The sequence below is a fragment of the Meriones unguiculatus genome, chromosome 4 (assembly GCF_030254825.1).
Source record: "Meriones unguiculatus strain TT.TT164.6M chromosome 4, Bangor_MerUng_6.1, whole genome shotgun sequence".
Classification (NCBI taxonomy): Eukaryota; Metazoa; Chordata; class Mammalia; order Rodentia; family Muridae; genus Meriones; species Meriones unguiculatus.
Window position 1 is genome coordinate 43,842,145 of NC_083352.1, and position 72,089 is coordinate 43,914,233.

Below are 72,089 nucleotides of genomic sequence, written 5' to 3' on the forward strand. Positions count from 1 at the left end.
CAGCCACTTTGCTGAAGGTGTTTATCAGCTGAAAGAGTTCACAAGTTGAATTTTTGGTGTCGCTCACCTATACTATCATATCATCTGAAAATACACTTTTGCACTAATGATAAATATGGATCTATTTGCATTGTTCTACATGGAGACATCCAGTTAAACCAGCAACATTTGTTGAAGATGCTATCTTTTTCATTGTATGGTTTGTCTTCTTTGTCAAAAATCAAGTTTTCGTAGGTGTGTGGGTTTATTTCTGGGTCTTTGATTTGATTCCTTTGATTAACTGGTCTATTTCTATGCCAGTACCATGCCGTTTGTATTACTGTTGCTCTATAGTACAGCTTGCTATCAGGGTTGGAGAAACCTCCAGAAGATTTTTTAATACTATTCAGCAATTAAAAACAAGGCAATGATGAAATATGCAGGCAAATGGATGGAACTAGGATAGGTCATCCTGAGTGAGGTAACCCAGAAATAGAAAGAATCACGTGTTATATACTTACTTATAAGTGGATATTAACCATATAATAGAGGAGAAACATACTAAAATCTATAGTCCTGAAAAAAAAAACAACAACAACAACAAAGAGTACCCTAGGAAAGAGGCTGAAACCTCATTCTGAGAGGCAAACAGAATAGACATCGGAAGTAGGAAAAGACAGGGAACAGGACAGGAGGCTTCCACAGAGGGCCTCTGATAGACTCTACCCATCAGGGTATTGAATCAGATGCTCAGACTCATAGCCAAACTTTGGCAGAGTACAGAGAACCTTATGGAAGAAGGGAAAGATAAAAAGAAAAGACCTGGAGTAGAGTGGACTCCACAAAAAGAACAACAGAGCCAAAAACCCTGGTCCCAGTGGGGCCTGATACTCCAACCAAGGACCATGCATGGAGAAGACCTAGACCCCCTTCTCCGAGGAAGTTCATAGTCTGCTCAATTTCTAAGTGAGTTCCCTAGTATGGGTATTAGGGCAGTCTCTGACATGAACTCGGTGGTGGGCTCTTTGATCACTTTTCCTGGTAATGTGTGTGTGAAGGTGCAGCCTTGCTCTCCACAGAGGAAAAAGATGCAGTCAGCCTTGATGAGAAGGCTAGGGTCAGATAGAAGGGAAGGTCCTCCCTTATCAGGGTCTAAGGGAATAGCATAGGGGGAGAAGAGGGTTGGTGTAGAAGTCAGGGAGGGGAGGGGATACAGCGGGGATAGAAAGTGAGTTGATTATAATAAATAAATGAAAAATAATAAATTGTTAGTTTCCTGATGGTGTTTTAATGACTTTCTATGAGCGCACATGTCTTTAATCACAAAATTTAAAAAGCAGAGGTTTGTAAGTCTCCGTTAATTCCTATCTACTCTGGCCTGTACAGTGAATTCCAGGGTGTCTAGGGCTACATAGTGAAAGCTTTTCTAAAAACACAAAACAAAACAGAGCATAAATATACACAAAAATTTTGCAGGATAACTCAAGATTCCCAAAGGCCAAAATTACTCATTAGGGTTGAATCACTTCTGAATCTATGTGAGACAATGTGTTTCCTTCATTTCCCAGTTTTTGAGTTTTCTGCAATGGGCTATTGGTCCCATAATTTGAGCTCTCACCAGGGTTCAAAATTAGAGCATCAGCTTTCGTTATATAGCCTATTCATATTTTCAAGCCTCCTGCTCTCTCTACGCATGTCCTCATACAGGCACTTTGTCTTTCTCCCAAACTTTTCTTTCCTTCACCAAATGTGGTGATTCCATGGCACTCACCTAGATAGTCTAAGGCAGTCTGTTCTTAACCTGTGAATCACGACTCTTTCCCAGAAGTCACATATCAGATATCCTGCATATCAAACATTTACTCTATAATAATAATAGTAGCAAAATTATATTTATGAAGTAGTAATAAAAATAATTTTATGGTTGGGGGAGTCATCCTTACATGGGAGAATGTGTTAAAGGGTTACAGCCTTAGGAAGGGTGAGAACCACTGCTCTAAGGAAACGTACAGGCATCAAGATGCTTCACTTAAATATACTGGCTATTGATAACAAAGAAATCAGAAGTTTTAGACTATGTTTCCCAAGCTAAGCACATGTTTCCCTGGTTAGGATATACATATCTATACATATATGCTGAGCAAATATTATACAGCTTAAACCAAAAAGAAAAGACTAAGGTAGACAAACAAGATGAGTCGGTAAATTTTAGATGAATTGAACAAAGGCCCTTCCTCTGCAAGAATAAAGAAACGAGTTTGATACCAAAATCCCATGCAAAAACCAGAACAAGATGACTTAGAGTCAATTTGGTGAGCTCCAGATGTCACTGAGAGATCCTGTGTCAAACCGAGGTGAATGAATCTTAAGGAATAAAAAGCAACATGTTTCTGTAGGCTTTAATTTTTTTAATCTATGTCATTTTGGGTTCATAAATGCCTCCACCTTCCTTTTGACCTCTGACCCTTAGTAGGAGAGAAATAAGGTTAGTAGGGACAAGGGATATAGACCTCTTTAGACATAGTTCTTTTGGGCAATTTTCACGTCAGGATATTAATCAGTCCAGCAAACCAGCAACAGTGGCGAATGTAGGAATGGAACAAATTAGCAGTCCAGCAGTCCAGCAATTCAATAATCCAGCAAACAGCAATAGCAGCAACAAGGACCAACAGCAGCAGGGGCGGCAACAACTTCCTTAAAGCATTCTCTCTCGTGCTTTTTTTCTGGACTCCTATTTATATCTTCTTAGAGTCCACAGCAGGATGTTTTTCAGCTAGCAAAAACCACACCTCCTGCACAAGGCTGCCCCCTGCTGACAAGGATCCTGCCAAACCTTTGATCTTGCTTTGTCCCACCTTGGCCTCAAACTTAGGATCCATTGTAACCAGTCTTCTGATGTAGGGATTTAAGACATGTTCTTTTTGTTGTTGTTTTATTTTTTTATATTAATTATAGTTTATTTACTTTGTATCCCAGCTGTAGCCCCCTCCCTTTTCCCCTCCCAATCCCACCCTCCCTCCTTCATCTCCTCCCTGCCCCTCTCTAAGTCCACTGATAAAGGAGGTTCTCCACCCCTTTCATCTGACCCTAGTTTATCAGGTCTCATCAGGACTGGCTGCAATATCTTAACAGCAGTTTTTAAAACTCTAAAAGACAAAATAAGGACTACTTTAAAAAAAAACAAAATAAAAATGTTTTGAATGCTTATTATTTTATTGTGAAAAAGAAACCACACACCTGTTTAATTCAACACTACTGAGAAATAATTAAAAAAAAACCTTACTTTTATACAGAATAAATGGAGATTCAAATAAGCATGGGACAGCTTTATGGACAGGAGAGAAGTCACTAGAGAACACATCTGCACGTGTGTGTGTGTGAATTAGTTTGCGTTGCTATCTGTTATCTTCAATTTTCAGAACTGTGAAGTAGCTTAAAGGCACTTATTATGTCTTGGGAGGGGCTGTCCTTTCATATTAACAACACGTACATGCAGCCAAGGGGAGGTGATTACGCACTGCATGCTCACAAAGCTGTGGACCTTGGAAACTATCTGTACCATCAGCCTACAACTGATATTTTACTCAATCTCACATGCTTAAAGTAGTTATTTAAATTTTTGGAAACTGTTAGTATGCATTTGAAAGATTTTTTTTTTCAGGATGAACTTTTCTGAAGGTAGTAAGAAAATTACTGGAAAATTGTATTACTGACTTCAAAGAAAAAGAAACGGCTTTGAAAATGATGATCAGAATATATGGTTTCAAATTTACTTCCAACCTGAAGCTCTAAATCTCATTTCCATTGTATTAAAACATTGGTTGGCTGATTTTTAAAATGTTCATAATTTCCAATCACTTAAAAGATTGGACAATTTTCACATGCATAGATGAGAATGGTAAAATGCGTAACTACTATATATACACATGATAAGCAATGTAGTTTTAGTCAAAATCCCTACATTACTCTCCAAACCTTTGTCACTATTTTACTGTGGAATTGCACTCCTGGTTCCTGAGTAAGTGAGCTGCTGCATTTCTTCAAACCTCCCTAATCATCTGAAGCATACATTTTGCTCCAATTAAAATGCAAATTTCATTGGCAACAGAGTGAAGAAAATTTACTCTAAAGTAATGTATCACCAATTGGCAAAGTTTGTAGTGTGGTATAATTTTGAACTCATAATTGCAAAATTACGTTATTGAAGTTGAAGAAATGACTACAATATAGTTTATTTAAGATGTGTGAGAATTATCATTGTAAATGCTAATTTGTCACCAAACTAATTTGGGAGTTGGTAGAGGAAACATGAGTATGTTTAGGGGAATTGGCAGCATAATCTGATCATTTGCATAATCCTTTCAAGTGACTATACTCCTAGCCAAGCAAACCCTAGCTGGGCTTGTTGACTCTTTAAACCTCTCTCAGAGGGCAGAGGATAGACGGGATAGACATGAGGGAATTGCCTTATCTGTACACAGCTTCAAGACAGGAGGGCATAAAGGCTGGCGAAGGGTATAGGAAAGGTCTCGTGTCTGTTGGTAAAAGTTTATAAGGTTCTGCCTAGGGGGAGGAGCAATCACATCCTTGTAAGTAAGACCACAGTTACACTCTGTGTGCAAGACCAATAAATTCATTGTTTTCCTAGAGTGCTCTTTGGCAGAATCATGCCTTTGTTTGACTTTGGACACTGCAGAGAATAAGGTATATGAAGATGTCATGGTAAGTATACTATGGTATAGTACAAGAAGGAAACAAGGGGGAAGACAGGAATGAATTATCTACCTTCTGGACTTTCAGTGGAATACTGCTTAAAGTCATTTCTTTCTTTTCTTCCTTTTTTTTTTCCCCTAAGGGCCAGCTCTGTGTCTCTGAAGCTTGGAAAAGTCACATTGAATCACTCTGAAGTATCAGTTATCATCTGCGATTGAAGTGTTTAAATACTCTCCTTTCTAGGGTCATGTAGGCACTTTGGGTTACTGTTTTATACTTTGATTTATCTTTCTTTCCACATTTAACATGGTTTAAAATAGAGCAGGTGTCAAAACAATGAATTTCTGGAGGCTACAGAATGTTTTCTCCTTTTCTCTTTGTAGAAGACTGAGTATTGTTAACATCAACAGGGAAAAGATTTACAGAGAAAAAGAAAGAAGTGCAGTTTTTGTTCTTTATGTAGCTGGAAGTAGTTCTTTTAATTTACTATTGCAATAAAAAGAGAAATGATAATGCTTTTCCTAAAAGGGGAAAACATATTTTCTAATAGTGGTAATATTTTTAATCACAAATCCCACTTACACAGCATGATCCCAGATAAATGTATCAGAGTATTTTACTATGTGAGTTATTGCCTAAGCTCTCAGTAGCCTACTGTAGGGAGAGCAGATGGTGGGAGTTTATATCTTTTGTGCTTCTCAGTTATTGATGTGGATTATATGAGAAGATAATTGGCAGGGTTTTGCACATAATTGATATAAAATGCAGTTTAGGCTCTTCTCCTATTGGTCAAGTTTCTAGGACATCTGGGAAACAATCTCCTGGATTACATCAGGAAAGACATAACTTTCCATCATCTGGATGCTCCCAGAAAAGTGTTAAAAATGTTTTACAATTATTCATGTATTTCAGAAAAAAAAATCACTCTGAGTTTTCAAAAGAAAAACCGCTTGATTCGAAACTGAGAAACTACTTGTTAAAAGGAAAAGGCAATCTTTACTTTTTTTTTTAAACTTTATTTTTCCTTACGTAACAGAGTAGGGGAATTGGTAAATATATAAATTCAATTTAGAGGAAGGGGAGATGACAAAACAGAGTGATACAACTCAGTTTATGGCATATGAAATTTCTCCATAAATATCACCCTTTAGCAGTGTGTATCATAATGAATTCACATGCATCCATATCTGCCTTTTGAGATTTATAAAATGCTGGTAAAAATGTGAATGATAGAAATCTTCCTAAAAGCAAACAGAGTACTATAGCACCTATGTGCGACATGCTCTTTAGTTAGCTATCTGACCTTTCCTCCTGTATTTACTATTCCTTGTAATTACTAAACTCAAGTGTTTTCCACTGATAACACGCTGTCATTATCATATTTTACAAATTTCAAAATTCTATATCTCACTTGACTTGTAATGTTTCCTCTCTTAGCTTTCTGTCTGGAATTAAATGTCATGTTAGACTTAGCAGTGGGAACTGAAGAGGATATTGACCATCGACAGATGTTTGACATTTTGGTTATACATATTTAAAAAGTTACAATGACAGAATATAAAGAAACATATGTTAATGGCTATCCTAATCTTAAAAATTTAAATGCATGAAAAGTATTTACTGAAAAACTAAAAAAAAAATTGAATTTAAACAGAATAATAGAAGTAAAATAAATATACTTTCACTAAACAGGTTACAGCAAAGATACTTTACATTGATTTGGCGTCACTATTATGATCTGTCAATTCTGGTCAAATATTGTAAGAAATATGTATTGTCATTATAGCCAATATGAAATTGTAGCTTATATGTATACTATGTGTGCATATTTAAATTCATTTTAACCATATACAAGGGACAAATCACAGAGTTTTGAATTTGAACTTATACTATTAAAACATGTATAAATTTCTCAACTCTTGATGTATATGTCTTTTTTCTTCTCCCTGGAATCTGCTTAGTTATAGTTTCTTCCCAATAATTCCTAATCATTTCTTTAAGACTCCTTTATGATGACAGTTTTAATTAAAACCAGCTATTTATATTTCAGATATCATATTATCCTTAGGTAACTTCCTTTACCTCTCCTTTGTTTACTTCCCAACATTACACACTTTTGTGTTATCCACAGCTATTCAAAACAAGGCAGATACCCTTCAGGAAATATGTTTATAGCATAATGTTCTTAATATAGAATATTTAATTTAAAAATCATCTGGTATGGAAAGGATGTGGAAAATGTAAATTAAAATCTAGAAAACACTGTGGCCAGTCAAAATAAAATCTAATGTAGAAAGACATGTGATCACACAGATGGATGTATACATTAAAATAAGCAGTGAACAAAAGTTTCCCAATTTGTGGGTGAATCTATTCGGTAGCCCAGTGAAGAATATTCGTCAGGGTCATAGGCAATAATCAGTTCAGCTCTTTTTGTTGTTGTTGTTTAAATTTTTTGAACTTTCACAGAATCTAGAAAGATGAAGCAAGCAAGTAAGTTTGGTGTATGACAATTACGTGGTAATTTTTCATTTCCAAAAACTGTCCATTGTTTATATATCAATAAAATCAAGAAATACAACAAGAAGGATCACAGAAATGCTAGTGCAGAGTTTGGCACCATCTGTGAGTTGTTCATGAAAACCTGCAACACTCTTCAACTTCCCTATCCTTAACTATCCTTTAATGAGATTCAAAATGTGTATGTTCATTAATTCACATTTATACCCTCTTTTCCTTCCTTTTATATACCTTTCTAAATGCCTAATGAACTGCTTTAATAGAATGGCTCCTGACAACTCAGAAGGGAAAATAAAATAGAAATTGGAGGTGGATTTACAAAGGGAACTGGGTAGAGAGGGATGAGGAAGTGAGCAGGGGTGGAATTAAGGTAAGGAGAGCAGGGGAGAGAGGACCATGTGAGAGAACAGAAATTCTAAGTGGGGGCATCGTTGTGATTTGCCAGAGAATTGGGATAGGGGAGACCCCAGGAAATTTATGGGGTCACCATAGCTGAGACTCCTAGCATCAGGGTATATGGAGCCTAAAGTGGCCACCTCCTGCAGCCAGACAGCACTTTCAATGGAGGGATAAGGACACCGACCCACCCACAGAAACTTTGACCCCAAATTTGTCCTTCTACAAGTAGTTTAACTTTTTAACAAGAAATAAATCTAAAAAAGGGTCCTCAAATTTGGTGCAGATAACTTCAACTTACTGTGAACACTGGGAAAATTTTTCTCTCAAAACTCAAATTTTCCTTTTAACTTTTGAGCCCTGTCTGATATTTCCCATTTTCTTTGTGATCACTCTTTGTCTCACCTATTCACCTTAAAATCTCTCTAGTCACTTAAGCTCAGCAGGTTCAGACTGAACTCCCTGTCTTCTCAAATCTGTTTCCAGCATTATATTACCTATAAGAACATATGGACTTACAGGGCTTACATGAATTTATCTTTCCAAATAATAGCTATAATCAGAATAACTATAGTTCCAAATTTAACATGGCATACTAACAGTTTGTTATAATTTATACATCTACAGATTTAAATTATTTTTTAAAATAAAAAAATAATAGAACCTTGGTTTTCTTTTTTAAGATCTTAATTGATTAAATACACATTGGGAAATTTAAATTACATGTAATTTTAGAAGGTATTTTTTTATTTCATCTAGTTGGGTATCAGTTACTCAAACTTTAGATAATAATTGCCAAATCAGAATTTATTTCCATTCTCAAAAGTGGTAGCAGTTAAAGCAACAGTTAAATATAGAATACTTTGTAATTCACATGTTATAAAAGGAAGATCGAGGCTCAATCAGAGACTCCATGTTTCTCAGCCTGTCTGAGAAACACATGCTGCTGGACACACATTAGAAAAAAATAAAACTAAATTGATAATTTTCTTGATTGGCACATGTATAAAAGCCCATCTATGATCATATTTCTCTGTTATTTACAAAGAGAGAAATTTTAAATGTCTGTTGATGAAAATATTGATATCACAAAATCTGATTCTGGTTATTAGCTCCAGATGGATCACAGTAGTTATGTTGCATGATATTATCATATAAATTTTTCTACATTGCTCAATGAATAAAACTGAAACCAATACACAGTTTTGGAGGAATGTAAGATAATGCTATAAAAGTTGGAATTTGTATCCATATACTTATCAAGATGATATGCATAAGAATAAAATTGACGTGGCTATTTGCTCTTTTTAGATCTATCTCTAACTTCTCAATTTCACATTTTTCAATCCCTGGTGAAAATTATTTTATTGGGAAAATAATCTTGGAAGTGGCGAAAACTATATCATGATCAATCTGCCAGGGGTCATATTCTTTTATTACTTTTTATTTTTTATTTATTAAAATTTATTCACTTTGTATCCTAGCTGTAGCCCTTTTCCTTGTCTCCTCCCCATCCCACCATCACTCCCTCTTCTCCCCCTGTGCCCCTCCCCTAGTCCACTGATAGGGGAGGACTTCTTCCCCTTCTACTTGACACTAGCCTATCGGATCTCATCAGGACTGGCTGCATCATCTTCTTCTGTGGCCTGGTAAGCCTGCACACACCAGGGGGAGGTGATCAGAAAGCTGGCCACTGAGTGCATGTCATAGACAGCCTCTGTTCACCTTATAAGGGAACCCACTTGAAGACTGAGCTGCCATAGGCTACATCTGAACAGGGGTTCTAGCTTATCTCCATGCATAGTCCTTGGTTGGTGTATCAATCTCTGCAAAGACCTCTGGGCCCAGGTTTTTTGGTGCTGTTGGTCTCCCTTTGGAGCTCCTGTCCCCTCCAGGTATTGCTATCTTCCTCTTCTCTCATAAGATTCCCTGCACTCTTCCCAAAGTTTGGCTATGAGTCTCAGTATCTGCTTTGCTATCCTGCTGGGTAGAGTCTTTCAGAGGTCCTCTCCAGTCGACTCCTGTCCAGTTCCCTGTTTTCTCCTTCCAATATCTATCACATTTGCCCTTTTGAATGAGGACATCTTCCCTTGGGTCTTCCTTTTTGCTTACCTTCTTTATCTGTACAGATTTTAGTATGATAACCCTATGTTATACATCTAATATCCACTTATAAGTGAGCATTTACCATGTGTGTCATTGCTGGAGATCATGTTGTGAAAGGGGAACCCTCCTCTATTGCTGGTGGGGATGTAAACTTGTACAACCACTCTAGAAATCAATCTGGTGCTTTCTCAGAAAATTAGGAATAGTGTTCCCTGAGATCCTGTTATACCACTCCTAGGCATATATCCAAAATATGCTCAAGTACACAACAAGGACATTTGCTTAACCATGTCCCTAGCAAATATATTTGTAATAGCCAGAATCTGGAAACAACCCAGATGTCCCTCAAATGAGGAATGGATACAGAAATTTTGGTACATTTACACAATGGAAAACTACTCAGCAATTAAAAGCAAAGGAATCATGAAATTTGCATGCAAATAGATGGAACAAGAAAAGATCATCCTGAGTCAGGCATCATATTCTTAAAGCAAACTGATACTACTTCTCCCAGCTGTCATCAGATGCCAATAGTCCTTTATTAGTGTGTTTACTAGCTTGTATTCCTGTTGAGGGTTATGAAATCATTAATTATGTACTAATTCACAATTATTTGTATCATTAAAAAACTTCACATATAGAATCATATCTGATAAGGTTAATTTTAATACATCATCCTCAATGTGGTAAAAACACTTTAAATAAAATTCTCAGAGAATTAATCAAAATAAGAAAGAAAAATAGGCAATCTGCAGTGTATTATTATATATGAGGTTAGTACAGGCAGTAATTTCTTACACGATTACTTTGTGAACATGTAAATAAACTTTTGAATTATTTCAGTTTCAATAAGGGATATTATCAGTTTCTTTCTAGGAAATTGCTAGAATATACCTTATAAGAGAAAACATGTCAGTCAGATTGGACAAGTTTAATAAATGCCTTTTAATTCCATATTGAGTGTTAAATTAATTTATATTTTTAAACTACCTTATTATAAAGCATTTTTATATTTCTTAAAATATTAATAAGTTCCCTACTATATCATAATTTCTTCCTTCATTTTTATTTATATATATTTTAATTATTATTATATAACTTTAAAGTCATATTACAATTCATTTACATTTAATACATGTATATATCAAAATTTGCATATGGTTTCCTTGTATGTTTATGAGAACCTAAACATATATATAAAGATATATACTAATATTTTTCTCATAAGTGCTAAAATATAAAGTGTTTTCAACAGTTATGCATTTATTGATTGATTGATTTTTTTCAATTTATTCATGCTGTATCATGGCTGTAGCTCCCTCCCTCATCGACTCCCATTATAGCTGGGATCTTGAGCTGATATAGCTGGATCTTGAGGAAATCATATTCCTAACTCTCTGAGAAAGCGCCAGATTGATTTCCAAAGTGGTTGTACAAGTTTACATTCCCACCAGCAGTGGAGGAGGGTTCAAACTGTTCCACAAAATAGACTGTACAAAACTAATTCTATGAAGCCACAGTCACCTTGGTAACTAAACCTCACAAAGACCTGACAAAGAAAGAGAATTTCAGGTCAATCTCCCTTATGAACTTTGATGCAAAAATACTCAACAAAATACCTGCTAACCAAATACAAGAACACATAAAAGATATCATCCACTATGACCAAGTAGGCTTCATCCCAGATATGCAGGGGTGGTTCAATATACCATACCACGCTAGTCATATATCCAAAAGTTATTCAAGTACACAACAAGGACATTTGCTCAACCATGTTTGTAGCAGCTTTATTTGTAATAACCAGAACCTGGAAACAACCCAGATGTCCATCAACAGAGGAATGGATACAGAAATTGTGGTACTTTTACACAATGGAATACTATTCAGCAATCAAAAACTAGGAAATAATGAAATTTGAAGGCAAATGGTGAAATCTAGAAAAGATCATTCTGAGTGAGGTATCCCAGAAGGAGAAAGACACACATGGTAATATACTCACTTATATAGACCTATAAGATATGATAAACATAATGAAATCTATATACCTAAAGAAGATAAACAAGAAAGAAGACCTGGGGTAAGATGATCAACCCTCACTTAGAAAGACAAATGGGATGGACATCGGATGTAAGAGTAAACAAGTAACAGAACAGGAGCTTACCACTGAGGGCCTCTGAAAGACTCTACATAGTAGTCTATCAAAGCAGATACTAAGACTCATAACCAAACCTTCAACAGAGTGCAGGGAATCATATGAAAAAAGGGGGAGTGAGTATGACCTGGAGAGGATAGGAGCTACACAAGGACCAAATGTATCTGGGCACAGGCATCTTATATAAGACTGTTTATCTAACCAAGTACCATGTATGGATATAACCTAGAACCTCTGCTCGGATGTAGCCTGTGTTAGCTCAATAACCAATTGGTTTCCCTCATAAGGGGAACAGGGACTATTTCTGACATGAACTCAATGGCAGGCTCTTTTACCTCCCCATCCCCTAAGGGAGGAGAAGCCCTGCTAGGCCACAGAGGTGGACTTTGCAGTCAGTCCTGAAGATAACTGATAAAAGAGGGTCAGATGAAAGAGGAGGAGGTCCTCCCCTATCAGTGGACTTGAAAAGGGGCAGGGAGGAGATGAGGGAAAGAGGGTGGGATTGGGAGGGAAGAGGGAGCGGATACAGCTATGATACGGAGTTAATAAAATGTCACTAATAATAAAAAATTAAAAAGAAATCCATCAATGTGATTCACCATATAAACAAACTGAAAGAAAAACAAACACATGTTAATCTCCTTAGATGCAGAAATAGCATTTGACAAAATCCAACATCCATTCATGTTTAAAGTATTGGAGAGAGAGAAGGCACATACCTAAACATAGTAAAGACAATATATAGCAAGCCTATAGCCAACATAAAACTAAATGGCGAGAAACTTAAAGCAATCCCACTGAAATCAGGGACAAGGCAAGGCTACCCAATCTCTTCATATCTCTTCAACATAGTTCTTGAAGTCCTTGCTAGAGCAACAAGACAATTAAAGGAGATCAAGGGGATACCACTTGGAAAATTAGAATTCAAAGTAGCAGTATTTGCAGATGACATGATAGTATACCTGAGTGACCTCAAAATTCTATCAGGGAACTCCTATAGCTGATAAACACGTTCAGCATAGTGGCTGGGTACAAAATTAACACACACACACACACACACACACACAAAAAAAAAAAAATCAGTAGCCCTCCTATTCACAAGAGACAAAAGGGCTGAGAAAGAAATTAGGGAAAAAACACTATTCACAATAGCCACAAAGGACATAAAGTACTTTGGTGTGACCTTAACCAAGCAACTCAAAGACCTGTATAAAGAAAAAAAAAATTCAAGTCTCTGAAGAAAGAGTTAGAAGAAGATATCAGAAGATGGAAAGATCTCCCATGCAGTGGCTTGGCAGGATTAACATAGTAAAAATGGCCATCTTACCAAAAGCAATTTACAGATTCAATGCAATTCCTATCAAATTACCAACAGTTCTTTACAGAATTTGAAAGAAAAATTCTCAACTTCATATGTAATAACAAGAAACCCAAAATTGCTAAAACTACTCTTTACAATAAAAGATCTTCTGGAGGTATCTCCATCCCTGATCTCAAGCTGGACTATAGAGCAACAGTAATAAAACCTGCATGGTACTGGCATAGAAACAGAAAGGTTTATCAATGGAATCAGATAGAAAACCCAGAAATAAAGCCACATACTTATGTACTCATTTTTTAATTGGGTTATTTGATTCGTTTCTTTTTATCTTCTTCAGTTCTTTATATATTCTGGATATTATCCCTCTGTAGGGGATAATATCGCTACAGATGTAGGGTTAGTGAAGAATTTTCCCAGTCTGTGGGATCTCATTTTGTTCTGATGACAATGTCCTTTGTTTTACAGAAGCTTTTCAGTTTCATGAGGTCCCATTTACTAATTTTTGATCTTAAAGCTTGTGCTGTTGATGTTCTGTTCAGGAAGTTGTCTCCTGTGGCAATGAGGTCATGTCTTTTCTCCACATTTTTTTTTCTAACAGATTTACTGTGCCTGGTAATATGTTGTTGTCTTTGTGCCACTTGGACCTTACTTTAGTGCAGGGTGATAAATATGGGTCTAATTGCATTTTTCTACATGTAGACATTCTTTTAGACTACACCATTTGTTGAAGATGCTATTGTTTTTCCATTGTAAGATAAGGCTTTTTTGACAAAAAATAAATTTACATAGGTGTGTGGGTTTATTTCTGGGTCTTTGATCTATTTTCTTTTTCATTGAACAAATCTTTAAATTTTTTTATTTGGTTTTATAATAAATAGTTCAAGCTGATGTTATATATTGAGGTCAAACATTTTACTTTATTAGCTACTGTATTAATTTGAACCTGGAAATTTACATTTTGTTATACTTATACATAAATCTACCTTTATTCCCTACTTCCTATTCTGAATCCAATGATAATTTTGTGAAAGGATTCTCCTTTAGTTGTCTTATTGATGTAGCTTAGACTTCACCTACTATGTTGAAGACATATGGAGAGGGTGGGCAACCTTGTCTTGTACTTGATTTTCAGAGGGATTGTACTCTCCATTTTGTTTGATGTTGGCTATAGACTTGGTGTATATTGCTTTTACTTTGTTTAGGTATGTGCCTTGTATCCCTGATATCTCTAAAACTTCAAACATAAATGGATGTTGGATTTTGTCAAATGCTTTTTGAACATCTAAAGAGATGATCAGGTTGTTGCTGTTGTTGTTGTTGTTGTGTGTGTGTGTGTGAGTGTGTGTGTGTGTGAGTGTGTGTGTGTGTGTGTGTGAGTGTGTGTGTTTCAGTTTGTTTACATGGTGGATTACATTGTTGGATTTCTGTATATTGAATTACCCCTGCATACCTGGGATGAAACCTACTTGGTTATGGTCAATTCTATATTGTCTTAACCTTCCTAGGTTTTGTTAAATCCACTCTCTTCTCCTCAAATGTCTTTGGATATGAAATTCATTTCTCAAGCTTTCCTTTTTTTAAATTCACTTCTAGTGGCTGTGTTTATCACATGGCTTTCTGCTGGCTCAGTTACAGCATTTAGGTGTTATAGTTAAGGGAATCATGCTGAGATAAATAAGGAAAGTAGTTTTAAAATCAAAGGATTGTACAGAGCCAAGAATTCAGGAAGGAGGTTGAGTTCATAAACTACAAAATGTGGTGAAGCATCTTCTCTCCTAAGATAATTTTGAGAAAGTCAATACTTTTATAAAATCCAGCTTAAACATGTATCTGTCTAGCAATACCTGAGGAAAATCTGACTGCTGACCCACACTTGCTTTGTCCTTTGTGCTGTAATAAAATTCTTACATCTTTCTATATGAAGACTCCTATTACAGAGCATTGTATAATGATTTGCATGGTTAATTATCACTTATATAGTTCTTGCTTGCAAATAGGTTGTGGACTTTAGTATTGTCACTAATATGTAACAGGCAATATGTGAGCGTTTATTGAAGAGGTAAGTAAATTAATAAACCCAGCACAATATTTTAGTAATCATCAAAGCTAAAGTACTGTATAAAGAAATAAAAATCATGATATTTTATGAAGATGTTAAAGGATAAAATGGAAGGACATTTTTAGTTAGCACAATTTTCCTAACTAGCTAGAATATACTACTTATAGCTTATCTCACATAAAAGCTATATTTAGAAGGCTAGAGTGTGGTATATCATTAAAAGAATCATCATGGTGTAGTCATTATGTGGCCTAGCGTAGGATTATATGAAAGGACTGCACAGAACAAAACCAGACGTCTTGGCAAGGAGACTATGGCTAGTCAAGCTAAGAAATAAACACTATAATTAAAAGTGGTGATAAAAACAAAGCCAAATTATACTATGCATGAGACTAAAATACCTACAACTGCTTGGCACAGAGTAGGACTTCAATTATTATGTATTCAGTAAAAAGAAAATAATAGGGAAATGGAGACATGGAGACATTGAAAAAAATGTCCAAAGAAATTGCAATTAAGATACATACCAATGTCTAAAGGGGGAAAAAAAGCAGAAATGTGAAATCAAGCTAAAAAACAGTGACATAAGGTACAGCGTAGTAAATTTAAAACCCAGAAGGAAAACCAATATTGCCACATACGTCCAATAGGGAAGAGAAGGCAAAGTCATAAATGTATTTCCTGAACACATTCTTAAGGAGGAAAGTTGAAAAATGTTAAGTAAATATGAAAAGCTCATTTAATATTCAAACCATACCTTTGGCCGTTTTATAGATTTATTTTTATTTTATTTTACAGGTGATGTATGTGTACTGTATGTGTTCGCAGTGCCTATAGATGCCTGAACGATTCCATGGAACTAAAGTACAGGTGATTATGATCCACACGTTGTGGCTTCTGAGACCTGAACCTAGGTACTCTCCAAGAACAGCAAGTATTCTTAACACTGACCCATATTTCAGTCTTCTATGGCTGTTTTATTTTATGTTTTTTTAATTTGGAGTGGAGAAGATTAAAACATGTGAAAGTTTGATATTTTTTTGAGCATCAAATTGTTGTTTATTGCTATTGGGGTAGAATAAAGATAAAGAAAATATATGGAAAAAAAAATCCAGTGAGTCAGGGGTTACTTCTTGAGCAAGTTCAAAGTTTAGGTTAAAGGAAAACACAGTAGTGTGTGTGTGTGTGTGTGTGTGTGTGTGTGTTGACATGTTGAACCTTTGACAGCTTAAATATTTCTAAAATATCAAAATAAAATTAGAGTTAATAAAATAATCTAATTAATATTTCAAGGTGTTTAATGATAGCCATTGTCTTCTTTTATCATGATCTTTGTATTTTTAAGATACCTTTCTTCAGTTAAACACATTTTATTTTAATTTTTTAAAGGGGAGTGTTAAGGTTAAAGTCTCGTATGGGAAGGCATCATGCAAGCTTCCAAAGGAGAGAAGCAATCACAATTCCTATCCAGAATAAACACCACAGGCCAATAACAATAAGGGGGCAGTAATGGTGTGTATACCTTGGCAGTACCCAACAGTTCTCTACTTGGGCAGATGATCCTCTCAACAAGATAACAAGCAAGCCTGTTACTAGTAACCAAACAATGTACCCAGGGCCGATGAAGAGAAACATTCCTCCTGGCATTTTCATATTCATCAGTTTATAATCACTGGGTGTGTTTTTAGCTTTTGACTTCTATGATACATGTTTAGACTATCTTTAGAAACCCACACACACTTTTTTTTTCTTGTTATCCATTTGAGTACTTTTCATCTCTTGTGCAAAATAAGCAGCAGATTTCAGAATAACATTGTTTCTATATGTTTTTCCACTGAAAAATTATAATTTTTTCCAAAGTTGTTACACAATTGTTCCTGATTATTAGACAGCTGTACATCATGCTTGAACAAATGTTCACTCAGAGAATTTGCCCAATTATCAGTAATAAGTATTTTCTTAATTTTTAATTTTACTACTTTTATTTATTCATGCAATAATCCGCTTTCAGTAATCCAAGTTATAAATGTTTTCTTACAGTTGATGGGTTTTTTCTTCTATGAATAATTCACTTAAAAATAAACATAATTTTATGTTAGCGATGTAGTTCAGATTTATATATTATTATTATAATATATCTCTTTTGGTTGCCCCTGTCTTGGCATCCTTTGTTAACATCCATTGCCACTTTTAAGGGCAAGAACATTACACCAATGTTGTAGTCCTCTGAGATTTTTAGTTATGAAAGTAAGACAAGTCAAATTTAACAAACACACCATTTCATTCTTTTTATTTTAGGTAGCATTGATTATAACATCAGTACAACATTTAAAAAAATTACTAAAGTTGGACTTCTTGTCTTTTTCTTGATAATTGACACTAAGTATTTCAGCATTAAGTTGATACTATTGTGTTTTCATAAATGAACAATTATCAGGTTCAAAAAGCACCCTTCATTTTATTTGACTGATATGAAATTATGATGAATTGTTCAACAATTTTAAGTATTTCCTAAGATCTTTGGAAATATGTTATGTGCTAATACATGCATATTTGTATTTTAGTAAATATGTGATTTATACTATTTTTACAAACCTAAGCTCAACTCTATTTGGTCATATTTTAATAGTCATTATATGTTTCAATATCTGGATTGTTTGAATTTCTTGAAGATATTATGTATCAGCTTTGAAGTCAGTTTAGTGTATTATTTGTTGTCATATTTCATATAGTTACTATTTTTATTTTATGCTTAATCAAATAAAATTAGTCACACAGCACTAAGACTCCCAAATATCTACATTTCTTTCCAGGTAACTGCAAACAATGCACATTCTAGTACGTTGTGCTTTTACCTTTTCATTTAAAGATTTAAAAAAGGAAGAAAAACAAACATTCCCAATGAACTAAATGTGGACAGCTTTAACGAGGCCTTTTGCTTTTAGGAAACATTTGAAAGAATCACAAAGAAGTAATCATAGTCTAAAGGGCACTGAAGATATGAAGACATACTGTCTAACTCTGCTCAGGACTTTTTTATTTTCCAGTAAATGTCAAAAAAAAAAAATTGATGAAACTCCTCCCTGTGCAGCAATTCAGAAGGAATGAAGGCCTTGGAAGCCGTTGCTTTGCCTTTTGGAGAAAGCTGGGCATCACCAGGCTATATCACCGCACAAAGAATGTGGGTGCTGATAATTAAATTCAGAAACAATTGAAAGCCAAGTGACTCAACTGATGTTCTTGCTTCTTTAAAGACTTAAAAAAATGGAAGAAAAAGAGCAAAGGGAGACAGATGTTTCTCTGCAATTAGTATCAATCAGTTCTGACACAGAAAGTGACCCATCCAATGTCAAAGTGGTTTGGATCGATCAACAGGGCTTTCCTTGAGATGAGACACAGAAAAGGATCAGGGAATTGTGTAGAATAGGGCTGAATAAAAGAAAGAACTCAAAAGGCTGGCAGAAAGCTGCCTCTCAGGGCAAAATTCAGGTAAATATTGAAATAATTTTTTTGAAAAGAAAGTTTGGTAAAGAACCCACAAATATATTGAAGTTTTAGCTTGTTTGCCAGATTTGCCTTATTTCTGAGAGTTTATAATCAAAATGGTGTTGCTTTACAATTTTATATGCAACACGACCATCCATTGGAAACATAAAAATTTAAAAATATATTTACAATACACACCAAAACCTAATTTTAAGACTGCTGCTTTATCCTGTGATTATGCCATATATAATTACTTTTTTTAACTTTTATTAATTACACTTTATTCATTTTGTATCCCCCCATAAGCCCCGCCCTCCTCCCCTCCTGGTCCCACCCTTTCCCTCCCTTTCTGCATGCATGCCCCTCCGCAAGTCCACTGATAGGGGAGGTCCTTCTCTCCTTCTTTCTGATCTTAGATATAATTACTTTTACAGCTGTGTAAAACATATAATTTGTATAGTATCAACAAGTATAATTTTTATTATTAATTAATTTATTCAGTCCCTTTGCATCCCAATCATAACCTCCCTCCCTCCTCTCCTCCTGGTCCCACCTTCCCTCTGTCTTCCCCCTAATCTTTTCCCCTACTGCTCAGAAAAGGGGACCCCCTCCCTACTGAACCAAGCACCCCAGTACATCAAATCACATCAAGACTGACTGAGCATATACTTTTTATCCTGGCTTAAATGATCAAAATTCTGATCATTCAAAGATATCATACTAAATTAAAATATACAACCATATGGGATAGGAAGAAACTCTCATAAACTCTGTTTCTCGTCCTGTTTTGGTTTGTTTTAGTTTTTGTATTCAGGGACCTTCTGTTTCAGACATTCTATACTCTTTGGAGGCTACTCAAGAGTTACCTATGGTTTAATTCTAGTGACTCAATGACAATAATAGTTTTACTTAATTCTTTTAAACATATAGTGTTCACTTAAGGTTTGAGTTAAATTAGTCAAGTGTTTGCTTCCTGTGATTGTGACTTAACTGCGCTATCAGGCTCTGTTTTAAACTCATTACATTCATATTTAATTCATTCAAATTGCATATGTTTGCAATAATTGTAGTTAGCTGGTTTCATAATGTATTTGGAACATGCAGTATTATACATCTATGCTACAATTATGAAAATGTAATTTATACGCATATCAGACTGAACTGACAACTATAACCTTCTAGTTATCTTGCTTTAGATTTCTCCCCATGTTTTTGTTTTTATTTTTGACACATGAAATATTTTCCTAGTTATGGCAGCAAAAAGCATTAATAAACACTAGCAGTCTTTTTATTACTTCCATACACAATTACCATTTAATATTTCTGTCAATAATATTTGAATATCAAGTTTATGAAATATATAATACACCAAAACTGAAGCTAAAGTTCTCAAAACAGACGTTTCGAAAGGCAGAGCCTAGCAAGGTGTGTTTTGAATTATGGGGAGAGCCCTTAGGAATAGCTAAGACTCTTCCTAGTGGGGTAGGATGAATTCCCAGCATGACAAAGCAGGGCCGTGCACTGTAGGCTCATCTTTCCTCATGCCCACACACACTACCTGTTTCTTTCCCCATGCGTGGAAAGTTACTAGGTCCTCACTGCAAGCCAAACAGTTGGACCAGTCATTCCTGGGTTACTTCTAGAGCTAGGAGCAGAAGAAACATCATCATCAGTTTTTCTACTACCTACTAAAGCCACAGAAAATGGATTAAGTAGCAACAATGTTCTATTTCTAAGCAGAATTTTATGTCTTTTATTTCATAAAGCATCATACAGCATCAATTCCCTGTCAAGAAACGAAACATTGAAATATTATCTAATATCTATGTAATGTATATAATGAAATATATATGTATCCAAAGTGCAAAAAGGCTATATACTTTTTATTTAGTACTAATACTAAGGTATATTGATTTATTATCATAACTTTCATACCTTGAAAAACCCTTGGCTTCCTTCTCCATTTAATTTTTAAGGAAACCATACGATTTGTGTAAAGAAAGTCAATGTTATTGATTTGTTTGCTTATTTTTACATTAATGGAATCAGAGATCAAAATACTTTTAAACTCACGACAGAGTTTCTTGTCCTAAGACAACCGACGCTGCCCATTTCAGCTAAGCTGTACCTGCCAGGGTCTTCACTATGTTGTGTTTTCTTTGGGGAGTAATATTTTATCCTTGTGAAGTTCTTTAATAGTTGTTCTCAGTTATCTGGCTCAATTTAGTAATATGTTGCTTGAACTATTTAACTAGTACAGCTATGTTTATAAAATAGTAAATTTTATTATTGTTTTCTCATCCCACAAATATATGTATTTACAAATATATGTGTACGTATTTATAATGGGTGACAAAGCTCAAAATATATATTCCTTTATCTTCTTTAATTATCTTTTTCCTTTTTACAAATACAATGACTTTACATTTTTTTCTAATAAAATGCTATACACTTAAAATTTTTACCATGATTTCTTCACTTCTAATTTACCTTCAAAGGATGAACCCTCATCTCTTGTATTTCCATGTGTTTACTTTTTTAATTAATTTTTTTTCTGATTTCTTTTATTATTTGAAAAGGTCAGATTCAATGCACCTTCATCATATATATGCCTTCTTCCTCAATTCACTCCCTGCTTCGTGGACACATTCCTTTTGTTTTATTTTTATTTTCTTATATAATTTTTATTTTTATATTGATTACAGGTTATTTACTTTGTATCCAGATGTAGCCCCCTCTCTTATGCCCTCCCAATCCCATAGTTCCTTCCTCATCTCCTCCCTGCCCATCTCTAAGTCCATTGATAAGGGAGGGCCTCCTCCACTTCCATCTGACCCTAGTTTATCAGATCTTATCAGGACTGGCTGCAATGTCCTCCTCTGTGGCCTAGCAAGGCTGCTCCTTTCTTGGGGATGGTGGCAGAGAGGTCAAAGAGCCTATCACTGAGTTCATGTCAGAGAAAGTCCCCGTTCCCCTTACTAGGAAAACCTACTTAGATGCTGAGCTGCCATGGGCTACCTCTGAGCAGGGGTTCTTGGTTTTATCCAAGCATGGTCCTTGGGTGGAGAATCAGTCTCAGAAAAGACCCCAGTGCCCAGATATATTTGCTCTTTTGGTACTCCTGTCCCCTCCAGATCTTACTAACTCCCCCTTATTTCATATTTTGTCCTTGTGGAGCTCCTGTCCTCTCCAGGTCATACTAACTCCCCTTTCTTTCATATGATTCCCTGTGCTCTGCCCAAGGTTTAGTTATGAGTCTTAGCATCTGCTTTGATACACTGCTAAGTAGAGTCTTTCAGAGGCCCTCTATGGTAGGCTTCTGTCCTGTTTCTTGTTTTCTCCTACTTCCAATGTCGATCCCCTTTGTCTTTCTAAGTGAGGATTGATCATCTTGCCCCAGAACCTCCTTCTTGTTTAGCTTCTTTAGGTGTACAGATTTTAGTATGTTTATCCTATCTTCTAGGTCTAGATTTGACTTAAAAGTGAGTATATACTATGTGTGTCTTTCTGCTTCTGGGATACCTCACTCAGGATGATATTTTCTAGATTCCATCATTTGCCTACAAATTTCATGATTTCCTTTTTTTTTTTTAATTGCTAAGTAGTATTCCATTGTGTAAATATACCAGTTTCTGTATCCATTCCTCAGTTAAGGGGCATCTGGGTTGTTTCCAGATTCTGGCTATTACGAATAAAGGTGCTACAAACATAGTTGAGCAAATGTCCTTGTTGTGTACTTGAGCATATTTTGTATATATGTCCAGGAATGGTAAAGCTGGATCTTGAGGAAGCACTATTCCTAATTGTCTGAGAAAGCCCTAGATTGATTTCCAATGTGGTTGTACAAGTTTAAATTCCCACCCACAGTGGAGGAGGGTTCCCCTTTCTCCACATCCTCTCCAGCATGTGTATTCATATTTAATAATTGAGATTTTGATTTTAGCCATGCTGATGGGTGTAAGATGAAATCTCAGGGTCGTTTTGATTTGCACCTCCCTGATGGCTAAGGACATTGAGCAGTTCTTTTAGTGTTTCTCTGCCACAGTCATCAAAAGTCTCCCAAGAAAAGCCCATGGCCAAATGGTTCTGAAGAAGAATTCTACCAGACCTTCAGATTGTCTTCAATTCTCTTCAAACTATTCCACAAAATAGAAAGAGAAGCAACATTACCAAACTATTTCTATGAAGCCACAGTCACATTCATACCTAAACCACACAAAGACCCAACAACAACAACAAAAAAGAGAACTTCAGACATATCTCTCTTATGAACACTGATGCAAAATACTCAATAAAACACTGGCAAACCAAATCCAAGAACACATAAAATATATCATTCAACGTGACTAAGTAGGCTTCATCCCAGGCATGCAAGGATGGTTCAATATATTGAAATCCATCAATGTGATCCACCACAAAAACAAACTGAAGGAGAAAAACCAAATGATAATTTCCTTAGATGCTGAAAAGCATTTGACAAAATCCAATGCCCATTCATGTTTAAAGTCTTGGAGAGATCATGGATACAAAGCACATATCTAAACATGGCAAAGGCAATATACTGCAAGCCTATAGCCAACATCAAACTCAATGGAGAGAAAGTTAAATAAATTAATTAAATTTTTATTTTTCTATTAATTACAGTTTATTCGCTTTGTATCCCAGCTGTAGCCCCCTTCTCCATCCCCTCATAATCCCACCCTCCCTCACTTATCTTGTCCCATGCCCCTTTCCAAGTCCATTGATAGGGGAGGTCCTCTTTTTTCCATCTGACCTTAGCCTATCATGTCTCATCAGGACTGGTTGCAAGGTCCTCCACTGTGGCCTGGCAAGGCTGCTACCCCATCAGGGGGAGGTGGTCAAAGAGCCAGCCACTGAGTTCATGTCAGAGACAGTCCCTTCCCCATACTAGGAAACACACTTGGACACTAAGCTGCCATGGGCTACATCTGAGCAGGGGTTCTAGCTTATCTCCATGAATGGTCCTTGGTTGGAGTATCAGTCTCAGAAAAGACCCCTATGTCCTGATTTTTGCTTCTGTTGCTCCCCTTGTGGAGCTCCTGTCATCTTTAGGTCTTACTATATCCCCCGTCATTAATAAAATTCCTACACATACATGAAAACCAGACACAAAACATATTTCTGATGCAAATTTTTATACAAATAGGTTAGTTTTGATGGGAATTGTATTGAAACTGTAGATTGCTTTTGGTTCTGGCTTTCAGAAGTCCTCTATAGAAGGTTCCTAGGTTGTTTCCTGTTTTATTCTTCTTCTGATGTCCATCCTCTTTGCCTTTCAGGATGGGGATTGAGCGTTTTAGTTAGGGTCCTCTCTCTTGCTTAGTTTCTTTAGATGCATAGATTTTAGTGGGTTTGTCCTATGTTGTATGTATATACGACTGAGTATATACCATGTGTGTCTTTTTGCTTCTGGGACAACTCACTCAGGATGATCATTTCCAGGTCCCCCCATTTACCTGCAAATTTCAGAGAAGCACTTAAAGAAATGTTCAACCTCATTAGGAAATGCAAATCAAAACAACCCTGAGATTTCACCTTACACCCATAAGAATGGCCAAGATCAAAAACTCAAGTGACAACACATGCTGGAGAGGTTGTGGAGAAAGGGGAACCCTTCTCCACTGCTGGTGGGAATGTAAACTTGTACAACCACTCTGGAAATCAATCTGTCGTTTTCTCAGACAACTAGGAATAGTGCTTCCCCAAGATCCATCCATACCACTTCTAGGCATATATCCAAAAGAGGCTCAAGTACACAAAAAGGACATTTGCTCAACCATGTTTATAGCAGCTTTATTTGTAATAGCCAGAAGCTGGAAACAGCCCAGATGCCCTTCAACTAAAGAATGGATGCAGAAACTGGTACATCTATACAATGGAATATTACTCAGCAATGAAAAATAAGGTTTTTTGTTTTTTATATGAAATTGAGAATTGTTCTTTCAAGATATATAGAATTTCAGGATAAACATACTAAAATCTATACTTCTGAAGCAGCTAAAGCACAAGGAGTACCTGGGAAAAAGGCTGAGACCTCACTCAGAATGGCAAACACGACAAACACCAGAAGTAACAGAAGACAAGGTATAGGACAAGAGCCTTCCATAGGGGCCTCTGAAAGACTCTTCCCACCAGAGTATTGAAGGAGATACTGAGACTCCTAGCTAAACTTTGGGTGGAGTTCAGAAAAACCTTATGGAAGAAGAGGGAGATAGGAAAACATGGAGGGGACAGAAACCACAGAAGGAGACAGAACCAAATTTCTGGGCCTAATGGTGCCTGCAGAGATGGATACTCCAACCGAGGACCATGCATGGAGAGGACTTAGACCCTTTGCTCAGAGGAAGCTCATTGGCTGCTCAGTTTCCAGGCAGGTACCCTAGTAAGTGGTACAGAGGCTGTTGCTGGCATGAGCTCAGTGGCAGGTTCTTTGAGCACCTCCCCTTTGGGGGTGCAGCCTTGCCAGGCCACAGAGGAAGATGATGCAGCCAGCCTTGAGGAGACTTGATAGGCTAGGGTCAGATAGAATGGGAGAAGGTCCTCCCCTCTCAGGGGACTAAAGAAAGAAAATATGGGGAGAAGAGGGAGGGTACTACTGGGAGGAGATGAGGGAGGGGGCTACAGTATGGATACAAATTGAATAAATTGCAATAATTAAATAAATTTATTATTATTTTTAAAAAGTTTAGTTTTTCCTAAGTTGGAAAAGATATTAACAAATATTGGATAATATATGACAAACTATCCATGACATGATCTGAGTAATTTTAGAGAGTCGGATTTCTTTAAATGTTGTGAAACCTAAAACCAGGATAGCTGATGATAAACATGGTTAGTAAATTTGTAAATGTTAGTAAATTTATTTCCCACAGGGTTTCAATAAAGAAATATTGGATGTACTGTGTGTGTGATCCTACTTTTCTCAGAAAGCACTCTACAAAGTTAAAAAGAATAAAGAAAAACTAGGATAAATTGTCTCAGAGATTGTTAGCTGAAACTCTAATCTAGCACTGCTAATTTTATATTTTAATTGAAATTGTATTCTGAACTCTGTATTCTAATCATGGATTTTCCTTTCTGAGTTCATGCCAGATCTTCTTCAACACCCTACCAATTCATCCCCATGCCTTCATTTTCTTTTTCTTTAGAAAATAAAAATATACGAAAAATAGAAAGATAAGCACAGCAGAATAAAAATAAGTCAAAAGAATACAAGAATCACAGACACAAAATCTATAACCACACAAAATTAGAAATCATAATATAAAGACAAAATAACAGTAGATTTAAAAATGTCCAAACACAGTGAAATGAGACAAAAATTCTGCAAGAATACCCTTGGGTTCATTTTGTGTTGGTCCCCTACCAGCAGAAGTAAGTTTAAATAAATGTCACTTATGGACGACCACACCTGCTTCACTTCTTCTCCCTTTTTTGATGGGAGAGCCTTTGTAGATCCTAGGACACCAATCAGCAAATTCAGTACCCAGCCCTTGACATGTAAACACCATGCTTCCATAAAATGAACAGACTTCTTGGAAAATGTTCTTAGAAGATAGTGTGAGTGAGAAAAATGTGCTCAAGAAGAAGGTATTGAGTTGTACCTCATGGTGGTTTTGGTAACTAGATATTTCCATAGAAATTATTTTTATGTCAGCTATATCAGCAGTAGAACAAGTCTGTAAATATGTCCAAGGACCCACAGCTTAGAGATCTCCACGAAAATGAATCTGAGACCTTGACTTAGGAGCTGTAAGAAAAATTACAAAGTGAGTCAATTTGAAGTTGAGTTGCACTTATTAAATAAAGAACACAGGAGAGAGTGATACTTTAGATTAAATGTGTCCGTGGATGACAAAACGCCTTAGTTGACTTTAGAGCCATGGATATAGTTTTGTGGCCTTTGAATTTACCTTGCTCGATGGATTTAATTTATAACCAGGCTCAAAGACTGAGCAATGTATAAAACTTAAGTAGAGATTAAGAATATGAGCTGTTTTACTTATTTATTTTAGTTAGTTTACTTTTAAAATAAAATTTATGGTGGTTTATGAGAACTACTTTAAGGTTCACACGTGGCAGGAGAGTTCTGATCATGTTAAGCTCTGCAGTTGTATGTTTTGTCACGTAGCAAGGAAGAATCATTAATTACTTCTTACCAATCTTGCTTAAGGTGGTTTTCAGAAGACAGCCAATTATTTCTGCAGGGAATAGTCTCTCATTTTGTCTTTTGTGTTGATGTCCATGACTCTTAGCCAGTGAAAAACATGAACCAAGTCACAGGGAGAGGTGTTTCGTTCACTCCATTGTTTTCATAATTTTTTCTAATCTTGATATCCTGACTAAGTTTGTGTCCTGTTTATTCATTTGTCTGTATGTCTGTCTGTTGGTCTGACTGTTTACCTATTTATCTAACTGAAACAGTGTCTTACTGTGTAATCCATGTTGGTATGAAATTCTTGATCTTCCTACATTGTCTTCCTGGATACGATGATTATGACCATGTGCTAACACACCCAGCCTTGTTAAAATGATTTATTATTTATATATTTATATTATTTAATTTACTTAAGCTAGCCTCAAAGAATGGGTATTTAATAATTTTGCAATACTATGGTTTCACTTGTTTCCTAATTTAGGTTGCTTAATTTCAGAATTTTAATTTGTGTTTTATAGATTCAAAAGCATCTTGATGTATGTTGATCCTAGGAGACTTAAAAAATAATAATAATGCATTTGGCCTCTTTGGTGTTTTTCTTTGTATATATCCCTAGTGTAGGTGTGAGAATGAAAGCAATTTAGGTATATTACCTACACAGTTTTGCTTTCTTTTAGTCAGGAATCGTGACCAGAATTTGTTGCTGTTGCTAAAGTAAGGAAGTAAGTTATGTTGTTGTGAAGTGCTGTGTAAATTCTGCAAGTCAGATAAGCAAATATGAAGACAAAGGATTCTAAAGTTTTTCTCAAGGGAATATTATAATAGCTTCATTAAATTATTATTGAAACTTCAAAATGCTGCAAATTCTTGTATACACAATTGGATGAAATTTTTCATATTTGCCTGTGTGTGTGTGGCACTATAACTAGAATCAAAGAAATAACTTACGCACCACCAAAAAAAATAAGAATAAAATATAAATCTGAATCATAAGTAGTACATTTTGCGTGTATTACTCATTGGTGTAACTATATCAGACTTTCTTATCTGCAATTTATTTCAAAAATAATGCTCATTTTTACTATGTTAACCATACTGATCCTTGAGCATGGGATATCTTTCCATCTTCTTATATCTTCTTTAATTTACTTCTTCAGAGACTTGAAGTTTTTCTCATACAGGTCTTTCATGTGCCTGGTTAGAGTCCGCAAAGGTATGTTATGTTATCTGTTGCTATTTTGAAGGGTGTTGTTTCCCTAATTTCTTCTCTGCCCTTTTGTCCTTTTTATGTAGGAGGGTTACTGATATTTCTGAGTTAATTTTCTGTCCAGCCACTTTGCCAAAACTGTTTATCAGCTGAAGGAGTTCTCTAGTAGAATTTTTGGAGTCAGTCATATATATTATCATTTCATCTGCAAATAGTGATACTTTGACTTCTTTTCTGATTTGTATTGCCTTGATCTTGTTTAGTTGTCTTATGACTTTAGCTAGGACTTCAAGTACTACGTTGAAGAGACATGGAGAGAGAGGGCAGCCTTGCCTTGTCCCTGATTTCAGTGAAACTGATTTAGTTTTCTCCAGTGAGTTTGATGTTGGCTATAGGCTTGCTATATATTACCTTTACTGTGTTTAGGTGTGTGCCTTGTATTCCTGATCTCTCCAAGACTTTAAATATGAATGGGTGTTGGACTTTGTCAAATGCTTTTTTGGCATTTAAGGAGATTAATGTGATTTTATTTTCTTCTTAAGTTTGTTTATAATGTGGATCACATTGACGGATTTATGTATATTGAACCACCCTGCATGCCTGGGATGAAACCTACATGGTCATGGTGCATGATATCCTTGATATGTTCTTGGATTCTGTTTGTGGGGATTTATTGAGCATTTTCACATCAATGTTCATATGGGAAATTGATCTGAAATTCTCTTTCTTGTTGTGTCTTTGAGGGGTTTAGGTATCAAGGTAGCTGTGGCCATATAGAATGATGTTGGTAATGTTTCTTCTGTCTCTTTTGTGGGATGGTTTAAAGAGTATTGGGATTAGATCTTTGAAGTTCTGGTAGAATTAGTATTGAAACCATCTGTCCCTGGGCTTTTTTTTTGGGGGGGGGTGATGGGAAACTTTTCATGATATCTTCTACTCCGTTAGGGGATATAGGACTATTTAATGTATTTACCTGATCTTGATTAAGCTTTGGTTAATGGAATCTAGACAGGGCTACAACTGAGATATAAAGAAAATAAATTGTAAATAATAATAATAAGAAAAAGAATAATTTTCATGGGAATTCAACAATTTCCCATGTGCTTTGCATATAAAACAAAATTTTCCCATTCTTCCATAACTGACAAAAATTAGGACAAATCTACTGAACATTTTAATCCAGCATTTGCTGTAGTTTTATTGAAAACAAACACACAAAAAGTCTATCAATAATGAAAAAGGACCAGAATAAAAATGGTGAACATCTACTCTGAAATGAAAAGTTATATTCTAATGATAGAAAATTCACTTCTTAAATAATTCATGAAACCATCCAAGATTAAATTAAGTATTTTTTGGTAAAACTCCAAATTCCAGAAAAATCAGTGTCTTCCAATTTCAAACATGTGGATTAAAAATTATAAATAGAAAAAGTCTTGTTACCTCTATACTTAAAACTAAGCTAGAAGATTGATTTATTTACAGTGTAGTGAAGTCTCTAAGAGAGAGAGAGAGAGAGAACTATTATCTTCATACCTCTCTTCAAATCTGTCTGAACAATTTTAGCATATCTCTGTAACCTTAGTACATGGGGAACCTGAAGCAGAAGAAGGTGGAGTTGTAAGGCACAGTAAACGACATTGGAAGATCCGATGAAAGAATAGACACACACACAAACGCATACGTACTTAAACACGTATTTAAACTTTGCTAAAATAATTTACTTTTTCTAAAGTGAACCTTTAAATACACATGCTTAACTTTAGTTTGTAACAACAAGCTTATGCTTCTTCTAACCATGGATATTGTCAGCAACTTATTGTCCAATAATTAAAATTAATGCTGTAATTTTTCTGTTAATAAACAGAATTATCCAACCTGAGAAAGTTTCATTTAGCCTGAATAGATATTCAGATGTGTGTACAACCTGGGAGCTTACAGTGATGTAGACATCTTAGAAGTCTTATATTCACTTATTACTTATACGTGAGTATATACCATGCATGTCTTTCTGTTCCTGGGATATCTCACTCAGGATGATCATTTCTAGATCATACTATTTTCATGCAAATGTCATGACTTCTTTGTTTTAAATTACTGTGTAGCATTCCATTGTGTAAATGTACCACAATTTCTGTATCAATTTCTCAGTTGAGGGACATCTGGGATGTTTCTAGATTCTGGCTATTATGAATAAAGCTGCTATGAACATGGTTGAGCAAGTGTCCTTGTTGTGTACTTGTGCATATTTTGGATATATGCCTACGAGTGGTATAGCTGGATCTTGAGGTAGCACTATATCTGATTGTCTGAGAATGTGCCAGATTGATTTCCAAAGTGCTTGTACAAGTTTACATTCTCACCAGCAATGGAGGAGTGTTCCCAATTCTCCACATCCTCTCCAGTGTGTGTTGTCACTTGAGTTTTTGAACTTTGCCATTCTGATGGGTGTAAGGTGAAATTTCAGGGTTGTTTCTATATGTATTTCCCTAATGACTAAGGACATTGAACATTTCTTTAAGTGTTTCTTGCCATTCCATATTCCTTTATTGAGAATTCCCTGTTTAGTTCTGTTTTTTAATATTAATTTTTATCTTTTTAATATTAATCACAGGTGATTTGTTTGTATCCCAGCCATAGCTCCCTCTGTCATTCTCTCCCAATTTCACCCTCCCTCCCTCGTTTCCTCCCTATCCCTTTCTAGGACCAGTGCTAGGGGAGGTCCTCCTCCCCTTCCATCTGACCCTAGCTTATCTGGTATCTTCAGGACTGGCTGCAATGTCCTCCTCTGTGGCCTAGCAAAGCTATTCCTCCATTGGGGGTGGGGGGAAGGAGGAGGTAAAGGAGCGAGTCCTTGAGTTCATGTCAGAAATAGTTCCTGTTCCTCTTACTAAAGAACACCCACTTGGATACTGAGCTACCATGGGGTATACCCAAGCAGGGGTTGTAGGTTATAACAATACATGGCCCTTGCTTGGAGAAACAGTCTCATAGAGGACCCCCGTTCCCTGATATAGTTTGTCCTTTTAGAGCTCCTGTCGTCTCCAAGGCCGACTAACTCCCCCTTTTATCACATGATTTCCTGCATTCTACCGAAGGTTTGGTTCTGAGTCTCAGCATCTTCTTTGATACACTGCTAGGTAGAGTCTTTCGGAGGCCCTCTGTAGTAGGCTCCTGTACTGTTTCTTATTTTCTCCTACTTCCCATGACCATCCCATTTATCTTTCTAAATGAGGATTGATCCTCTTACCCTGGGTCCTCTTTCTTGTTTATCTTCTTTAGGTGCACATATTTTAGTATATTTATCCTATCTCGTAGGACCATATAATTGACTTTATACAATGTTTGTCTTTCTCTTTCTGGGATACCTCACTCAGGATGATCTTTTCTAGATCCTACCATTTGCCTACAAATGTCATGATTTCCTTGTCTTTAATGGCTGAGTAATATTTCATTGTGTAAAAGTACCACAATTTCTGTATCCATTCCTCAACTGAGGGACATCTCGGTTGTTTCCAGGTTCTGGCTATTATGAATGCTACAAACATGGTTGAGCAAATGTCCTTGTGTAGTGAGCTTCTTTTGGGTATATGCCTAGGAGTGGTATAGCTGGATCTTGAGGAAGCACTATTCCTAATTGTCTGAAAAATGCCAGATTGATTTCCAAAGTGGTTGTACAAGTTTACATTCCCACTAGCAATGGAGGAAGGTTCCCAATTCTCCATAACCTCTCCAGCATGTGTTGTCACTAGAGTTTTTAACTTTTGACATTCTGAATGGTGTAAAGTGAAATCTCAGAGTCGTTTTGATTTGCATCTCTCTGATGGCTACAGACGTTGAACATCTCTTTAGTTGTTTCTCTGCCATTCTATATTCCTTTACAGAGAATTCTCAGTTTAGCGCCGTACCCCATTTTTAATGGGATTGCTTGATTTATAGCTTTTTAATTTCTTTAGTTCTTTATATATTCTAGATATCAGTCCTCTGTCAGATATAGGGCTGGTGAAGACCTTTTCCCAGTCTGTAGGCTGTCGTTTTGTTCTGATGACAATGTCTTTTGCTTTACAGAAGCTTTTCAGATTCATGAGGTTCCATTTATCAACTGTTGCTCTAAAAGCCTGTGATGTTGGTGCTCTGTTCAGAAAGCTATCTCCTTTACCAATGAGTTCCAGGCTCTTCCCCAGGTTTTCTTCTAACAGGTTTGGTATGTCTGGTTTTATTTTGAGGTCTTTGATCCACTTGGACTTTAGTTTTGTTCAGGGTGATAAATATGGATCTATTTTCATTTTTCTGCATGTAGACAACTGGTTGGACCAGCACCATTTGTTGAAGATGCTGTCTTTTTTCCATTGAATGGTTTTGGTTTCTTTGTCAAAAATCAAGTTTTCCTAGGTGTGTGGGTTTATTCCCGGGTCTTCTATTAAGTTGCATTGATCCACTATTCTGTTTCTATGCCAATACCATGCAGTTTTTATTACTATTGCTCTGTAGTACAGCTTGAATCAGGGATGGATATACCTCCAGATGATTTCTTGTTGTACAGGATCATTTTGGAAATTCTGGCTGTTTTGTTTCTCCATATGAAGTTGAGAATTTTTCTTTCAATATCTGTAAAGAATTGTTTAACTCTGTTTTAACCCCATTTTTTAATTTGATTACTTAGTTTGTTGGTGTTTAACTTCTTGAGTTCCTTACATATTCTAGATATTAGACCTCTGCCAGATACAGGGTTGGTGAAGATAGTTCTATACACCTAAAGAAGCTAAGGAAAAAGTAGGACCCTGGGTATGATCATTAATCCTCGCTCAGGAAGGCAAATGGGTTGGACATTGGAAGAGGGAGAAAACATGGAACAGGACAGAAGCTTACCACAGAGGGTCTCTGAAAGACTAACCACCAGAGTATCAAAGCAGATGCGGAGACTCATAGCCAAACTTTGGGCAGACTACAGGGAATCTTATGAAAGAAGGGGGAGATGAAAGAGTTGGTTGGGACAAGAGCTCCACAAGGAGACCAACTGAACCACAAAATCTGGGCTCAGGGGTCTTTTCTGAGACTGATACTCCAACCAGGACCATGCCGGGAGATAATCTAGAACTTCTGCAAAGATGTAGCCCATGGCAGTCCAGTCTCCATGTATGTACCCTAGTAAGGGGAACAGGGACTGTCTCTGACATGAACCGATTGGCCTGTTCTTTGATCATCTACCACTGAGTGGGGAGCAGCTTTACCAGTCTACAGAAGAAGATAATCTATCAGTGGACTTGGAGAGTGGCATGGGAGGGAACAAAGGAGAGAGCTACAGCTGAGATACAAAGTATATGAATTGCAATTAATAAAAAATAAATAAATGTTAAAAACAAAATGAAAAAAAAGAAAAAAAAGTCTTGTTTGATATTGAAACTTCTGCTAGGAGTCTGGTAACAGAATTATTTTGCACTACACATAAGTTATATCTCCAAAATAATAGCTGTACTTAAGAATTATCTTAGATATTCAATCACTGTAAGGCCACAGCACATGATCAGTAAGTATGCCTGAATATATGTGTAACCTTATAATGATGATAGTGGCAATTATTTTTTAAAATCAATTGTTGCAGGTTCAAGATGAGAAAGATAATTGTGAGTATTTTTATTTTCACTTCCAAAGGCCTTTGCTTATTGTTATTGCCTCCTCATACATTCTGTTTGAAAGATTCTTTATGGGCTCACTGTATTTCAAGTGTTTATCAAGATACTCTACTGAGACACTTGACCTCAGCCCTTGTCTGTAATTCATCAATATTTTTGTTTCTACAAGTGAAGCTTACATAGAAGAATTCTGATTGCTTTATTAGAACACTTCACTCTTTCTCAGGGACTTCAGAAGACCTTTAAAGACTGTCACATGATTTAAACAGTCTCCAAATTTTAGATCTGCTTTTTTTTTTGTCTTTTTCTTTATATCCTTGCTCAAAATATTTTCTTTCACTGAATTAACATGCTTAAAGGACCACTGCCTTTGATAAGGTAAATGTTCAATGGATCAAAGAGTTCTTTCCTAACTCTTTTACCCTAGATAGTTAAAATGTAGCAGGTGAATACATTTTAATATGCAAGAATAATATGTTATGTATATTAGCTATGTTAAGTAGCTGTGTGAGCTCATTGTGTTACTGAACTGTTTTACAATCTGGGGTTCTAGACAATTGGGGAATTGATTGACAAAGCTGTCATAGGTTTTATTTTTTTTCTGGGATTCCCCATTCAAGAGTGCATTAAGTGATCAGGGAGTAACACATCACAACTGTAGTTAAAGCATTCAGAAGGCTGATGCAAATTTAAGCTCTTCCTGAATTACTTAATGAGACCCTATACCAAACCAAACCCAACATCAACAAGACCCAAAGACAAATGCATAAATACTACAATTTTAAAATAATAGTACAAAAATGCTAATGTTTGGGGGTACCTTGTATACCTATGATTTGAATTGAACTACCAATAAAACAAGTCTCTAAATTGTTATTACACACTGTTTTAGAGGCTGCCATCCAGGTGTGTGTGTGTGTGGTATGTGCACATGAATGTGAGAGTCTATGAAATGTCCTCCAGATGGTGTAGGGGAGAGAAATGTGCTGCTTTTTTTTAAACCTAAGCATGAAAGCCCTGCATATCCCCATGGCTATGCATGAGGAAGGTATCCCTGTGGCTATGTGTGAAGTTTAAAAGCTTTATTCTTGTTTTGTAAAAGTTTCTTTTAGCATAGAAACATTCAGAGATAAATCTGAAAGCAAAATAACTTTTAAGCTTAGAATTCTGCTATGAAGATTTCTTTCTTTGGTAAAAAGAATCCCAAGTCATGTCTGAAAATAGGTCTCCCTGGACATATTTTATGATTTGAAAGTCTTCTGTCCTCTTTCCTTAGAACGACTGTTTCGAAGCCTAAACATCTAACTTTAGTAAAGGAGAAAATTAGCTCAGCAAGTTTGGAAAGTAAGAAAAGTACCTGTGCATTGTCTTCTTTGAAACTTCAAGTGTGCTGCCAGGTCTGAAGCTTCTATGCCTATGACTCAAGCCACACAATACATTAAATAATGATTTGGAGGCATATTCAAATTAAAAATGTAGAATACTTCTGCTTGCTATGACAGCTGAACTTTTCCTGACATTTCCAGATTCTGAATTCATCCTGAGCGTACCTTTTTTCTTTACTTATTTTTATGCTTTTTACTACCTCTTGATCTCAACTACTTTTCTCTTATTTTAGACAATATGAAGATGTTAACGCTCCTGAGACTATGTGCTGATGTTCCCATGTGATAGAATATTGTAGGTCATATTGCTAGGCCTCTAAGTCCGTGTGGATGGCATTGAAATCCACCTTGTTATCATTCATGAACTCAGCATGGGCTGAGCTTACCCTGGGTTAAACATGTCAATGGGAAATGTGACAAAACAGATGGACAATGACCTCTTTCTTCACCTTCCACTGAAGGCGTGTTAAAGATAAACATGATGTGGATAATGCTAAAGGACCAATTTGTTATTGGCCATAGAGAAGATCAGCTCAACTAGCTGTTATAGCCATTATAGCATTGCTGCGGCTTCATCTGTCTTATTTTCTTTCTCCATGAATTGTTTCCTTTCCATAATATGGTATGTTCCCACTACCATGATAAAAGGCATTTACATATACATTAGTATCAGGTGTATAATTCCAAACAGAAATTCTCACAATTGGGTCCGATAGATAATAAAATGTGATTAGTTTCAATTGCTAAATGAACTGTAAGTTTATCCTTCAGTTCTGCTCTCAGTGGCACTGCTTCTATTAAAGCGTGCGACACAGAATGACAAAGTCCTTTCTGTTCCCTCTATACTTATTCCTGAATCATTTTTTATGTTTTTTTTTTAATTTTATCAGTAAAGATACAAAACCTTCCAGAGATTTAGTTATGTAATTTACTCATTAATAGTTCACACATTTCACATTGAATACATTATGAGATCTTTCATGATCCTGCCAATGTCTTCTGTAGCAACCCTTCTATATGTGTTCTCTTGTGTAGCCCTTTGTGAATTTAAAGAGAGTAAAAATGTCTAGAAGAGACATCAAGAGACATGATTTTGTTTTACGATAATATTAGTAATCATACACACTGATACCATTCTGCACACACTACTACAAAATGTAGTCTCATGTCTATGGCAGTTGTCATCCTCAGAATATATCCATATACTTTGAAAAAGTGTTTTATTTCACCTGAAAGTAGATTTCATTTTGTATTTTTTTGTTCTGTATTATTTTGTGTATTATGATTATGATTATGATTATTGAGACAGGGTTTGTCTGTGTGGCCTTTGCTGTCCTGGATTTTCTCTGTGGACTAGGCTCTCCATGAACTCACAGAGATCCACCTGCCTCTGCCCCCCAGACTTCTGGGAGTAAAGGTGTGTGCCACCATGCCCAGCCTGATAGATTTAATCACTCCTTTTCACTATTGTACTATGTCTGCTTCTTTGTTGTCTAAGATATCATTGTGATGAATAATATTAATTGCCATCATAACAAGGTCTAAAATAATAAAAAGGACAGGATAGACACCTGAAGAGGTAGAAGAGAGGGAACAGAATGGGAGCTTACCACAGAGGCCCTCAAAATGATTCCAACAAGCAGGCAATCAAAGCAGAAGCATGGACTCACAGACAAACTTTGGACAAAGCACAGGGAGTCTTATACAAGAAGGAGGAAATAGAAGGACTTGAAGAGGAAAGGAGCCACACAAGGGGATTCAAATTAATAAGTAAAAACTGAATTTACATCTATCTAAAATACCATGAGAATAGATTTCTTTGTCTTATAAGTATTAAAAAAATGTATCTATTAAGTCCTCTGTCAGTTAGAAATTTGAAACACAATAATAATCCTTGTGAAAAAAAAAAAGAGGTTCTTGTAATCAATGCATTTGTCTCTTCTCTTTGCATCATTGCTAATACATGGATATACAACTCAAAGCCTATGCCCATATCAGGCCTCCCTCTAACTTTACAAGATAGCCTACTCAAAATAGTTTATATCTTATATACAGTAAACGTGTTATATACAGCACATGTGTATATGAATGTATGCCTATATATTGATTCACCTTTACAAAACAGTTCAGTCAGGCATCCAGACAATAATGATAAAAGTAAATTTAATATATGACTGAATTTTGCTTTATATCATAACCAGATGCACATAGTCAAGTTATTTGGATAATAAAAATGTTCATTTTTAAAATTTTATTCCTTACGTAAATATAGTTTTAAATTAATTATAGAATGAATTACTATGCAAATAATTAACAATAAATTTTACTGGATACACAGAAAAATGAAGAAATAGTGAACATTTAATTGTTGTTTTTGAGGTTTTCACTGTTAACAAAAGACTCAACCAATGTATTCAAACCTCTGTTGTTTTGCAAGCATTTAATTTTCTGATCCAATTATGCTATTGAAAACACAAAAATCTTGACAAAATAAAAAAGTAACAGTTCTATGCATTAATGAAGAACTTTTCTAGACAATATATACACAGAACAAGTCTTTTGTATTTTAAAACTATACACAGAAAAGTCTTTTTATTTTAATAAATTTAAGGGTGAAAATTTATTAAAATAAACATTTAAATTTATTTGAAAAGCTCACTACTGAGTTTTCAAATTTGATATTATTGTTTAAGTTCAGCTTTCATGTGTTTAATTCTGTTCTGGTTTAGTTCATTAGCACAGGATAAATAAAAATTTTTAAAGCATATTTATTTGATATTCTCAGTAGATGCCAAGAAGGCAATTCAGTCTTCTTACTTTGATGGAAAAAAAAAGATATATAGTTATATAGTTACAGATGTATCCCAGATATCTTTCTTCAGTCTAACAAGTCATGGTTCTGTGTTTTCCATCCTTTAGTTTATGCAATAGCTTAAAGGGAAGGCAAATTTAATTTAGTTTATGAAATCAAAGTCTTCAACACAAGATCAGCAGAACTCCTTGTTTGGGAGTTGTTGGCCAGGAGTAATATCCCTGATGAAAGCATGAGATAAAAGAAACTGCTTCCTTCCACCCATTGAAGCCCGAGGAGGTGGGAGAGAGAGATCGAAACATCAAGATTGGGGTCTCAAGACACCTTCCATGGGTCCAAATCCAGCGGTGTGTTCCTCTACTTATGTCATTGCCTAAAATTTCTGCCAGCATCCAATAGCACCATCGCTAGTAGAGAACAATACTTCAGCACAGCATTTGATAGGAATTTATGATCCAGACCACAACTTAGACAATCCAGAATTTTAATGGACACCAAAAAGCACCACAATGGGAGTTTTGTAGCTATCCAGGGTTTGAACAGGTACATAGATGTAATAGAGTAAGAGAAAGAGAAATTTGAAAGTCTTGTGAAAACTAAAGGTCTCAGAATCACCACGGGCTTTCACATCTATTAAAAACATTTTTTTTTTGCATTGATTCTCAGCACAAAATTTGAGAGAAATTGATGAAGCTAAAAATACTTCACTTTTCAATTCCCGAGTTAGTGTACCACAAAGAACCAAGGATCCAAAGAGTTTATTTAAAAATCAGCAAGACATTCAGAACAAGACAAAAACCACTAAGGGTGAGAACGGGATGGATAGCTCCTGGTTATCTAAATTTAACAGAGTGGGAATTGAATACTTGTAGAAGAGATCAAAGATGCTTTGACAGTGATAAGAGTTATTCAGAGGAGAAAAATCTCAGAATTGTGTGGGTTGTAAAACAGAAAGGTCATAACAGTGACAATATTACCATTTAATATTCAGTATTACAGAAAGTGCTTTAATCCTGGAAGCCAGGAAGCTACTCTGATTTGGTCCCATTATAGACATAGGGACATCTATCTCAATGTATAAAAACAAATTTCATGGCTTGAGAGATGGCTGAAGTTAAAGGATCCATATTTGAATAAATATAACATGTAAAAACCAAGGTTGTTGATGAAACTTTTATTCCTAGGAAAGTGGAAGAAACAGTAGAGTCCTTAGGACTCACTGGCCAGACATTCTGGAAGAGCAATGAGTTCCAAATTCAATGTGAGACCACATCTTGCAAAAAAAAAAAAAAAAAAAAAAAAAGAAAAGAAAGTGAAGTCCTATAGAAGAGACACTTAATATCCACCCCTGGCCTCTAAATATATGATTATTAAAATCACACATGCAAATACACACATAAGATACATATGTGAGTGTACACACACAGAGTAGCACATGTGCATACACATACACACTCACACACACAAACAAACAACCACATGAGTATTACAGGTTATTCTGATGTGTCCCAGAGAAAAGGAATAAAATAATTACAGCATTTCTTCCCAGACCTTTTGTCCCAAAGCTTTCATATCAAAATGTTCTAGAGGAGTATCTGCTATGTAAACAATCCTTAAGAAATAACTCTTGAATTAAAGAATTTTTTTTTTTTTTTAATGAGAAACACACAAGTGATCCTGCCAGAAAACCTGTTAGGGCTACCTGCAGACCTTTCTCCTCTCTCTCCATTTTCCCATTCCCAAGCCTTGAGTCTCATCCCTAATGCTCCAACAGCTCATCAGTTGTAGCCTCCCACCCCTCTTGCCCACATCTTCTGTAGATTCCACAGTCCATTTCCTTGCAACCTCTCTCCCCTGATCCCTTCCTGTAGCTGAAACTCCATCTTCAATAGACCTCTCTCAGCCATGGGCCACCTGTGCCAGATAACCCAAAGGAAGACTTTTCTCCTCTCTTTCTGCTCCTCCAGACCCAATCTCTTAGTCTCAAGCCAAGTTCTGCAGTAGAATAAGGTGCCTTTCCTACCTCCCTGTTACTCCTGGCTGTGGGTCCCATAGACCTTGCTCTTCTGACTTTCTGTTTTCAACTTGTTGCTTTGTTTCAGACACCAGCTCCTGAAGGCACCTCACCCCTAACCTAAGAGTTAATCTGCATCCCCCCATAAGCCCCTCCCTCCTCCCCTCCCAGTCCCACCCTCCCTCCTCCCTCTGCTTGCATGCCACTCCCCAAGTCCACTCATAGGGGAGGTTCTCCTCTCCTTTCTGATCTTAGTCTGTCAGTTCACATCAAAAGTGGCTGCATTGTCCTCTACTATGGCCTGGTAAGGCTGCTCCCCCCCAGAGGGAGGTGATCAAAGAGCAGGCCAATCAGATTATGTCAGAGGCAGTCCCTCTTCACATTACTATGTAACCCACTTGGACTCTAAACTGCCCTGGGCTACATCTGTACAGGGGTTCTGGGTTATCTCCATGAATAGTCCTTGGTTGGAGTATGAGTCTCTGGGAAGTTCCCTGTGTTCAAATTTTCTTGTTCTGTTGCTCTCCTTGTGGAGACCCTGTCCTCCCCAGCTCTTACTATTTCCCAGTTCTTACCTAAAATTCCGTTCACCTGCCCAACAGTTGCCCATCAGGCTCAGCATCTGCTTTGATAGTCTGAAGGGCAGAGGCTTTCAGAGGCCCTCTGTGGTAGGTTCCTAGTTTGTTTCCTGTTTTCTTCCTCTTCTGATGTCCATCCTCTTTGCCTTTCCGGATGGGGATTGGACATTTATGGCAAATCGCTCAACTTGGCTGTCAATGAAAATATGCTGGACTTTGAGTCACTAGCATATAACATGAGATTTTTTCCTGTGCTGCAAATCTGTCTAAACAATTGTTGAGCTATATTTTAGGTAATTGGACTGGAGAATTCGATACTACGATGGAGCAGCTGACAGTGGCCATTGTCACAGTAAATTCTACCAGAGTGGACGCAGGACTAGCCACAGGATTATCATCATGGATTGCTGCAACCATGAATCATTTGAAGGAATGGGCAGGCATGGGAGCGTTAGCAGGCCTTCTGGTGTTGGTTTCCTTGGTTTGCCTGTGGTATATATGCAAGATTAGAGTCTCACAACAGTGTGATGCAGCCATGATCATTCAGGCCTTTACAGCCATTGAAGCAGGACATTCGCCCCAAGCATGGTTGGATACCATAAAAAGCTAAAATGTTACACTCAGGATGCGAGGCTAAGCACTGCACTCAGGGTCAGCTGCTTTGGACCCAGAGAAGAGCATGTCTGATTGCATGCGGGTTGATACCCCAGGTCCCGCCTCTGAGAAAAAGGTATCAGACGGGTCTGATGCTCTTTGGTGGATGACACCTAAATGAACATCGGTACAAAGTCCCAATTTATTTCTAATATCAGAGATCAGACCTCTACTCTTGTCTGATGCGTCTAAAATACAAAGGGGGAACTGTAGAGAGCTGCGGAATGCTGTGCCTTAAAGATGGAGCTGGTTTCTGCCTTCCACCTTCCCGATGGTGAGTGCTCTCTGTCACGAACAATTCCACATTTGGCTAAGGCTGAGGATCTGGCTTGCTTCCATGTATGTGGACCTATCTGCATTGCCCACGTAGCATTCCTGGGTTGGCTACCCAGAGGCTATTTAAGCTGTGGGCTGGCTTTCCCTAGGGTCAGATGATTGTTCAAGGTTCCTGAATAAACTGCATTGAAAAAAAAAAAAAGAAAAAAAAAGAGTTAATCTAAACAAGTAGGATAAAGGCAGACCTACAATTCTCAGACAGCTCCTGAGATCCAGTTCTCCTAGTCTCTTCCCTACCTCATCAGGCAAAGAAACTGTTAAATCAAATTCTTCCTGAAAAAAAAAATTGCAGTATGGTACACTAAGAAAATGCCAGGTATAAGGATAAGAGAGAAAAGAGAAGAATGCCAGTTCGAAAGCCCAGAAAACATTTACAACAACCATACATGGAGAAAATGTAAACAATATCTGTCTGCAAAACCAGACATACAGAAGGGAAACTACAATCTAAGGAAGTAAACTACACTTATAAAAACACAGGAAATAATCTCATACCAGAAAAAAACAACAAAAAGGGGGGACAATACACACACATACACCCAACCCCCACCACCACCACTGCCAACAACAACAAAATGACAGGAATCAACAATCATTAGTCATTCATTTCTCTCAATATCTGTAGTCTTGATATCCCCAGTAAAAAGATACAGACTAACAGAATAAATGCAAAACAGAAATCATGTTTCTGCTGCATTAGAAAAAACACATTTCAACATTAAAGATAAACATTGGAAAAAAGTATTCTAAGCAAATGGACCTAAAGCTGGCCTAGCCATTTTAATATCTAACTGGATAGAATTCAAACCAAAGTAATCCAAAGACATGTGGAAGGACACTACATATTCATCAAAAGAAAAACATGTCAAGAAGAAATTTCAGTTCTTAAAATCTTGTTCCCCTTAAAAAGGACACCCATTTTTTTTAAATAAAAAAAAAAACTACTACAGCTTGAATCACAAACTGATTTATACACTGATAGTGGGAGACTTCAATACACCATTCTCACCAATAGACAGGTAATCCAGAAAAAGAAAAAAAAAAAAAGACTAAACAGAGAAATACTGAATAGAGCAGGTTTTATGATCAACCTGAACATGACAGATGTTTACGAAATATTTCACCCAAACACAAAAGAATATACCATCTGCTCAGCAACTCACAGAACTAGCTCCAAAATTGACCATATAGTCAGACACAAGGCAAACCTCAACAGAATAAAATCGAAATAACTACCTGCATCTTATCAGCTGCAGATTATGGTTGAATAGCAACAACAACAGAAACAACATGAGGCATATGTTACAATATCATAGACATAGAAATTAGAAATTAAAGACGTCCTAGATCCAATGAAAATGAGTACACAGAATGTCCAAACTTATGGGACACAATAGAAGCGGTGGTAAGAAGAAAGTTTATAACACTGAGTGTCTACATAAAATGATTGGAGAGATCTCATACTAGCATCTGAACAATATACCTGAAAGCCTTAAAATAAAAAAGAAGCAACCACATCAAAGAGGATTAGACTGCAGGAAATAATCAAACTGAGGGTTGAAATCAATAAAATAGAAACAAAGAGAACAATGCAAAGAATCAATGAAACAAAGAGTTTGTTCTTTACGAAAAACAAATAGACAAACCCTTATCCAAACTAACCAAAAGACAAAAAAAAAATATTCAAATTAGCAAAATCAGAAATGAAAAGGCAGACATAACAATAGCGCCAAGGAAATCTGAAGAATTATTAGGTCAGACTTTAAAAACCTGTATTCCACAAAACTGGCAAACCTAACAGAAATGGATACATTTTTCAACAGAAATTACAAAGTTAAATTAAAAACAGATAAACAACTTAATTAGACCACTAACCCCTGCTGATATAGCAGGAGATATCCTTGAACATATTGGCACAGAAGATGACTTTCTGAACAGAACATATATAGCATAGGTACTAACTTTAAAAAATAATAAATAGAACCTGACAAATAAAGAACCTTATAAAGTTTCTATAGTCAAAAGACACTGCCAACTGGACAAAGTGATAACCTCTAGAATTAAAAGTAATTTTTACCAGCCCCACATTCAATAGAGGACTCAAGAAACTAGTTACCAAAAACCAAAATAATCTAATTAAAAACTGGGGTACAAAATCTAAAGAGAATTCCCAATACAGGGATCTCAAAGGTCTTAGAAACAATGAAGGAAGTGTTCGACATCCTTAAGTATCATGTAAATGTAAGTCAAACCAACTCTGAGATACCATCACACATGTCAGAATGGCTAATATCAATAACCAAATGATAGTTCATGGAGCAAGGGGAACTCTCCTCTATCACTGGTGGGAGTGAAAACTCATACAGCCCCAATGGAAATTAATACAGCAGTTTCTCAGAAAATTGGGAATTAATCTCCCACAAGGTCCACATTATATACCCAAAGGACTCTATGTCCTCTCGTAAAGACACTTGCTCAACTATATTCATCGAGGCTTTATTCATAATAGCCAGAAATTGGAAACAACTTAGGTTTTCCTCAGTAGAAGAATGGGTGAAGGAAAGGTAGTGCATCTGCACAATGGAGTAATACAGAGCTGTTAAAAAAAAAAAGACATCCTGTAATTTGCAGGCAAATGAATGAGATAACTCAGACACAGAAAGACAAATATGGCATGTATTATATTTGTGTATTAGTTATTAAGTAAAAATAAAGATACTACAACCTGTAGACCCAGAGAGGTTAAGTAGAGAGGATGAGTCTAAGGGAATGGATCTCCTTGGGAAAGGGAAAGAGCATAGATGGATGGATTTTGGTAAGTGCAGATGGGAGTAGTAGTGATCAGGTGTATAGATGTTAGGATGGAGAGAGAGTGCAGAAAGAAACAACCAGAAATGGGAGGGGGTGCTATTTGGTGTTTGTATGAAAAACTAATTTAGTGGAAACTTCCTGTAATCTATTTAGGTGATCCTAATGAGGTCCTCCTAGTAATGGGGGTTATGAAGTCTCAATGGGCTATTGAGGCTTCCAGTGGAGGGACTGGATTACATTCAATTGAGTGGTTGGCAACAAGAGCTCCATAAAAATACCTAAACAACCTTGGCCTATGTAACACAAAGGGTTGCTCTCCACAAACCGACAGCAAGACCTCATTGCTGGGGACAACAGGAACACAAGTCATTGAGAGTACAGAAGTTGAGTTGATGTCCACATGGAGCCTTCACACCTTTTCTCTCTCTCTCTCTTTGTGGTAGGAAGGTACGATGCAGTTTACCAAAAGAGAAACCAAACCTGCCACAAAACCTTTCACTTACAATCTGTCCAACCTGCTAAGTATGCTAGGGCAGGGGTGACACAGAACTGGGAGTAGCTAAACAATGTCTGATTTGAATAAAGGCCCACTCCACAAGAAGGAAACCCTACCCAGCACTGCACGGGTAATCAAAAAACAGAGAGGAGGTAGTCCAGAGACCTCATGTAAAACCAAATATTATAGATTAAAAAAAAAATCTTAATTAGACTTTGTTATACTCTTAAATCAGTGCCTCATCCAAGCATCATCAAAGAGGCTTCCCCCAGCAGCAGATTAGAGAAGATGTGAAGACCTACATGTAGACATTATGCAGAGAAAGGGAGCATTTAAATATGAGGTTTCCATTAAATCCCTCCCTTCATTTCCAAGAAAATCCCACAGAAGATCAAGTGGAAAGATTATTAACAGCCAGAGGGCGGATGATGCAAGGAGAGCATGGCCCTTTGAATCAACTAAGCAAGGCACATGTGAGATCACATAGACTGAAGCAGCAAGCACAGGGCTTACATGGATGTACAGCAGGCCTTTTACAGGTGTATTACAGCTATTAGATTAATATTTATTTTATGGGATTTTTGACTGTGAGAAAGAGTGAGTCTCTGATGCCTCCAGCTGTTCTTTTGACTCTTTTCCACCTGTTGGTTTGTCAATATGATAGTTTTTGCTTCATTTTGTTGTATTTTATTTTCTCATGTTTGGTTGTTATCTATTGAAAATCTTTTTTTTTTTTTTTTAATGAGAGACAGAAAGGAAGTGGGACTGGAGGAGAGAGGAGATGAAGAGAAACTGAGAGGAGGTGAGGGAGATAATGTATGATAAAAGAAATCTATTTTCAATAAAAATAAAAAAATAAAAATAAACATTGAAAACATAAACAATAATGTTTGCTTCATCGAATTTCTTGAATACATTTTAAGCTAAATGATTTATATTCTTAAAATGTTGGCGTTTTTATAAATTATAGTAATGATTATTTTAATATATTAAAATATTTTAGGTACTAGTTAAAGCCATTTTGCTTCCCTTAGATTTGGAAATATATATAATATTTGTCTCATTAAAAATCAGTTATAAGTGAAAATAACTTCTCTAATCCAAACCTAAAAAGGTTATTTTTATTTACTAATATTTTAAGTCCTTAAATTAATGATATTTTTATTATTGTTATTATTATTATTATTAATTCACTTTTTTATCCCGGATGTAACTCCCTCCCTCATCTTCCCCAGATCCCACTCTCCTCCCCTTCTTCCCCACCCCAATCTCCTTCCTCTAGTCCATGGACAGTGGATGTCCTGTTCCCCTACTCTGATTCTAGCCTATCAGGTCTCATCAAGACTGCATGGATCCTTTTCCTCTCTGGCATGAAAAGGCCACCCTGCCAGGGGTAAGTGATCAAAGTGCAGGCAACCAAGTTCATGTCAGGGCCTGGCCCTGTTCCTCTTACTTGGGAACCTACATGGAGACTGAACTGTCTATAAGCTACATATCAGCAAGGGTTCTAGCTCCTCTTCATGTCTGGTCTTTGGTTGATACTTCAGTCTCTGCAGGGTCCTCTGGGTCCAGATTTTTTTGGCTCTGTTGGTCTCCTGGTAGAGCTCCTCTCCCCTCTTGGTCTTTCTATCACCCCATTCTTCCTGTGCTTTGCCAAAGTTTGGCTGTGAGTCCCTGCATCTGCTTGATCCCCTACTAGGCCGAGTTTTTCAGAAGACATATCTGGTAGGCTCTCATCTTGTATTTTGGATTATGCTAATCAACAAAAATGTCATCTTTCTTCCAGCATTCTGGGAGAAAGAGGCAGGCAGATCGTTGTAAGCTCGAGGCCAACCTGGTCTACAAAACAAGTCCAGGATAACCAAGGCTTCATAGAGAAACACTGTCTCAAAAAAACAAAATCAAAACCAACCAAAACAAACAAACAAAAATCCCACTTTTCTTTAAATTATTTAAAATCATAAATACCTTAGGATCTAAGGATTTAAGGTAAATTAAAAATACTGATATAATTTGTATAGTACTAAGTAAATATGACACATTTGAGGCAAAGTAAAATTCTCATGTGTAACATATATATTATCATTTGTAATATATATTACAAGTGAGAATTGTACATACATACACATGTATATGTGTTTGTTTGGTGAAAATTTGCTTAACCAGGATGCGTTTCTATTCATTAAAATGTTGACTCTTAAGCATCAGTTGATCTGTGAACCCTAAGAACAGCATCTAGTTTTCAAGTTGTTGGCACCATGTGTGAATCTATCGAGAGAGCACCCATGTCTCAGCACAGGTAACTATTTTCCCTGCGGAGAAGTCGCATTGCCTTTCTTCAAGTCAACAACGCACTTGAAAGTCTCAGTGCATCGTCCCACGGCTGTGACCTGGATATGACAACAGGGTTTTACTTCAAATTCTGCTTATGTAATGAAGACAGTAGGCATTTTCCACGCATTTTTCACAATGGCGAGAAAAGGAAACGTTTCTGTGATTTATTTTGTCCACTCAGAATGTTTTCAAAAGCGAACTTTCTCAGTGCCTATCGATTAAGGTGTTTACTATGTGCGCATGACTTACTTAAAAGCCGGAATTACGACTACATAGGATAACATGAGTGAGTGCATTATTAGATAGTTTAGTCTGCAAGCGAAATATTACTATATTATTACGAAATTTGCATTTTTTAGAACAGAGTTGTTACCTCCAAATTGACACACGTTGTTTACCACTTATGTCATGAATATGCAAATTACGTGAGCTCTGACAACTTACAAATAGTATTATGTCTGTGGTTGTTCAGAATAAAACATTTTTCAAAATCGTCCATCTTGATTTGTTTGGGTAAAGATTGTCTCAGATTTAAATGATGAGTCACCCTGCTGGTATCATAACAATAAAAGTGTTTCAATAAAAATCTAGGCTTTTAAATTGATTGAAGCTTTGGCGTGCCTGAAATCCTATTGTCCATGCTATAGCATGAATAACTGAAAGGCACAGAGAATTTTTATTTAGGTCACAATTTCAAATTTCCAAAACCTGCAACACTGGAAGAACATTTTTGGCTCAAATAATTACCTACTACCCTTATTTTAAACCCTTGCCCACTCCTTAGACATATTGTGCATGAACCTAACACAGAGGACCATAACACACTTCTGTAAACTCTGAATTTAGAAAAGAAAATTACTTGATATATGTAAGGGAGCCCAAGGCCATGGTGATCAGTAAGTACCATATCTGAAGGGCACAGGATCCGAAAATCCAAAATTGGTGAGTGGAAGTGAAGTTGAAGAAAGAACATATTGAGGCTTCTGAGGCTAGAGGGAAAACCACTGAACTGGGAAAATTTGGATCCAGGTCACCCATGGACATCTCCAGGGACTGAAAATGGTGGATATTAAACCCCCCCTGCACTTCCTCTTGCCCCAAGTTCAGGCCTCCCTGCTCAGTGGAAGCTGCAGTGGTTGCCCAGAGCATGAGCCTCCTGCTCAGTGACTGAGATGGCAGAGGTGGGCATCCTATGTCTGCAGCTGTGGCTGGCAGCTGTATGGGCCTCCTAGGTCTGATGCTACAGCGAGGAGAGTCTAGCCTAAGTAGGAGCCTTGAGCTCAGTGACTGAGACTGCAGAGGCAGCAGCGGTCCTGGACTCACATGTCTGCTGATGCAGCAGGCAGGTGTATGGTTCTCCCAGGTCTGCAGCAGCAGTGGGGCAGAGGCTAGCCCAAGTTGGAACCTCCTTGCTTGGTGAATGAAATGACAGAGACTGCTGCCACAAGCAGGGACCTACATGATCCATGACTGAGAATGCAGCGCCAGCTACCCCAAGGATGGGTTTCCTTGCCTGGCAGCCAAACAGTGGACACGACAGAGCTGACAGATCTCCTAAACTCTCATTTGCCCCTATGGGCACAAATCTGAGAGTAGTTATGAGGGAGAACCCCTGTGCTTTCAAACTAGGACTGCAAGTGAGTGTGCCTTCAAGTGAGTTCATGCAAAGCCCCAGATCCAGGATCCCAACTTCACTATCAGCCAGGCACTGGATCCCTCCCACCCACACCCCACTGTGGGCAACATAGGGATCCTTGGGACAGCATTTTAAACATTGAAGCCCTTATTCTGTGGGTCTATAAGTGGAGTCTGGAGGAAAAATTCCTGAAGCCCAGACAGTTCAGAATACCAGGGGGACAGTACAAAAAGCACGTAGGCCACTGAGGTTTTTTGTTTTGTTTTCTTTTGTTTTTTTTTTTTTTTAGTTTTTTTCCATTTTTTGTTTCAATTTTTATAGATTACACTTTATTCACTTTGTATCCCCTCATGCCCCTTCCCTCTCCCCTCCAATCCCATCCTTCCTCCCCCTTCTCCACACATACCCTTCCCCAACTCCACTGAGAAGGGAGGTCCTCCTTCCCTTCCTTTTCACCCTAGTCTATCAGGTCTCATCAGGAGTACTGCACTGTCTTCCTCTGTGGCTTGATAAGGTTGCTCCCCCTCAGAGGGAGGTGATTAAAGAGCAGGCCAATCAGTTCATGTCAGAGACAGTCCCTGTTCCCATTACTATGGAACCCACTTGGACACTGAAGTTCTATGGGCTACATCTGTGCAGGGGTTCTAGTTTATCTCCATCATGGTCCTTGGTTGGAGTATCAGTCTCAGAAAAGACTCCTGTGCCCAGATTTTTTGATTCTGTTGCTCTCCTTGTGGAGTTCCTGTCCTCTCCAAGTCTTATTATTTCCTAATTCTTTCATGAAATTCCCTGCACTCTGCCTGAAGGTTGATCATAAGTCTCAGCATCTGCTTTGATACCCTGCAGGGTATCAAAGAGGGCCTTTCAGAGGCCCTCTTTGGCAGGCTCCTGTACTGTTCCCTGTTTTCCCCTTCTTCTGATGTCCATCCTCTTTGCCTTTCTGTATGGGGTTTGAGCATTTAGCCAGAGTTCCCCTTCTTGATTAGTTTCTGTAGGTGTACAGATTTTAGTAAGTGTATCCCATATTGTATGTCTATTATCCACTTATGAATGAGTATATACCCTGTGAGGGTTTTTTTTTGCTTCTGGGATAGCTCACTCAGGATGATGTTTTCGAGTTCCCACCATTTACCTGCAAATTTCATGATTTCTTGTTTTTCTTTTTTTTCTTTTTTTTTTTTTTTCAATGCAGTTTATTCAGGAACATTGAACAATCATCTGACCCTGGGGAAAGCCAGCCCACAGCTTAAATAGCCTCTGGGTAGCCAACCCGGGCATGCCACGTGGGCAATGCAGATAGGTCCACATACATGGAAGCAAGCCAGATCCTCAGCCTTAGCCAAATGTGGAATTGTTCGTGACAGAGAGCACTCACCATCGGGAAGGTGGAAGGCGGAAACCAGCTCCATCTTTAAGGCATAGCATTCTGCAGCTCTCTACAGTTCCCCCTTTTTGTTTTAGACGCATCAGGCAAGAGTAGAGGTCTGATCTCTGATATTAGAAATAAATTGGGACTTTGTACAGATGTTCATTTAGGTGTCATCCACCCAAAGAGCATCGGACCCGTCCGATACCTTTTTCTCAGAGGCGGGACCTGGGGCATCAACCCGCATGCAATCAGACATGCTCTTCTCTGGGTCCAAAGCGGCTGACCCTGAGTGCAGTGCTTAGCCTCGCATCCTGAGCGTATCATTTTAGCTTTTTATGGTATCCAACCATGCTTGGGGAGAATGTCTTGCTTCAATGGCTGTAAAGGCCTGAATGATCATGGCTGCATCACACTGTTGTGAGACTCTAATCTTGCATATATACCACAGGCAAACCAAGGAGACCAACACCAGAAGGCCTGCTAACACTCCCATGCCCGCCCATTCCTTCAGATGATTCATGGCTGCAGCAATCCATGTTGATAATCCTGTGATTTCTTGTTTTTCATTGCTGAGTAGTATTCCATTTTGTAAATGTACCACAATTTCTGTATCCATTCCTTAGTTGAGGGGCATCTAGGTTATTTCCAGCTTCTGTCTATTACAGATAAAGCTGCTTCAAACATGGTTGAGCAAATGTCCTTATTGTGTACTTGAGCATCTTTTGGATATATGCTTAGGAGTGGTATAGATGAGTCTTGAGGAAGAACTATTCCTACCTGTCTGAGAAAGAGCCAGATCTATTTCCAAAGTGGTTGTACAAGTTTACATTCCCATCAGCAGTGGAGGAGGGTTCCCCTTTCTCCACATCCTCTCCAGCATGTGTTGTCACTTGAGTTTTTTATCTTAGTCATTCTGATGGGTGTAAGGTGCAATCTTAGGGTTGTTTTGATTTGCATTTCCCTAATGACTAATGACGTTGACCATTTTTTAAAGTGTTTTTCAGCCATAAGATATTCTTGAAGTCCTTCCTAGAGCAATAAGACAATTAAAGGAGATTAAGGGGATAGAAATCAGAAAGGAAGAAGTCAAAGTATCACTATTTGCAGATGAAAGGATAGTATACCTGAATGACCCCAAAAATTCTACTAGGAAACCCTTACAGCTGATAAACACCTTCAGCAAAGTGGCTGGATACAAAATTAGCTCAAAAAAAAAATCAGTAACCCTCCTGTGCACAAAAGACAAAAGGGATGAGAAAGAAATTAGGGGGAAAAAAACTGCTTCACAATAACCACAAAGGACATAAAGTCCTTTAGTGTGATCCTCACCAAGCAAGTCAAAGACTTTTATGAACAAAAATTTAAAGTCTCTGAAGAAAGAATTAGCATAAGATATCAAAAGATGGAAATATCTCCCATTCTCATGGCTTGGCAGGATTAATATAGTAAAAATGGCTATCTTACCCAAAGCAATCTACAGATTCAATGCAATTCCCATCAAATTACCAACACATTTCTTTACAGACCTTGAAAGAAAAATTCTCAACTTTATATGGAATAACAAGAAACCAAGAATTGCTAAAACAATCCTCTACAATAAAAGATCCTCTGGAGGTATCTCCATCCTCGATCTTAAATTGTACTATAGAGCAACAGTAATAAAAACTGCATGGTACTGGCATAGAAACCAACTGGTGGATCAATGGAATCAGATAGAAGACCCTGAAATAAATCCACACACTTATAGACACCTGATTTTTGACAAAGACACCAAAACCATACAATGGAAAAAAGATAGCATCTTCAACAAATGGTGCTGGTCCAACTCAATGTCTACATGTAGAAAAATGGAAATAGATCTATACTTATCACCCTGCACAAAAATAAAGTCTAAGTGGGTCAAAGACCTCAATATAAAATCAGACACACTAAACCTGTTAGAAGAAAGAGTGGGGAAGAGCCTTGAACTCATTGGCACATGAGACAATATCCTGAACAGAACACGAACAGCACAGGCTTTAGGAGCAACAATCAATAAATGGGACCTCATGTAACTGAAAACCTTCTGTAAAGCAAAGGACACTGTCTTCAGAACAAAAATGACAGCCTACAGATTGGGAAAGATCTTCACCAACCTTATATCTGACAGAGGGCTAACATCCAGTATATATAAAGAACTCAAGAAGTTAAACAGCAACATATCAAATAATCCAAATTTTTATCACTAATTTATTTTTCCACAAAATGCCTTTCTTTTCACATACTAACAGTTACTCTTTCAAATACTCAAAGCCTATGCTTATTATTGCTACTACAACTAAGAAAAAGCAGACCATAGTATCCGGAGTATCCAATATCCCAAAGCCTTTCTACGCTATGACACCACACAGGTATGATGAGGTGTAACATGGAAGATTGTTTAGATGTCTGTTGATCATATCATGTCTTTCTCAGTGCTTTCTCCTTTAAAAAAAAATCAGTTCATAATAACCTCAGCCTATTTCTTGTCAGACTCTTCAATATTGTTAATTCCATGGGATCGTTGTGAAATGGTTACAGATATAAATAATACAAGGCAGCATCTACATACATAACCTCTTGCTACTCAATAAGTACCACCTGGCAACACCCCTCCTGTGCTTAAGCTCTACCCTTCCAGGCATCTACACACTCTAGCACCCTGTCCTTCAAGGCACACTTCCATGCACCCTCTAGAACTTGATCACATGCACCTGCAACCTTTCCCCCTTAGCTACCGCTGAAACACCAATACCAACTTGTGAACTAGTGGACCTCTCTCATCTGCCTGACGAATATTCCAGACTTCAGAGACAGAGGGACCCAGTCTGGAATACAGACTCCAGGAACAAACAGCAAAGGTTACAGATAAGCAGATGGCTAGAAGTCAGCCTAAGAACATATCCAACAAAAATCAGGACATTATGGCTTCACCAGCAACACCAAAAATCAATGGATATGATAATTATTTGAAAACACAGGAAAAGTATCTGAAATCTATGTTTTTTAGAGGTACGAAAAGAAAAAATGAACAAAGCTCTCAAAGAAATAAAAGGTAAATAAGGCCAAACAAACAAAGGCACATGTAGAGACACAAGTAAAGGCATATAGATAGGAAATAAACAAAGCTCTCAAAGAAATACAGGCAAATAAAGCCAAACAAATAGAAACAAAAGTAGAGGCACAAGTAGTAGCAAATACAGAAGAACCGAACAAAAAAAAAAAAAAAAAGAGAGGCTATCATGGAAAGACAAGAATCCACATGCAAACAGATGAAGGAAATGGTACAAGACTGAAATCAGAATTAGAACCAATAAAGAAAACACAAACAAAAAAATCCTGGAGCTGGAGAACGTAGAGAAATAATCAGGAAACACAAAGTTAAGCATCACTAACAGAATACAAGACATGGAAGAGAGAATCTCAAGTGATGATGATACAATGGCAGAAATCGATACATCTCTCAAAGAAAAGGTAAAATCGGAAAAGGCCCAAACACAAAACATCCAAGAAATCAAAGATACCATGAAAAGATGAAATCTAAGAACAACAGGAATAGACAAAAAAGAAGATTCCAGGCTCTAAGGTCCAGAAAATTTTTTTCTTTTATTAATTTTTTTAATATTAGTTACAGTTTATTAACTTTGTATCCTAGCTGTATCCTGCTCCCTCATTTCCTCCCAATCCCATCCTCCCTCCCTCATCTTCTCCCTACCCCTTTCCAAGTCCACTTAGAGGGGAGGACCTCTGCCCCTTTCATCAGATCCTAGCTTATCAGGTTTCTTCAGGACTGGCTGCAAAGTCTTCCTCTATGGCCTAGCAGGGCTGCTCCTCCCTCGGAGCAAGGGGGGGGGGGGGCGAGGTCAAAGACCCAGCCATTGAGTTCATGTCAGAAATAGTCCCTGTTCCACTTACTAAGGTACCCACTTAGATACTGAGCTACCATGGGCTACATCCGAGCACGGGTTATAGGTTTTATACATACATGGTCCTTGGTTGGAGAAACAGTCCTATAATAGACCCCTGTGTCCAGATATGTTTTGTCCTTGTGGAGCTCCTGTCCTCTCCAGGTCATACTAACTCCCTTTTCTTTAATATGATTCGCTGTACTCTGCCGAAGGTTGGGTTATGAGTCTCAGTATCTGCTTTGATACACTTCTAGGTAGAGAGTTTCAGAGGCCCTCAGTGGTAGGCTCCTGTCACTTTCTCAGACAATTAGGAATAGTGCTTTCTCAAGATCCAGTTATACCACTCCTAGGCATATATCCAAAACATGCTCAAGTACACAACAAGAACATTTGCTCAACCATGTTTGTAGCAGCTTTATTTGTAATAGCCAGAACCTGGAAACAACCCAGATATCTATCAATGGAGGAATGGATATAGAAATTGCGGTGCTTTTACACATTGGCATACTACTCAGCAATTAAAAAACAAGAAAATCATGAAATCTGCATGCAAGTGGTGGAATCTAGAAAAGATCATTCTGAGTGAGGTATCCCAGAAGGAAAAAGACACACAGCATATATATTCACTTATAGGTGGGTACTAGACCTATAAGAAAGAATAAACATCCTGAAATCTGTATACCTAGAAGCTAAACAAGAAAGAAGACCCTGGGTAAAATGATCGGCCCTCACTTAGACAAATGGGATGAACATTGGAAATAGGAGAAAATAAATAACAGAAAATATTTTCAAGAAAATTTTCTGACTTAAAGAAAGAGATGCCTATGAAATACAAGAGGCCTACAGAACACCAAATAGACTAGACTAGAAAAGAAACGCCTCATGTCACGTTATAGTTAAAACAATGAGTCTACCAAACAAAGAAAATATATTAAAAGCATCAAGGGAAAAAGGCCCAAGTAACATGTAAAGGTAGACCTATCAGAATTACACCAGAGTTCTCAACAGAAACCAGGAAAACCAGAAGAGCCTGAGCAGACGTAACACAGACTCTAAGAGACCAGGGCTGCCAACCCAGACTACTATACACAGCAAAGCTTTCTATCAACATAGATGGAGAAAACAAAATATTCCATGAAAAAAAGATAAAATTCAATTAAACAATATCTACACAGCACTCAAGCCCTACAGAATAGTCTAGAATGAAAATTCCAATCCAACAAAATCAGATACACCCAAGAAAACAAAGGATATAGATAACTTCACAACAAAACATTAAAAGAAAGAAAGCATAGAAACAGAGTAACAGTGCACAATAAAAGGAACTAACATTCTTTGGTCACTACTACCTATCAACATTAATGGACTAAACTCTCCAATACAAAGAGACAGACTAACAAAATGGTGTGGAAACAAGAGCCAAAATTCTGCTGCATCCAAGAAACACATCTCTGCAACAAAGATAAACACTATCTTAGAGTAAAGGGCTAGAAAAATATTTTTCAGGCAAATTGACCAAGAAAACAAGTTTTGGTAGCTATCCTAATATCTAATAAACTTGGTTTTCATCCAAAATCAATCCAAAGGATGAGGAGGGACACTTCATTCTTATCAAATGAAAATTCCACCAGGAGGGCATCAAAATCCTGAACATTTATGCCCCAAGTACAAGAGTACCTGCAAGTGTAAATGAAACATTATAAAAGCTATAATCACACATCAATCCCAACACCTTATTAGTGGGAGATGTCAACACTCAGACAAAAGGGCTGAGAAAGAAATTAGGGAAACTACACCCTTCACAATAACCACTAATAACATTATGTACCTTGGTGTGACTCTAACAAAGCAAGTGAAAGAACTGTTTGAAAAAACTTCAAGTTTCTGAAGAAATTAAAGAAGACATTAGAAGTTGGAAATATACCCCATGCTCATGGATTGTAGGATTAACATAGTGAAAATGGCCATCTTGCCAAAATCAGTCTACAGATTCAATGCAGTTTCTATCAAAATACTAACACAATTCTTTCAGAACTTAAAAGAAAAATTCTCAAAATCATAAGAAAAAAATAAAAAACCCAGAATTGCTAAAACAATCCTCTGCAACAGATCTTCTGGTGGTATCTTCATCCATGGTCTTAAACTGTATTATAGAGAAACAGTAATAAAAACTGCAAGGTACTGGCATAGAAACAGAATGGTAGATCAATGGAATCAAAGAGAAGACCCAGAAATAAATCCATATATTACAGATACTGGATTTTTTACAAAGAAGCCAAAACCATACAATGGAAAAAAGATAACATCTTCATCAAATGGTGCCGGTCGAACTGGATGTTTACATGTAGAGAAATTCAAATAGATCCATATATAACACTGAATAAAACTAAAGTCCAAGTGGATCAAAGACCTCAACATAAAACCAGAAACACTGTATCTGTTAGATGAAAAAGTGAGGAACAACCTTGAACTCATTGGCATAGAGACAATTTCTGAACAGAACACCAACAGCACAGTCTCTAAGGTCAACAATCAATAAATGACACCTCATGAAACTGAAAAGCTTCTGTAGAGCAAAGTAAACAGTCATCAGAACAAAAAGACAGCCTACAGATTGGAAAAGGATCTTACCCAACCTTATATCTGACAGAGGACTCATATCCAGTATATATAAAGAACTCAAGAAGTTAAAAAGCAGCCACTCCTGATAAGACCTGATAGACTAGGACCAGAAGGAAGAAGTGGAAGACCTCCCCTATCAGTGGTCTTGGAGAGGGGCATGGGTAAAGGGGAAGGAAGGGTGAGATTAGGAGTGGAGGGTGAAGGGAGCTACAGGCGGGTACAAAGTGAATAAAGTGTAGTTAATAAAAAGTAAATTTAAAAAAAGTAAGAAAAAAAAGCAACTCAAGTAATCCAATTAAAAAATGGGGTACAGAGCTAAACAGAGAATTCTCAATAGAGGAATATCAAATGGCAGATAAACACTTAAAGAAATGCTCAATATCCTTAGTCATCAGGGAAATGCAAATCAAAATGATCCTGAGATTTCACCTTACACCTATCAGAATGGCTAAAATCAAAAAATCAAGTGACAGTACATGCTGGAGAGGATGTAGAGAAAGGTGAACCCTCCTTTGCTGTTGGGAATACAACATTGTACAACCATTCTGGAAATCAATCTGGCACTTTCTCAGACAATTAGGAATAGTGCTACCTCAAGATCCGGGTACACCACTCCTAGGTACACAACTAAAATATGCTCACGCATGCAACATGCTCATTTGCTCAACCATTTTTATAGCAATTGTATTTTTAATAGCAAGAATCTAGGCACAACCCAGATGTCCATAAAGGGCCTAATGGATACAGAAATTGTGGTGCATTTACACAGTGAAATAGTACTCAGCAATTTAAAACAAGGAAATCATGAAATTTGCAGGAAAATGGTAGGAACTAGAAAAGATCATCCTGAGTGAGGTATCCCAGAAGCAGAAAGACACACACGGTATATATTCACTTATAAGTGGATATTCAACATATCCACTTATATTCAATATAGAATAAACATACTAAAATCTGTACACCCGATGAAGCTAAGCAAGAAGGAAGACCCTGGATAAGATGATGAATTTTAATTCAGAAAGAAAATGGTATAGACATTGGAAGAGGGAGAAAACAGGGAACAGGAGCCTACCACAGAGGGCCTCTGAAAGACTCTACCCAGCCTGGAATCAAAGAAGATACTGAGACTTACAGTCAAGCTTTGGGCAAAGTGCAGGAAATATTATGAAAGAATGGTGAGAAAGTACAACCTGGAGGGGACAGGAGCTCCATAAGGAGACCAACAGAACCAAAATATCTGGACATAGAGGTCCTGTCTGAGACTGATACTCCAACCTAGGACATGCATGGAGATAACCTAGAACCCCTGCACAGAAGTAGCTCTTGGAAGCTCAGTCTCCAAGTGGGTTCCCTAGTAATGGTAACTGGGACTGTTTTTGACATGAACTCAGTGGCTGGCTCTTTGACCTCCCTGAGGAGGGAGCAGCCTTACTAGGCCACAAAGGAAAACAATGCAGCAAGTCTTGATGAGACTTGACAGACTAGGGTCAGAGGGAATGGGAGGAGGACCTCCCCTATCAGTGGGCTTGGGGAGAAGAAAGGGAAGAGTTGAGGGAAGGAGAATGGCATTGGAATGAGATGAGGGGTAGGGAACACAGCTGAGATACAAAGTAAACTGTAATTAATAATAAAATAAATAAAATTAAAAAATAAAATATATTACTTAATAAGTTAAGGTAAGTTAACTAATAGACACTGGTAAATCAATATACATCATCATTTTTTAGAAATATGAAAAACCTGTGAGAAAAATATCAACAACATGATCTATTCATTTAAATTGATTTATTTCTGTCTTTCCATGTATTACTATGATTTGTGTTCATCAGATTTTAATTTTCGTCATCTTTTGATTTCTCGTGTGTGTGTGTGTGTGTGTGTGTATGTTTGTGTGTGTGTGTGTTCACACAGACATGCATAATATGTAATGGGGACATAATCAACATGGTAGGCATGTTATGTTAAAATAATAAATAGCATGGAATCATTTTTTTTTAATTTTCACCATTATGTGTGTTCCAGAAATAAGAATCATAATGTTAGGTGTCTTTATCTGTTGAGATATATGATTGACCAACACTTTCAGTTATGTTTTTGTTTAAATTTAAAATAAAATTTTATTTTTTATATTAGTTACAGTTCGTTCACTTTGTATCTCAGCTGTACTCCCTTCCCTTACTCCCTCCCTATCTCACCCTCCCTCCCTCATCTTCTCCCATGCTCCTCTCTAAAGCCACTGATAGGGGAGGTTGTCCTCCCCTTCCATCTGACCCGATTTTCTCAGGTCTCATCAGGTCTGGCTGCATTGTCCGCCTCTGTAGCCTGGCAAAGTTGCTTACCCTCAGTTGGAAGTGATCGAAGAGCCAGCCCCTGAGTTCATGTCAGAGACAGTCCCTGTTCCCCTTTCTAGTGCACCCACTTGGAGACTGAGCTGCCATGGGCTACATCTGTGCAGGGGTTCTAGGTTATATCCACGAATGATCCTTGGTTGGTTGGAGTATCAGTCTCAGAAAAGACCCCTGTGTCCAGATATTTGGGTTCTGTTGCTCTCCTTGTGAAGCTCTGTCTTCCTCTTCTTATGCAATATCCTGTCCAAGTATTATGGAAATTCCCTTGTTGTCTAGTGGAGAAAATGTAGAAGTGAGTATGGATTTAACGAAAGTTAGAATGCTGGGAATTCTGTTCACAAGTAGACCTAACATAATTCTGTCAGGGGATATACAGCAATCTGAAACTGGTTTTCTCTTCTTAAGATGATGATTGCAGGTGTTATTGGCACCCAGAGAGCAGTCTGGGAGTTCATGTTTCTTGCAAGTCCATGACAATCATTCATTGTCCCACTTATTTTTTGAATTCCCTTAATATCTCAAAATAGTGTTTCTAAAGCATGGCCAGGTTTATATGTCACATGAAGAGCTTGTTAACACTCCATATTAAGACCCGCTCTCAGGTAAGAATATTGTAATTAATTCTCAGAAAACAGTGTGACCTTCAGCTACTGGAAATCATTACCATATATATGTTAAGACTATAAATATCCAAAGGAAGAAACTACTTTTGAATTAAAATCCAAACTATATTTTGGTATGGTTCTTACATATTCTGTCTTTCCATGAATGCAAATATTAAGCACATTAAAACTGTATTCTATTGGATGAGAAATATCACCTACAATAATGCCACTATCCCTGTTTTGGTACAATAGTATTGATTTGGATATTGCTACCAAATTAGAATTCCTCATGTGATTGTTAACGTTTGACCACTTCATTATGTCTTACTCTGTAGTTGTCCTAACAAATGATAAATTTTTCACTACTTTACTATTAACTTTATTTTTCCATTAAAAGTATTCTAGGATATAGATATTTTTAAATTTTGTGCGTATACACTATATTGTTTATGAAATGTTTTTCATAAGTGGAAATAGAGTATAAGAAAATCTTTCATAAAAACTTGGAGATTGAGTGGTTGATACTTGCTAATCATTTTTCGTTGTATCTTTTTGATTCTTTTAAGGTATGAATTAATACTCAATTTCATATGGATAAACCAAAAATGCAGGATAGAAAAGAAAATCCTGAATAACCAAAGAGCTGCTCTAGGTATTGCCATCTCTGATTTTAAGCAGTACAATAGAACTATAGTAATAATTAAAAAGAACCCTCATGCTATTGGCATTAAAATAGACACATTGCTCAATTAAATTGAATCAAAGATATAAATTCACACACCCATGGACACATGATTTTTGACAAAGAAGGCAGAAGGACAATGTAAAAAAGAGAGCATCTTCAACAAAGGAAGCTGATCTAACAGGATGTCTGCATGTAGAAGAGTGCAAACAGATCAGTATCTATCATCCTGTATAAGACTCAAGTCCAAGTGGATCAAAGACCTCGATATAAAACCAGATATATTGAACATGAAAGAAGATAAAATGGAGGAATAGCATTGATTACATTGGTATGGGAGACAAGGAAACAAATAAAACAAAATCCTTCTTGTTGGTTTTTGTTTTGTTCTGTTTTTTCAAATACCAGTAGAGCAGACACTGAGATCAACAATTAAAAAATGGAACCACACGAAACTAAAAAGTTTCATGGAGGTTTCAAGGGAGACACAAGGATCTCCCTGGAAACAGAATAGATTTCATAGGTAGACTGCAGGTGAGTGGGAATGGAATCAGGAGTGATTGGGTTAGGGTGAGATATTTAATGAGAGAGCCTGAGAAGAGATAACTGGATTTTGCAGTGGGGGCTAAATGTGGAGACCTGGTGCAGTATAAACTCCTGGGATGCTCCAATTGTGGCCCTCGGAAAGATTCCTAAGAATGGAGGATATGGACCCCAAACCAGTTATCTTCAGTAACCAGGAAATTTCCAGTAACCAACTAAGTCACAACATCTTAAACCTATAATCTATCCTGCCATAAGATGTATAGGGCTAACTTAGGCACAGAACACTTGGGAAAGCCAAACAAATATTTATCTAATTTGGGGCCTATGGACAACACTGCCTGGATGACCAGGAACAAGGGCCTGGGTAGCCTAAATACATAGGATAGAAAAAAAATTCATGGTTCCTAATGATATTCTGATATACTCATAGATCATTGGCTAGCAGAATTTTCATCAGAGAGCAGCAGATGAAAGCAGATGCATAGACCCACGGCCAAGCATTAGGCAGAGAATGTTTTGAGATCTCTATCTGGTCCTTCCCCCCTTGGAGTTTGGAAAAACCCATGAAAAACGGGAAAAATTGTAGGATTCAGAAGGATAGAAGACACCAGAACACAATCCAAAGAATTGACTAAGCAAGGCTAACAAGGGCTCCCAGAGACCGAAAGAGCAATGAAAGAGCTTACACGTGTCTGTACTAGGTCCTTTGCAAAAATATTTGATAATTTCAGTCTTCTTGTATCTGTTGAGGCTTGCTTTGTGACCAACTATATGGTCTATTTTGGAGAAGGTTCCATGAGGTGCTGAGAAGAAGGTAAATTCTTTTGTGTTTGGGTGTAAGGTTCTGTAAATGTCTGTTAGGTCCATTTGATTCATGACCTCTGTCAGAGATATTGTTTCTTTGTTTAATTTCTGTTTAGTTGATCTGTCCTTTGTTGAGAGTGGGGTGTTGAAGTCTCCCACTATCAATGTGTGGGGATCTATATGTGGTTTAAATTTTATCAATGTTTCTTTTACAAATGTGGGTGCTCTTGTATTTGGGGCATAGATGTTCAGGATTGTAATGTTTTCCTGGTAGAATTTTCCCTTGATGAATATGAAGTGTCCTTCCCCGTCTCTTTTGATTAATTTTGGTTGAAAGTCTATTTTATCAGATATTAGAATGGCTACTCCTCCTTGTTTCTTGGGTCAATTTGCTTGGAAAGAAGTCTTCCAACCTTTTACCCTCAGGTAATGTCTATCTTTGTGCCTTAGGTGTGTTTCTTGTATGCAAGAGATTGCTGGGTTTTGTTTACGTATCCATTCTGTTAATCTGTGTCTTTTTACTGGAGAGTTGAGTCCATTGATGTTGAGAGAGATTAATGACCAGTGGCTGTTAGATCCTTTGATTTTGATGTTGGCTGTGATCATAAGGTTGTGTGCTTGGTTGCTTTTTGTTTTATTGTAGTAAGGTTAATTATTTCCTGTGTTTTCTTGACAGAAGCTAATTTTCTTGGGTTGTATTTTCCCTTCCATTGTCTTCTGTAATGCTGGATTTGTATGTAGGTATTGTTGGAATTCGTTTTTGTCATTGAATATCTTGTTTTTTTAGTCTATGAGGACTGAGAGTTTTGCAGGGTATAGTAGCCTGGGCTGACATCTGTGTTCTCTTAGGGTCTGCATGATATCCGTCCAGGCCCTTCTGGCTTTCATAGTCTCTGTTGAAAAGTCAGGTGTGATTCTAATGGGTTTGCCATTATATGTTACTTGGCCTTTTTCCCTTGCAGCTTTTAGTATTTTTTCTTTGTTCTGTATACTTATTATTATGTGGCAGGAGGATTTTCTTTTCTGGTCAAATTTGTTGGGCGTTTTGTAGCCCTCATGTATTCTTATTGGCTTCTCCTTTAACTTGGGGAAATTTTCTTCAATGATTTTGTTGAAAATATTTTCTGGGCCTTGGAGAAGGGAGTCTTCTTTTTCCTCTATACCTATTATTCTTAGGTTTTGTCTTTTCATACTGTCTTGGATTTCTTGGACAGTCTGTGTCAGGCATTTTTTGGATTTAACATTTTCTTTGACAGATACATTGATTTCTTCCATTGTATCTTCTACACCTGAGATTCTTTCTTCCATCTCTTGTAGTCTATTGGTTATGCTTACCTCTGTAGTTCCTGTTTTCTTCCCTAAATTCTTCCTCTCCATTATTTCCTCCATTTGTGTTTGCTTTAATTTTTCCAGTTCTATCTTCAGGTCTTGATTTGTTTTGTTTACTTCCTTCACCTGTCTGATTGTATTTTCCTGTTTTTCTTTTAGTTCCTTCAACTCTGTTTCTTTTACTTCTTTCAGTGATTTAATTATTTCTTCTCTGAAGGTGGCAAACTGTTTGGCTGCATCTTCCCGTATTTCTTCACGGATGGCCACAATCTGCTTGTCTTAACTTCCTCCTTTCTTTACGGATAGCCATGATCTGTTTGGTTTTATATTCCTCTAATTCTTTACGTATTTTATTTGTTTCCTCTATTATCCTCTTCATCAGCATAGATGTAAGGTAATCTTCTTGATTTTCTATTATGCTGCGTTGTCCAGGGCTGTTCGCCCCTGGATGGCTGGGCTCTAGAGATGCCATATTGCTCTGTCTTTTGTTGGTTGAGCTTTTACGCTGACCTCTACCCATTGGGCTGTTTTAGGTGTTGGCTGTTAGTTTCTATGCTTCCTGGAGTCCTGAGGTAGGGAGAATCCCCTTGGCCGGAAGATGATTTTTCCTGAAGGAGTCCTCCTCTGCTTTTTGGTTATGGTCACTGTATGGCCAGTGTTTCTCAGGAATTGCCACTGCTCACCTCAGGTGTATAGCCCTGAGTAGTAGCTGTGGTCTTTGTTATGCAGGGGGGGCTCTCCTCTTACCCATAGAAGTTTTTAAGACAGCTGTCCCACTGCTGGATTTCTCGTTATAAATTTAGTGAGCTGCTGCTGTTGTTACAGTTGTCCAGGTACAGTCCTCTTGAAGAACCTGCTGATTCCCTAGCTGTGGGGTTTTCTCCCAATAGGGAAACTCAGTCTGTTGTCCTGGGGCACACAGTTCTGTCCGGGAAAGTGAGAGGAGCACCCAGCAAGTCTCTGGGCCAGAGTCTGAGTGCTCCACTCTGGGCCTGGAGAATGTGCACCTAGGTTGAGTTGGTGCCTGGCAGCGCCACTCTGGTCTGGAGGCAAAATCAGAAATTAAAAGGGGGACATAACTACAGACACTGAGGAAATCCAAACAATCATTAGGACTTACTTCAAAAGTCTATATGCCACAAAATTTGAAAATCTAAATGAAATGGACAATTTTCTTGATCAATTTGACTTACCAAAGCTGAACCAAAACCAGGTAAATCAATTAAATATTCCTATATCCCCCAAAGAAATAGAAGCTGTCATGAAAAGCCTCTCATCCAAAAAAAGCCCAGGACCAGATGGCTTCAGCGCAGAATTCTACCACACCTTCAAAAAAGAGCTAACTCCAATTCTTTTCAAACTATTCCACAAAATAGAAACAGAAGGAACATTACCAAACTCATTCTATGAAGCCACAGTCACCTTGGTACCTAAACCTCACAAAGACTCAACAAAGAAAGAGAATTTCAGGCCAATCTCTCTTATGAACATTGATGCAAAAATACTTAACAAAATACTCGCAAACTGAATACAAGAACACATCAAAGATATTATCCACTATGACCAAGTAGGCTTTATCCCAGGTATGCAGGGGTCTTTCAATATACGGAAATCCATCAATGTGATCCACCATATTAACAAACTGAAAGAAAAAAACTACATGATAATCTCCCTAGATGCTGAAAAAGCATTTGACAAATTCCAACATCCATTCATGTTTAAAATATTGGAGAAATCAGGGATACAAGGCACTTATCTAAACATAGTAAAGGCGATATACAGCAAGCCTATAGCCAACATCAAACGGAATGGAGAGAAACTTAAAGCAATCCCACTGAAATCAAGGACAAGACAAGGCTGCCAACTCTCCCCATATCTCTTCAACATAGCTCTGGAAGTCCTTGCTAGAGCAATAAGACAGTTGAAGGAGGTCAAGGGGATACAAATTGGAAAGGAAGAATTCAAATTATCACTATTTGCAGATGATATGATAGTATACGTGAGTGACCCCAAAAACTCTACCAGGGAACTCCTACAGCTGATAAACACCTTCAGCAAAGTGGCCAGATACAAAATTAACTCAAAAAAATCAGTAGCACTCCTGTATACAAAAGACAAAAGGGCTGAGAAAGAAATTAGAGAAACAACACCCTTCACAATAGCCACAAATGACATAAAGTACCTTGGTGTAACTGTAACCAAAGAAGTCAAAGACTTGTATGAAAAAAAATTTCAAGTCTCTGAAGAAAGAATTAGAAGAAGATATGAGGAGATGGAAAGATCTCCCATGCTCATGGCTTGGCAGGATTAACATAGTAAAAATGGCCATCTTACCAAAAGCAATCTACAGATTCAATGCAATTCCTATCAAATTGCCAATACAATTCTTTACAGACATGGAAAGAAAAATTCTCAACTTCGTATGGAATAACAAGAAACCAAGAATTGCTAAAACAATCCTCTACAATAAAAGATCTTCTGGAGATATCTCCATCCCTGATCTCAAGCTGTACTATAGAGCAACAGTCATAAAAACTGCATGGTACTGGCATAGAAACAGAATGGTGGATGAATGGAACCAAACAGAAGACCCAGAAATAAACCCACACACTTATGGACAACTGATTTTTGACAAAGATGCCAAAACCATACAATGGAAAAAAGATAGCATCTTCAACAAATGGTGCTGGTCTAACTGGATGTCTACATGTAGAAAAATGAAAATAGATCCATACTTATCACCCTGCACCAAACTAAAGTCCAAGTGGATCAAAGACGTCAACATAAAACCAGACACATTAAATCAGCTAGAAAAAAAAGTGGGGAATACCCTAGAACTCATTGTTACAGGATAAAACTTCCTGAACAGAACACCAACAGCACATGCTCTAAGAGCAACAATCAATAAATGGGACCTCATGAAATTGAAAAGTTTCTGTAAAGCAAAGGACACAGTCATCAAAACAAAGCGACTGCCTACAGATTGAGAAAGAATCATCACCAACCCTTTATCTGACAGAGGACTCATATCCAGTATATATAAAGAACTAAAGAAGCTGAAAAGCAGCAAACCAAGTAATCCACTTAAAAAATGGGGAACAGAGCTAAACAGAGAATTCTCTGTAGAGGAATATCGAATGGCAGAGAAGCACTTAAAGAGATGCTCAACCTCATTAGCCATTAGGGAAATGCAAATCAAAACAACCCTGAGATTTCACCTTACACCCATGAGAATGACCAAGATCAAAAACTCAAGTGACAACACATGCTGGAGAGGTTGTGGAGAAAGGGGAACCCTTCTCCACTGCTGGTGGGAGTGTAAACTTGTACAACCACTCTGGAAATCAATCTGGCGCTTTCTCAGACAACTAGGAATAGTGCTTCCTCAAGATTCAGCCATACCACTCCTAGGCATATACCCAAAAGAGGCTCAAGTACACAATAAGGACATTTGCTCAACCATATTTGTAGCAGCTTTATTTTTAATAGCCAGAAGCTGGAAACAGCCCAGATGCCCCTCAACTGAAGAATGGATGCAGAAACTGTGGTACATCTATACAATGGAGTATTACTCAGCAATGAAAAATAAGGAAATCATGAAATTTGCAGGTAAATGGTGGGACCTCGAAAGGATCATCCTGAGTGAGTTGTCCCAGAAGCAAAAAGATACACACGGTATACACTCACTCATATAAACATACAACATAGAATAAACCCACTAAAATCTGTACATCTAAACATACTAAGCAAAAGAGAGGACCCTAACTAAAATGTTCAATTCCCATCCTAAAAGGCAAAGAGGATGGACATCAGAAGAAGAATAAAACAGGAAAAAACCTAGGAACCTGCTACAGAGGGCCTCTGAGAGCCTCACCCATGCAGACTGTGAAAGCAGATACTGAGCCTGATGGCCAACTGCCAGGCAGAGTGAATGGAATTTTATGTAAGAAGTGGGAAATAGTAAGAGCTGGAGAGGACAGGGTCTCCACAAGGAGAGCAACAGAACAAGAAAATTTGAACACAGGGAACTTCCCAGAGATTCATACTCCAACCAAGGACTATTCGTGGAGATAACCTAGAACCCTGACAATGCAGCCACTTCTGATGAGAACTGATAGACTAAGATCAGAAAGAAGGAGAGGAGGACCTCCCCTATCAGTGGACTTGGGGAGGGGCATGCATGCAGAAACGGGGGGGGGAAGGTGGGACCGGGAGGGGAGAAGGGAGGGGCTGATGGGGGGGATATAAAATGAATAGAGTGTAATTAATAAAAGTTAAATAAAAAAATAAAATATAAATTAAAAAAATATTTGATAATAGCTTGATGATTTTTTGGGCCTCCTAATATTGTGGATGAGGGTATACTTGATTCTTTCTATTGTCTGTAGTACCCTTTTCTTCCTTTTGGATTGCCTCACGGAGACCTGATGTAAGCGTTTGCATCTGGTCTTATTGTAAGTTTTCATGCTGCCATGTTTGCTTGGAGTGAAACTGAGGAGGAGTGAAAGTGGGGAGAGGAGAAGGGGGAGCAGGTAATGTAAGCAGTAGAGGGAGAGGAAACTGGTCAGGATGTATTGTCTGAGAGAAGAAGAATTAAAATGAAGGAGATGAAGTAAACCTACATTAAAAAGGGTAGGTTGTTGTATGTAAGGATCATGTAAGCAGTGTGCCTCCATGCATGACAGGGATTAAAATGGACATTGTACCCTTGTCTCATCTTTTTCTAGGGACCAGAACATCAGATTTAGCAGAATTGTAGCCTATGACCATATCTGCTGTCATATCTAAGTGTTAAGTAAGATGTCTAAATAGTTGTGTGCACTAAAAAATTAGCCAAGTGATCCTCATGCCATTCATTTATCACAGACTCACCACTCACCTACTTACTGTCCAGCAAACATGGTGCCCACTGTCCACATCACATTACCTAATCTGCAAAATTCATGAATCTTACTTCTAGGTACATTCTGCAATGAAGCACACAATAATGTATTAATTCCTCAATAAGGGAAGTAAAGGATATCAATAATGTCTCTTCTCTGGAACTATCATGAGAATAAGAGGTAGGCAGTCCAAAATGCCACATCAAAGTGCAGTGACAGAGTGATGCATACCTTCTTTTTCAAAGGAATATATATGTCTTCAAGGAGCTTGGCTTGCTCATTAGTATAACTTTTTCTTGAGGCATAAACAGGACACAGGATTTATCTTTATCTTTTGTAGATTTTGCTCCATAATTGAATAGCCTCCTGTTTGTTTTACACGTTTACATTTGCTGTCCAAAATTAGAGTCTTTTTTTTTCTTCTGTTTCTACTTTCCTGGTCCTTTAGTATGACTGCCAATATTGAATCATCATTGTCCTCAATTAAACCAGCAATTCTTCTCCCCACCCCTTGCACATACCTTTATAGCTAACCTATATTTCTTAATACCTGCAATATAGAAATAGTAGAATACCTCCCCTGATTCACAATATTACATACAAGTAAGTGATAAAAGCATTAGCTTTAGCCATTCTAATGTACTACGTGACCTGGAATATAAATGGAAGGTACAAGAGAGAGGTTGTCATTGTGTGAGGTTAAGTGATGTTCTTGCTTAGGCCTTGTGAAGAAGATAATGAAGGTTTTCTTTAGGTAGTTAAGTCTGCTAAAGCGTTATATGTACAAGAATTTTGGGTCAAAAGAGATGGATGCTTTCAGCAATGTTTGGTGTTATTGACAAATTGGGGACTTGCCAAAACCAAATGTTGCCTGACTATCAAATGCCGAAGTAATATTGAGTTTAATGTCCTTTTGTCAGTTGCCATTTTGAGTTTATATCTTCTTATGAGACTCCATTGCAATTGCAAAGAAATGAAAGAAAGCTAATAGAAAGATCCAGAAAAATATGATTTTTTAACCTTCCATTCCCTAAATCCATAGAAAAGGTTCTCTCCATTGTCTCTGATTACTGTTGTTTTATTTCTGCTTGCTTCACTTTGCTATACCATATCCTGACTGTTTAAAACCCTCATAAACATGGAAGTTTTTCTAATAATTTTAAGTAACTCTTTGAAGTGAATTTCATCTCAATTTTATATGCTTTGACAGTTCCCAGCTGTTACTCCAACAAGGCACAGGCACATGGTCTTCTGAATAATATGCACACAATGTAGTTATGACTACACATCTGGCAGTAAACTGTGTTCAGATTGGGCCAACTGACACTTATGGTCATCTGGAATTAAGATATCAAATTACTACATCAGAGATTATTAAACTGTACAACTAGGAAGATTAATGATATTCTATAATTATTCAATATGGCCAAATAGAAAGTACACAGATTCCTACGAATTTAGGTGCCCAGTATTGGAAACTTTAAGAGAAATATTACAAACTCTAAGCAAACATCTGGCTGTTAGAATGTGTTATTTTGCATTTCAGCTTTTTAATTTTTTTTTATTATTATCATTTACCACAGTTTATTCAGTTTGTATCCCAGCTGTGTCCCCTTCCCTCGTCTCCTCCCAAACACACCCTTCCTCCCTCTTCTCCCCTTATGCCATTCCCCTAGTCCACTGATAGGTGAGGTCTTCCTCCCCTTCTATTTGATCCTAGCCTAACAAGTCTCATTAGGACTAGCTTCATTGTTTTCCTCTGTGGTCTCTCAAGGCTGCAGCCCCCAGGGGAAGGTGATCAGTGTGACTGTCACTGAGTTCATACCAGAGAAAGCCCTTGAACCCCTTATTAGGAGACCCACTTGGAGACTGATTCAATGGGCTACATCTGAGCAGGGGTTTTAGGTCCTATCCATTCATTGTCCTTGGTTGAGGTATCAGTCTCTACAGGGCCCACAGGACTCAGGACTTTTGATTCTGTTGGTCTGCTTTTGGAGCTCCTGTCCCCTCCAGGTCTTTCTAGTTTCCCCTTCTTTCATAAGATTCCATGCACTCTGCCAAAGTTTGGCTATGAGTCTCAGCCTCTGATTCGATACCTTGATCAGTAGAGTCTTTCAGAGGCCATCTGTGGTAGGCTCCTGTCCTGTTCCCTGTCTTCTCCTGATTCAAATGTCTATCCCATTTTCCTTTCTGAATGAGGACTTGGTATCTTTCCTAGGGTCTTTCTTCTTGTTTACCTTCTTTAAGACATAGATTTTAATATGTTTATTATACATTATATGTCTACTACTCACTTATGAGTGAGTATATACCATGTGTGACTTTCTGCTTCTGGGTTACCTCACTCAAGATGATCTTTTTTAGTTCCGACCATTTGCCTCCAAATTTCATGATTTCCTTGTATTTAATTGCTGAGTAGTATTCCATTGTGTAAATTTACCACAATTTCTGTATCCATTCCTCCATTGAAGGACATCTAGGTTGTGTCCAGATTCTGGCTATCATGAATAGAGCTGCTACAAACCATGGTGAGGAAATGTCCTTGTTGTTTAGTTAAGCATATTTTGGAAATATGCCTAGGAGTGGTATATTTGTATTTTTTAAATTTTTATCTTTTTATTATTCATTACAGTTTATTAACTTTGTATCCCAGCTGTATCCCCCTCCCTTCTTCCCTTCCAATCCCACCCTTCCTCCTTCATCTTCTCCCTAACCTTTTATTAGCACTATTCCCAATTTCTGGGAAAGCACTAGATTGCTATCTGAAGTGGTTGTTCATGGTTACATTCCCACCAGCAATGGTGGTGGGTTTCCCTTTCTCCACATCCTCTCCAGCATGTGTTGTCACTTGAGTTTTTGATCTTAGCCATTCTGATGGTTGTAAGGTGAAATCTGAAGGCTGTTTTGATTTGCTTTTCCCTGATGACTATGAACGTTTCTTTAAGTGTTTCTCTGCCATTCGATATTCCTCTACTGAAAATTCTCTCTTTAGCTGTGTAAACTTTTTTTAATTGGATTTCTTGTTGTTGTTTTTTTGTTTGTTTGTTTTATGTGTGTGTTTAACTTCTTGAATAGTTTATATACTCTGGATATTAGCTCTCTGTCAGATATAGGGTTGGTGAACATCCTTTCCTAATCTGTAGGCTGATGGCTGATGTTTTGTTCTGAGGACAGTGTCCTTTGCTTTACAGAAGCTTTTCAGTTTCACTAGGTCCCATTTAATGATACTTGATGTTAGAGTCTATGCCCTTGGTGTTTTGTTCAGGAAGTTCTCCCCTGTGCCGAAGGTTCTTCTTCACTTTTTTTTTTTCTAACAGATTTAGTGTGTCTGATTTTATGTTGAGGTCTTTGATCCACTTAGACTTTAATTTTGCACGGTGTGATAAATATGGATCTATTTTCATTTTTTTCTACATGTAGACATCCAGTTACACGAGCACTATTTGTTGAATATGCCTTTTTTCCATTATACTGTTTTGGCTTCTTTGTCAAAAATCATGTATCCATAGGTGTGTGGGTTTAATTCTCCATCTTCTCTTCGAATCCATTGATCCACCGTTCTTTTTCTATGCCAGTACCATGCAGTTTTTGTTACTGTTGCTATATAGTAGAACTTGAGATCCGTGATGGAGATACACCCAGAAGATCCTTTATTGTACAGGATTGTTTTAGCAATTCTGGGTTTTGTTTTTCCTTATGAAAATTGAGAAATGTTCGCTGAAGTTCTGTAAAGAATTGTATTGGTATTTTGATGGGAATTTCATTGAATCTGCTTTTGGTAGGATGGCTATTTTCACTATGTTAATCCTACTGATCCATGAACATGGAAGATCTTTCCATCTTCTGATGTCTTCTTCAATTTCTTTCTTCAGAGACTTGAAGGTTTTTTTTGTTTTGTTTTGTTTTGTTTTATATGCAAGCTTTTTTTTTTTCTTCACATGTTTGGTGAAGAACACCAAGGTACTTTACGTTATTTGTGGGTTTTCTGAAGGGTGTTGTTTCCTAATTTCTTTCTCAGCCCTTTTGTCTTTTGTATAAATAGGGTTACAGTTTTTTTTTTGTTTTGTTTTGTTTTTTGTTTTTTTTTTCTTGAATTAGTTTTGTGTCCAGCCACATTATTGAAGGCATGTATCAGCAGAAAGAGTTCCTGGTAGAAATTTTGGGGTCA